The sequence below is a fragment of the Salvia hispanica genome, chromosome 1 (assembly GCF_029641045.1).
Source record: "Salvia hispanica isolate PSC_SH4W2 chromosome 1, Shi_PSC_v1, whole genome shotgun sequence".
Taxonomy (NCBI): Eukaryota; Viridiplantae; Streptophyta; class Magnoliopsida; order Lamiales; family Lamiaceae; genus Salvia; species Salvia hispanica.
This window is the reverse complement of record NC_142692.1, coordinates 50,830,699-50,896,521: the sequence shown is the minus strand read 5'-3', so window position 1 is coordinate 50,896,521 and position 65,823 is coordinate 50,830,699. Positions and strand designations below refer to the sequence as shown.

Here is a 65,823-nt window from a genome sequence, read left to right as displayed (position 1 = left end):
AAACAACAACCTACAATATATATATATGTGTTGATATTTGCATTAGGAAATGTAGATGTCTAATTCTACCCGACCTTAATTAATTTGTTTAAGCATCCTATAGTTAAATAATAAACCATTCGTGGTTTAATATCTTAATTTCCGATTTTGGTGGGGCTGCAGAGGTTTCAACGTTATATTCATTACTTAAAATGATTTGGAGAATTAATTATTCTGGCAATTTGAGGTGGACCCTAACTTTCAATATTATTACTAGATGCGCCCAGATATATAATTATGGATACTAAATCCTAATTTAGATTAGTTTGTGGACGTTGTTGTGAAATCTTCAAGATGGAAATACGAAATTCTAGTATTCGCAGAAAACATACTCCTGTGTAGAAATAATCGGTCGATTCACAAGAAAATAATTACGGTCTAAACTATAATAACTAATATCGACAAAATTTTGACTAAAGTTCGCAGCAGAACTTGGGAAAATATTCTTGAGAAAGGATAATGGATGAATTACTCCTAACTTGTTATAGGTGGTTGTTCTCATGCTTCCTAATTATTCCTGATTAAGTTTCCGTGTGTTCTAGGAATTGTTGGAGTATGTATACGTACTAAGTATAATTTATTTTTCGCGGTTAATAAGTGTTTAGTAGTAGTATATTGTAAACACTAATTTTTTTATTATGAGAATAATAATGTGTTTACTTCAATTGGTAATTGCCGTTTATATAATTAAAATTCCAAAAAATAAGATTAGTCTAGGTCTTCCGTATTGTTAACTAAGTACGGAATAGTTGGTGTTTTGGAGATCACTCTGTAGTGCAAACTCAAGGTTCATGTAAAGTTGCATGCAACATAAATTCAAACTCAATGCTAAGGTTGTTGCTGAATCACTAACTGGACCATAAAAGGACATGAAGAGACGTGACACTTGGACCATAGAAAGATGTGACAGCTTAAGGAATGATGAAGAATAGTATTAGAAATTAGCCACTCACCCCTTAAAAGGCCTCATAAGGGGGAGGGTTATCCACACTTATATAAATTAGATTGGATCATCACCAAGTCGATGTGGGATAGAATTTAGAGAATTTAACCACCCCCTCACGTGTGGGCCGGAAAGGACATCGGTCTTCCATCACGTGGGTAGGCAATGCTAGAGAACCATCATCGATGTGGGCCGGAAAGGACATCGGTCTTCCACTCGTGAGGTAGATAAGAGATAAAGAGAAAATCATCATCGACTTGGGCCGCTCTGATACCATATTAGAAATTGGTCACTCACCTCTTAAAAGGCCTCATAATGGGGAGGGTTATCCATACTTATATAGATTAGATTGGATCATCACCAAGTTGACGTGGGACAGTATTTAGAGAATTTAACAAATAGTTGTTCCTGATTCTGTTTTGATTAGGTTGTTAAAGCAAGAGATCAGGTGATAGTACATGGATCAAGAAGAAATTCTAGATGCCTCTGATCAATGTCAATGAACAGTAACATGTGAAACTTATCTTTTAGCTTTCTTCATAGTGAGTTTTAGAATTTGTTTTCATAGTATCAGATAGCAGAGCAAGATCTTTTTTATCCCATCTCTTCTAATCTCTCTTCTAATAAGTTTTTGTTTCTTTACCAAAATGGCAAAATCAATCGATTCAAATGCCAATTTTATTTCGCTCTTTGCGTTGCCTATCTTCTCGCAGTTGGCTTCCATTTCAGTCAAACTCACCAAGATATTAAGTTTATTGTGTTACGAAAAATCCACACCTTTTTGATAAATCAAAGTAGTAATTAACAACATATGCCCAATATTATGTACAAAGAATGAGAAATCAACTAATCACCAAATCTTTGTTTTTCAGTAGATAGTAATAAAGACTTGTCAAGTTTTAAGATAAAAATAACTATCAGACTGACGCCGCAACCTTTCACGATAGGTGTTTAAAGTCTATAATGATTGTGAAACCATTTTACTTCTGCAATAAACTGACCGAGTCACCTATTGTGATGTTATGTTCCAATACTCAGTTTACAATTTAATACTCCCTCCGTCCCACAAAAGATGTCACACTTTCCTTTTTAGTTTGTCCCACAAAAGATATCACATTTCTCTTTTTAGAAAAAGTTCTCTCTCACATGAATATAAAAATTATATTTTCTCTCTCCATTTAACATACAAAACAAAACCTCCTAAAATCTCGTGTCGTCCCACAAGTGTGACATCTTTTGTGGGACGGAGGGAGTAGTACTATAAGTTAAAATGGTCATTTCTCATTAAAGTAAAGCACACAATGTGATAAAAGAATTATTATCCTTATTAATGGGTAATTGAGATTTTACAATACACAAATCATTTATTAATCTTAGAAAGTGTTTTTCATTATACATAATCTAACACAGTAGGAATAGACATATAATTTAGCTTTTAAACCGGTTCAGGATCCACCGTTTAAACTAAAAGCCTCACATGCCTCAAGTTCTTAGGTTCTAATCTATGCTATGCTCCTAAATCCGAATAAAAAAGACATCAGATAAGTAGGCAGTTGCTGCAGTAAGTAAGAATGACCCCTATTAACACCAATAAAGATAAATACACTGAAATAAAATGAAACTAATTAACAGGTGGAAACTCAAATAATTCAATCAAACGAAAAAATATTTAATTTCTTATGGTCATACAAATACTCAATTCCTTTCCACCCCTACAATAAATGTCACAAGTCATAATTTAGGTAATACTTAGTATCAAACCTAGTAAATTTAGTAATACTCCTACTACAACAAAGGAGTGGGTGGTTCTAGGGATTTAGTGAGGAAAACTGTACAAATTTGACCTAATTAAATTCATTTATTTCCTACATTATCCTTTGTATTGACCTAATCAAATCTTTTAAATCCCTTTATGGGAATAAAAAGAATATTTAGCTCTCTTTTTTCCATTCTCACGACAGATCGCTTCCTTCTAACCTAAATCATCAAATATGTTGATTTCCTATATATACTCCACGTGGGGAAAAAAACTGAACATCCAATTTTCGCTCTCTTTTATCCCTCCCTCACGCACATCGGCTCTTTGTTCTTGTGCACTATTCTTGAAAGGTAAAAAACACTTATGTTACTGCCGTAAATCAATATACTCTTGTTATTGAACTATATTTTGTAAATAATATTAACAAGAAGATTATGCACACACTTCATACTCATCAAATCTTTCTAAAAATCTTTAAATTGTTGGTTTTTTTCACTATATGTGTGATCGTCATGTTCGTTGGTTACTAGGCAACATGGCTGATTTTCAAGGTATTTGGAATCGACGTAATTGGACTGATAGAGAGGAAGAGGTTCTACTGACGACCTTGAAAGAGCTCGTTGTTCAGGGTTGGAAATCTGATAATGGTGATTTTGCGCCGGATACCTTGTTAGACTGGAAGAAGCGCTGCATCGCGAGTTTCCGACAACCGATCTAAAGGTTTATCCCAATTTCATATCTAAGGTGTCTGCTTGGAAAAAGAGTTATTACACTCTCGAATATATACTTAAGCAGAGCGGGGTTGCTTTTAATTTGAATGGAGACCACAAAATCGACTTTGATGACCAACAGTGGGCGAAAATTGTGGAGGTATGCTTGTGTCTAATGATCTAATTTGTAGTACACATATTACGTCTTTGTTGGATGGAAGAAGTAAAATAAATTTGGCCAATTGTTTATTCACTGTGACTAGGACGTGGCTTATTTTATTTCTTTTCTTTTGAGAAAAAAGTGATTCTATCATTCTCAAATCTTCTATACTTCTTTACTTTTGTTTCATTACTGATAAAAACTCTTCTTAATTATTGTAAAGGTATGATAAGTGATGCGAGATTTTCTTACTTTTTTATTACAGAAAGATGGATATGCAAGGTTCATGCGTGCCCAATCATGGCCTTACTTAGGAAATGTGGTTTGAACCAATATATATTTTGTGTTTGCTTATTTTTCCTTGTCATTTGTTCATTCTTCTTTCTATCATTTTCTTTCAATAAAATCCAACAGTTGTACTTGATTATCTAGTGTTTTTATGCTAGCTATGTTGGATTGAAGTTAATTGATAATATTATGTATTAGCTCTTGAAAATAATAAGTATCTCTTTTAGAGAAGATAATTTATTAAGTTTTTATTATGTATAAAGACGGATAAAATCTTCATCATGCCTCTTAGTGACAATGTCTGATCATTATCCGGTTAGATGCAAGGTGTTTGCTTTAAGCATCAGAATTAACACTTGTGGTGAGTGAATATGACCTATTGATCATGTTGGTTATATTAAAAACTTGTCTTGGTTGAGTATGTTCTGTGATCTTTTAAAGTATTTCTTTGATGACTCGTCAATTGGTGTAGAATATGACCCAAGCTTTGACAATCTAGGCTGTTAGTAGCAAGCTTTGGATTTAACACTTGTATTTATGTTTCATAAAGTTTGATTGTGGTTTATAAGTAGCAAGATGTGCAGAAGTGTATGTATCTCTTTTTTTGTAATATTGCAAAAATGTATTTCTATAAGGTTGTGCAAGAGTTCCTACCTCCCTTTTTGTTTCATTTTTAGCACAACAAAGGCTCTTTCAATTACATTACGTGCTCTAGTGTGTCTCATGTTAAATATTTCCTTCGGGTTCTGCGACATTCTGCAATAGGACCTCAATCCTTCAAATGGTAACGAATAGCTTTGTATGAAGTCAAGAACCCATCACTGTTTGCATATTCATTATCGCACAAGTAATAATTCCCTATGTTCATGCCACAAAATAAAACAAAAATTAACATGTGACCAAATATTTTAAAAATGATGCAGCTGACAATGTATGGCTGAGCACAAATGTCTAATATCTTAAATAACCTTTTGGTATTCGAAATCCATGAACCACGATTGACTGCATCACGAAGTACTCTAGAATCTGCAGCTTATCCTTCCCATCCTGGCAAAACATAAACAAACCTCATATATCGATCACACACAACCAATGTGTTTGTCGATGTTTGTCCCTTCTGTGTTCGGTCCCTTGGCTTGTCCGTATTAGGCACAAGCACGTTGATATACGTCCCGTCCAGGGCGGCTCCCAGGCTACCCTACAATTTTGGGCCAACAAAAATAGCGAACAACAATTACTTGGTTTAATGAGTATGAAATTCGACATATATAAAGTTACCTTAAACCACTTCTATCTTGGATCAAGGCAATTGTCGGTTATTGGGTCAGGTTTCACCAAAAAAAGGGTGTGCATCTTTAAAATCGCATTTAGAACACGGTGGAAGTAGTGGGATATTGTCTGTCTCGATCTTCGAAAATCAAATCCAACAATCCTATTCTTCTTATGATGTGCTAAGATGCCTAAAAATATAGCTACTTGCTCCTCCACAGTAACATATTTCCCGTCCTTAAGACCTTCTATGTGTCTAAGTAGCTGACATAACCTTCCAAACGTGTTACGGTCCATTCGGATGTTGGTCACACAGTCGACATCTGTGACTCCTACTATCCTATTCATGTGTTTAATTTGATATGGCATCCTATTAGTTAAGGTGAATGGCAACCTAGCTGCTGCTCGTCGAATACGAACTCTGCTACAAGTCTTTGCAGCTATAAGGTAAAGAATACACATCGTTTCAAACCTTTCAGACAATTGATGCATCTGATATAATATCACGAGTCTCCATAACACTGTCATGTGAATAAAAAAAATTAACAATGTGTATATAACCACAATTCACTTGCAAATTATTTAAATACTCAAAAATCAAGCATACCTTCAAGAAAATTTACAAACAACACAATAATTAGTCAAACAAAAACTCATGTTCTATGCACCCAAAACATTTTCAAAATGGTTTGAAGCCCCAAAACTGTCAACATATTCATGAGCTACACAACAAAATTTTGAAAAGTTTTTACTCCAAAAATTGTCAGCATATCCATGAGTTACGCACAAACTTACCAGGCATAAATACTAAAGCATTGAGGAATAAATAATGCTCTATTGTTGGCACAAAGAAATTGAACAATGAAGAAAGCAAGAAATCAAGAAATTATGATTCGCGAATTTATGATGAATTATTTCTGATAGAGAAATAGAGAATAGAGAATAGAGAAATTATGATGAACTATTTCTGATATGAACGACAGTGAATCGCTGTATTGTGAAAGACTAGCCCAAAATCGATGATTTGATGAACATATGAACACGTTTTTGTTCCCAATCAACTTTATTCAACAAAAGGAAATCAGTAATATTGAATTGGGTGTTCAAAATAGCAATAATTCAACAATAGGGTAGCAGCGAATTGATAACTCAGAAATAAATCATCATGAAAAAGAAGATAAGAGAGAAATAGAGAAAGATCTGATAATTGATAAACACTCACCGGATGAAATTTTGTACTCCCTCCATCCATGAAAATTTGTCACTTATTTCTATTTTCGTCCGTTCCTAAAAATTTGTCACCTTTCACTTTTACCATTGTTGGTAGTGGACCCCATATTCCACTAACTCATTCTCACTCACATTTTATTATAAAACTAATATATAAAAGTAGGACCCACATACCACTAACTTTTTCAACCCACTTTCTATTACATTTCTTAAAACCCGTGTCGGGTCAAATGGTGACAAATTATAGGGGACGGAAGGAGTACATATCGTGATTTGCTTGAAGAGCTTTGGAAGAAAAGTATATTGTGAGATTGAAAGAAAGAAAGGACTGAAACAACGATGGAAGAAAAGGGAAGAAGAATATTGTGAAATTGAAAGAGAGAAAGTAGTGAAATAAAGATGGAAGAAAAAGGTATGAAAGAGATAAATTTTTTAATTTGAGTACAAGAAGAGAGGCAGAATTGTATCCGACGAATTTGGTGAGATACGTATCATCTCATTTTGACGCTAAATCTGTCGGGCCGAGATGGGCACTAGAGAAAAACACAGGCTTGTAAGGTAATGTAACTATGTTACCAAATACTTAGAAATGTATAGATACAAATTTATATCTAGGCATTACTAGATTATCAAACGGGCCCTTAGTTTATGAGTGAACTACATAGGTCTTTGATTTTTGGATTTATACTTTATCTAGGGTGCGCTTGGTATTGGTGTTAAACATGGATACAAATTATTATCCATCATTATCATAGCATTTGGTAGGCTAGTCAATAAATTAAATGACCTTTTTTTAAAAAAAGGAACACCCCTGTTCACTTAATTTGACTATGATAATAAACGCGATTTCAACCACCGATACTCCTAACATGCTCTGGGAGTTGTGCCAATTAGTTGGTAGGGTTCATTCATACCCGTCTGTGAAACCATTTTGAAATTCATTTTACATCTAAGATACGGCTTCATTGAGGGAGAGGACTTCGGCGAGAGGACATAGCGAGGGAGAGGGCTTCATCTGCATCTGTGAAATCCACAAATCGCCAGCGTCTCCAGTTTTGAAATTGCTTGGTCATCGTGCATGGCCACTGATACAATCACAACGTTTTCATCTTCGATTTCAGTTCGTAGCTACAGAGGTTGGTGGTAAATTGGATTGGTATACGTTTTCTTGAAATCTACATGTGTTGTGTTTAATTAAACAAAAAGCTCTATGCAATTCGTAGAAATTGGATTAGTATTGGATTGGTATTTTGTTTATTATGTGAATTAGAGGCTACTGTTGTTTTCTTTCTAATATGAATTTGGCTTGAAAATTTTATGTTTATTTGGCTTGAATGTGCTTGGTATGTGTCGAATGTTTGTAGATCTAAACTGTAGAATGGTTTTTAATAATGAGAAAAATTTATTTACTTACTTAAATTTTTTATGTTTTCGGTTCCTGCGATGTAGGTCTCTTCTATATGAAACACACAACGGTTCATCAGTTCAAGATTTAGCCCATATTTTTGTAGTATTACTAAAAACAATTTTGTATTTTTATTCTAGTTTGATGGCGCGAAATGTTTGCACAACCGCTGAAATAATCTTTGAGCTTGAAACATACTCTCCCTTCTTCATATTCAAACGATAATAGTCATCTACCTATATTTAAAAAGGCGCCAGCTTGGTCGTCTTCAGCGTGGCCGTTTCACACGACCATACTCACTAGTTGATAAAATACTTGCCCAGGTTAAACATTTGAGTCGACTAGTAGGTGTTAGTGATGTTGATTGCTTTGATAATATGAATGGATAGAAACATATTTAGTAAGTTGTGTAGACTCTTGAAGGAGTTGGGGAGGATGAGGGATGGAAGATTTGTGACAGTTAAGGAACAAGTAGCCATTTTTCTGGGAATACTTGCAAACCACAAAAAATCTCGGATTGTCGGATTTGATTTTATGAGGTCTGGTTATACGGTTTCCAATTACGTGCAGCTGTTTTACGCGCATTATTAGTCATTCACAAAATTTTATTGGCTAAGCCTGACCCCGTAACAGATGACTCAACTGATTCTAGGTGGAAGCATTTCAAGGTATATTTCAAAAATAACACTGCCACTTCGTTACCCTATCCCCTTTGCAATACATTTTGTTTCCTTATTTGAAGACCTTCATTTGTGTTTGATTAATGCACATTAGGGTTGCATCGGTGCTTTGGATGGGACTTATGTCAACGTCCTAGTGAGCAATGCGGACAAACCTCGGTATAGAACGAGGAAAGGGCAGATGCGCTTCATTTATGCCTTACCCGGATGGGAAGGTTCAGCTGGGGATTCACGAGTACTTAGGGACACTGTTAGTAGGGAATATGGCTTAAAGGTCCCAAAAGGTTAGAGCTGCACGTCTACATCAAAAATATATTTTATTAGATTTCTAACTTTTTTTAGATTAGCTCAATAAAATGGAAATTACTTTTGAAATTCTTGCAGGCAATTATTATTTGTGCGACAATGGGTATGCTAATAGTGAGGGTTTTTGACACCATACAAGGGTGTGCGCCACCATCTCAAGGAGTGGGCGGTCGGGTCACAACGCCCCCAGAATACTATTGAGTTGTTTAATTTAAGACATACGAAGGCACACAACATAATTGAACGTGCCTTCACTGTCTTAAAAATGCGATGGGAAATCCTTCGTAGTGCATCCTTTTACCCAATTAAGATCCAAATCTGACTAATTATGGCTTGCATCCTTCTCCATAATTTCATCCGAGCAGAGATGACCAATGACCCTATCGAACGTGAGCTAGGCGCCATACCTGATATCATCCCCTTGGAGGAGGACAATTGGGATGTAGAGTATGTTGGTAACGTTGAACCTTCAACTGAGTAGACACAAATGCGAGATGAGATGGAAAATTCTATGTGGTTACATGTTACTGCTTGTTGACAATCCTATTGCTTGGATTATTTGCATTATGTATGCACAAATAAATATGATATGAGATATTATAGTTGTGTAATGTTTTCTTATGTTTCTATGTTATTCTTATTCCTCTTGTACTTAGGCTAATGGAGGCGGTAACTGACACAACAGATAGTGTGCCATTTTGCCGTTGTGGGAGAGGATAGATGCGAGTGTTGTGTCCGGGAAAGGCTGCGAAGCATGTTGGTCGTTACTTTTACAAGTGTCCAGGAAATGTCAACCACCCGGGGTCCTTTATGTGGTGTGAAGATTATCACAATTCTAACCCAACTGTACAATTACCATCTTTTGTTTTAGATCAAGAATATCACCCGAAGAAATATCATGGTCGATGCGAGACAGATAAATCTGGATGTTTTCCTTCTGTTCATGTTTCGAGCGTGCCTAAGAGACACTATGATGCAAACAAGGTTTTCCATATTATCCTCGTCTTTATGGGGATCGTGTTGTTTCTATTGGGTGTAATTGTAGGGAAGCTACTGTAATTCAGTATGATAGTATCGTGTAATGCTTATGTTTATGTCTAATATTGGCTGTTGGTTGCTTCTGATAGTCTTCAAACAACTTTGTGTTTCATTTTTGTGATTGAATGTGTAATGAACCACTTGATTACTTTGGGAAAGTGTATGACTACGATTATGTTTCAAGATGGATAGTTGATTATGAAAATTCTGTTTCTGTATGTACAACCTAAAATATATGTAATAAACATCTCCATTGCAGAATAGCGAGGAAGAGAGGACCTGCTGAAATTAGTGAAAATAGCAAGATCTGAGAGAATTACAAAGAAAAAATTATGTGGAAGTGAAGAAGAAGAAGAAGAAGAAGAAGAAGAAGAAGAAGAAGAAGAAGAAGAATGAACTTGAGGATAAAAGTTAAATCCACGAAGAGCTTGGGAAAGAATTGTGAATGAGGGGCAAGAGAATTGAAGAAGATAGGGCCGCATTTATTTTGCAGCATCGGATTTTTATTACTACTACTAATTTTTTAATTTAATTTTTAGTGATAAACAGTGTACCATGCTATCAACTTATTCTAGGCCAAGTGCTTACAGATATCATGACCATGAAACAAACTACTCTCTTATTTCTGTCAACCCGACTTTATAGCATGTCATTGCCAACTACTGCAATAAATTGACAAAATACAAAGTGGATTAACAAAAGTTAATTGGATATATATCCGCTTTATACATGGAGTACTATTAAATTTTACTATATAATGTTTGATTTATTTAACAAAAATACTAGTAGTAAAAACGAAAAACTGCTATTATTTGAGGTGTTGCAAGTTGAAGCCATTTTTCAGTGTGCCCAGATTATAGTGAATACGGTGACCTAATAAGCCATGAGGAGAAGTGTTTGTGGTTATATATGATTCTTCCTGTACTGTTTAAATTTTTTTAATAAAGTTTTAGTATATCCAAGATTTTATTTTCAAAAACTGTTATTAAGTGTAGATAAAGGGTTAAAGTAGAGAAGTAAACTGAGAATAAAGTAGATAGAGAATAAATTAAAAGAGATGGTTTTTGGCTAAAAAATTAAAATTGTTCACTTATAATAGGACATCGCAAAAAGAAATATGACTCGCTTATCTTGGGATGGAGGGAGTATTTCCTTTTATTATGAATTGAAAGGAATCAAATGTTTATCATACACATTGAAGAACCATACTTTGCCCGTCCAAAGTTAGATGATGCATTTCTTATGGACACGGAAGGAGTGTTATGTAGCTGCAATAAATCTTTCAATTTACAAATTGCACATCATATTTATGTCATGGATTTTTTTAGAGTTCAAACGGCGCAATAGAACAAAATTGTACATATATCTTGTCAATTATAATTGCCACAACAACCAAATCCTAGTAAATTGTTACGAGCACTTATTAAAAATAATCACCCCATATCTCATTGGTAGTTGGCTTTCAAGTCACATTATAAATACACTATAATAACCCTATAAACAATGTCAATAAAAGGGACCAGTCCTTGCAATAAAACACCAACAACTTCATAGCTTTAGTGTTTTGCTTATTTACCCAAATATGGTTCTCCCAATCCCTCACCAAAGTTCATTCCTTTACACAGCAAAGTGGAGTCCAACTCTTGACTCCACTCTAGTTCAGACGTTGATGAGGCTGAAAAAGAAACACGGGTTGGACGGTACCGTTTTCCCACGCTATTTCTTTGTGGAGGCACAAGGTTTCATTGAGGAGGAGCTTGGATATGCATTCAAGTGGAGAAATTGTATGATCGACTACATTTTCTAGAACTTCGGTACACAACGTTCAATACCGTCATTGATGTGCAAGGTACTCTATGGAACTATGATGAAAACTCGATGGTGGTAGTCGATCATCACTAGGAGCCTCTGATGAAGGTAACCTCAAATCTTGTTATTATAATCGTTTGATCTCATTTGCATGACAATTACTAATATTTCTTCTAACTTTGTCGGAATAGATGAACCCATTATCAGCCGCTTATTACCGGCAAAGTGAATCGGTATACAATGAGTTGACGATGATATTTGGGTTCAATAAGATGAAAGAAGTGAAGGGTCATACCGTGATCAACATATCTGACTCTCCCCTCACCACCCATGATGGAGAAACTCAAACTGTGCATGTCACCCCTCCTGCTCGACATAAGTTATTTGATGAAGATGACATCTCGTGGACATGCAATCAAGCAATGAAAAGGTTGATCACTTCTACGAAGTGAGCCCCGGTGGTGAATTAGTTCGCCGACATAAAACAGTCACGTCGTCTCGTCCACTACCAAAAGCATCCCTCCAATTATCTTCCCCTAATAGTAGCTTCTCGGCGTTGTATAGCCCTCCGATGTGGTGGCGGGCATAGAATAAGTAGGGAGGCATGACAATCGACAGGAGTTGTGTATATTGTGTGGCTATGCATTTTGTGTTCTTGTTTTAGTTGTTTCTATGTATTTGTTTTATCTATGTTCTAGGTTGGTATATCTCCTCGTCGTAGCAGTTATATCCACAAGTTTATGAACCATATTTTGTGTTGAATATTGAAGTGAAACTCGTGTATGTTCGAGTTATAAAACAAAATATGTAGTCACGGGGTTATGAACTATATTTTGTGTTGAATTTAAAGTGGCAATGTTGTGTGTGTATGCTCGTCCATTTCTGCCTTGCTTTTACTTGGAAAAAAATTCAATTAGATAACATTCACAATTTTTCATTATTATAATTAGAATCCATAAGTCAAATAAGAATAAAAATCAATTATAGCACACATAAATATCTTATTGTTGTTACATGATCTGATCTGATCATCTTCATTTAAAAATATTCATGTAATTTGACGAATGGTTTTTGCTATTGTAATTAGATTCCATATGTTAAAGAAAAGATGTTTCAGTCAAACGGCTTTGCTATTTAAAGAAAAGATGTTTCAGTCAAAAACTATTAGCAACGAAAGGAGTTTGAAAGTTCATTTTATTTTGAAATTTTGTATGTGTTCCCAGTAAAGAAAATCATCAAATGAAAACATTGTTCCATGATAAGCTTTACAATATGATCACAGAAAGAGCAAAATTATGATCAAAATAAAGGCTGGAATAATGGTGTACAAAACTAAGTTTGCTCTGACATAAATATAACTGCAGGAACCTTAACATATAACTAACTGACATAAAGTGAAAGAGTTTGAAGTCGGATAAATTCATAAAAAAGCCAAAAAAACAACCTTAGATGTCCATTCCTACACAAAATGCCCACAAAAACAAACATATTAATTAGTTTGATGTTACTCAATCCCATGTTACTCAATACATTTCCAGTTGAATGGATTTCACATCATATTCTCCTTCTCAAGAACGCGGTACACATATCCTGCCTTCTTTTCTGGTGGTATACCCATGAAGATCTCCAACCTAGTATTCTCTTTGCCAATTATGTCGCACAAATCATACCTATCTCGATTGGAGAGCCCAGAAATGCCACCGAGCTACTCAAACACTGCCTGCCTTGCTTTACCAATGTCAATCTTGTAGCCAATCCTAGCAGACAAATTATCTAGACGAGAGTTTGTCTCAGTATGGAGTTTCTCAAGCAGCTGAAGTAGTCCATCGCTGTCGTCTGAATTTTTTCGTTTTCGAGAAGCTCGTTTGGGAATGGAGGTTGGCACAAATGCACTCTGTGTTGTACTGTCCTCACCATGGTCAATTGTTTCGTTGTAACCAATTGGAATTTTGGGAGAGTTCTCATCAAATGTGACATTATATAGTCACTATTGTAGCCATGGCTAGCATCATCAGTCTATGATACTCCACGCGATCTCCTGCCTCTTCCATATCCTCGGCAAGTTCACCACTGGCCCTATCCTTTCCAAATATCACCTTCCAATCTTCCAAATAGGGACATGCTTTAGTCCTCATGCCTTTGAGACTACTATCTCCATGTGAACAAGAGTTGTAAGCATTACTATGAACTATACATCATGTAATTACAAAAAATTTAAGATGAAATCCAAACTGACATTGATGATATGATCTCACCGTTCATCATTGCAGTCAATTTTGTAGCCATTGTGGACATTAAACCCGACCCCGCCCACTTCGTAAATAATACAGAGGCCATTTTAGTTCTTCTTCCAAGCTGTTATCTTAGACTGAATATGAGGGTTGGCCCTCAAATCCATGGTAGGAAAATCATGTAGTAGGTATTCCTCCACTTTGTTCAGATAGCCACCTCTAAAGCCATTGTCAGATTTCCAACCAGTCCCAACTAACTCCTTCATCGCTGCTATAAGTGCAAGCTCTTCCTTATCCGACCAGCTCCGCATGATCTATCTACCCTCCGTATGCCAGGCCTCCAATACTGGAATGCACCTACACAAAAGTGATGCATAAGTTTCAGGTGATTTGAAGGTTCACCACATGTCCTAATAAAATAAAAAAGCATAGTTTCTATGTCGCAACTTATGCGGATTGCCCTGGCTCAAACTTCCATTGGGCATTGTTCGACGAAAATGAGACATGACCTTGTGCGTAGTTGGCATTCATACATGCAAACATAATAACAACGAAACCAAAAAATAAATCGGAGCATCACCTTAATCAACTCGCAGATATAGGTTGATGTAAGAAACATGTCAATAAGTTCACACTGGGTATAAACTAGCGAAGAAATCAAAATATTTATTCTGGGGATGTCGTGACAAATTTATATTGATATCACTACAAAAAGGAATAATGAAAAATTAATGGACAGAAGAACTCAAATCCTAGAACATAAACGAAACTTATCACCGGACATGTTCGAATAAAAGTCATGGCAGAACCACACATGAGTTGTAGCAAATATAATATGAAAAATGAAAAACTAAGAATGGGTTCAATCAGACAACCTAGTAAATTCTTGAGACCGAGCTTCAACCGGAGAGATAATCTAAAGGAGATGGTCACCACTCTTGGTTGGATTGCATTTTCTTCTACAATTGTAAATCTGAGAAATTTTGACTGCAGCGCTAAGAGAGATAAGTTGGGGTTTTGTTCACAATGAGGGTATAGATGGAAATATCACCAAACCCTAAGGATAACTTAGTCATTTTAAAAAAAGGATCCTGACTCTATGTAACCAAACACCAGATAATAAAAAAAGTAATACAAACCAAACACCTGTCCAAATAGTTGTCATGTGCAATTTTTTATCTATCAACCTTGTAGGGATCAGATCACTCGGGATTCACTTATTACCGGGACCTCTTTGTATTAGGTCAACACTGAGATGGCTAATCTCAGTAAGAACAAGCCAGTACAAAGATTACAAGTAACTGAAGAACACTGACTATCTATCTATTACAGATAGCAAACCCTAATTGGAACCCTAGCTAGTTCAAGACTCTCAACCAATCTGGAATTCAAGCTATCACCAATAGAGAACCTGCACACTAAGATAGAACGGTTAGTATCACGACACAAGACTCAAAGAGTCTAAATCAAACAGATAAGGAGACAAAGAAATCAAAGATTTGCGGATATGGCTCAGGTCACAATGTGACTATGCTCTGGGCCAAGGACCTCCTCAATCACACAGATTTATCCAAAGGAGCGTAGTGAAACCGTCTGAATCAGAGATCTACCAAGATCTCACTGATTGCTACCAACGTCACCGTCTTAACACGCACAACCACCTTTTCACCAAGAGAAAGTCTCTAAAACTCACGAACTCACGAACTCACAGATCCTCACAAGAACACTATGAAATCGCCTTCAGCTTTGCAGATCCAACAAACGAGTTAGATCTAGCGCTGGACTTCGCAAGGCAACCGAATAGGTAGCCTCTGCTAGTGATTTCACTGGTCGAAACACTCTGAAAGGCTTCAGCTCAGAGAAACACTCAAAGAGAAGATCTCAGACGAAAGAAGTAGGAAACCCTAGAAATCGCCAGAGAGAGAGAGAGAGAGCTGAAGAGAGAGAGAGTCTAGTGTGGAATCGAGAGAAAGCTAGAGAGACCCTCTGGATATCTCTCACACAACTAACACACTCAACATCCAACGGTGTAGCTCGGTGATCCGCGTGGAGTTGCAACGTTGCAGCAATCCAGCAGTTCTAGAGAGTAAGGCACCAGCCAACCGGGCCAAACACTTGGGCCCTGAATTAATAAGTCATTGGACTAAACACGATCAGGCCCAAGACACCATTATATCAGATATGGGCCATTAAGTCTCACAAACCTATGTTTGCACTAATCCATGATAAACCCAACATGGAAACTAAACGAACCCCTAGTTTCAGGACTTTAAAAGTAGAGTAAAGGCCAAAATTGGTCTTGAACATATGCCCATTTGACGATTTTGGTCCTAAACTTTATCTTTTGAATTATTGCATCCTAAACATTTCAACTCGGATCGCAATCGGTCCTACACTAACAGTTCCGTCTATATTTAACGGTCAACGGTATTAAACCCGTTTTTAACCAAATTAAGTTGTTAAGTAGTATGATTACTTACTCCCTAATTATATCCTTAATTATTTTACTAATATAACAAATAATATTGAAAAAGAAAATAAAATAAAATGGGTTATATCAATAAATGTATGGATCAAATCCCTCCCAGCTCAGCCACCACCATCGACTGCTCCACCGCCCATTTCTGATCACCCAAATCAAGAATCACCCTTACTCAACTTATTTTTAACACAAATATAGCCGCAAGTACACAGGGCTAATGTAGCAAATAGTAAGCAATAGTATCGTATCCACGGAGACAATGAGTGTCAGCCTATGTACCACTAATCAACTTCAACTTTTATCAAGATGAATTGAAAAGTTCTGGTTTTTTAAATCTACTTGAAAGTAAAATATAAACAATAATTAAAGAAAATAAAAACAACTTAGGAAAATAAAAGCAAGAGAAGAGTAACGGATGTAGATCAAGAATTGGGAGGTAGAATCCTACGGGATCGATAACAATTATCATATGCTCAACTAATTTCCAAACTATGCCAACATAGGGTCTCAAGGGTTATTAAGCTATCACTATAGTAAAACTATATCTTCCCCCCAAGCATATAATTTGTAGATTGTTACCTAGAACCGAAGTGTCCTTCCTAGAATTAAGACAACAACTCCTAAAAGCTCCTAAGATACTTAGCTTCATCCAAAGGCTCAAATATCTCGATTATATTGCCAAAAACATCAACTTCTCTTCTTTCAAATTAAACTCCCCATCTCCCTAGTATTGTAGTAAAATCCACATGCATTTATAAGGTGATCAGTCAAATAAATGTATAAGCACAAGAGAAGTCAAAATAACTACATGAGCCAAGGCATATAAAAAGGAAATCAATTAAACATAAGAATTATTGTATCTCCCCCCGTAGAACTCTACGGAGGATTTAGCTACTCATGTTCATCACAAAAGTCAGAGAAATATTCAAAACATTGTTTGAACAAAAATAAAACTAAAATATGAACTCCTAGAATTAGATTGGGTGGATTGGAGGCCTCGTCTTCAATCTTGCGATGAATACTCGTCCTCTGCTCGTTCTTCTCTTCTTCCTAGGTGGAAAACTGGTCTTTTTGGAGTAGGAGGCGTGTGTAAAGGTGTAGGAGCGTCCCATGCATTGTATATAAATTAGGGTTCGGATTTCCTTCTCTAGCATTGTCGGCCGAACCTGGCGGGTCGCCAGATGCTTACGGTGATTCTGGGCTGATGTCCTGGCGAGTCGCTAGGTTGGTCTTGGGCGAAGCTGGCGATCCGCCAGCTACGTACGACAATTTCATCCTTTTTCATCCTAGATGCTTCCTTTCGCCATTTAAGCTCATTTTCAACCTTTTTTTCTACACATTATTCACACAAATATCAATATCATAAAGAAGTAGCTATAACCATGTCTCAAAGTACACAATATGATCAAAACCAAGTAAAACTGCCCTCTAAAACCATGTAAAATCCAAGTGAATCACACCCCTCCACTCCTAACCCTGCTCTCTAAAATCCCTCCCAGCTCCTCCACTGAAACCCCTTAACCATTGAAATAACACTTACATTTCTGAAAATCCCATCCCTCTCAAATTCTCTGCTCTCTACCTTCCTCAGCAACTCCCTGGACACCCCCTCCGGCTCTGAATCCCTGGCGAGAATCGGGTTCCTTTTCTGCCCCCTCAGCATGATCTCCACGACCTTCTGCACTTCATCGTTTAGCTACAGGCGGAGATTCAAATAGACGTTTCGATTCTGCGATAACTGAGGCGGATTAGAGAATAATTTAGGGGCGGGGTGTTCTCAATTGCGGCTTTGACAACGGGGATGGGGAAGCTGAGAATCCTTTTGGAATAAATAAATTAGAATATATGATAAGTAATCATACTTAACAGCTTAATTTGGTCAAAATCGGGTTTAATATCGTTGACCGTTAAGTACAGATGTAACTGTTAGTGTATGACCGATTGTGATCCTAGTTGAAATGTTCAGGATGTAATAATTCAAAAGATAAAGTCTATCACCAAAATCATAAAATGAGCATATGTTTAGGACTAATTTTAACCTTTACTCAAAATATCATGGGATGTAATCATATTTCTAAATATTGAAATTTGTATTAATCATATTTCTAAATCATATTTCTAAATATTGAAATAATTGAAAATAATATATTTATAAGTATGACGTGTTCATAATAAATTATAAAAGAGTAAAGTAGAATTAGTTTAAAATAATTTATTTTACAATAAATATATTAAGACGAACTAGTGATAAATACGGTGTCATGATGCACTATATAAATTAATAAGCATAGTATATTTCGAAGACCTAGCTTGGAATTAATTCAGGATTTATACTTATCACAATTTTACAATAAAATTTTCTTTTTAATTTTGATTTCAGACAAATATTAAATTGGTAAACCTAATTTATAATTCAGTTAAATACAAATAATCTTAAAGAATATATTTAGGTAGTGTTCAGATATCCAATAATTAAATTAAACGTTATAAAACATAAAAATTGAAGGATGAGTACAGCTCAAGTATTTTATTTTCAATTTTGTTACCAGCAGGTACAGCTCAATACTTACATTTCTACAAAATGCAATCTTTCAATTTTTAATTCTATATTCCCACTCAAATCAGATGTCTAGGGTTTCTTCAATCTTTCTCAAACCCTAACAAATTCAATCATTCTCCGCTCGGTTTCAATCGATCTCCATCAATCCGCTCTCCAATTCGTCTATCGAGCTATTCGATCCGCACAATAATGGCGGAGCACTTGGCCTCCATTTTCGGCACCGAGAAAGACCGCGTCAACTGCCCGTTCTACTTCAAAATCGGCGCCTGCCGCCACGGCGACCGGTGCTCCCGCCTCCACAACCGCCCCACCATTTCTCCGACGCTGCTGCTGTCCAACATGTACCAGCGCCCCGACATGATAACCCCCGGCGTCGACGCCCAGGGCCAGCCGATCGACCCCGACAAGATCCAGGAGCATTTCGAGGATTTCTACGAGGACATATACGAGGAGCTCAGCAAATTCGGCGAAATCGAGAGCCTCAATGTCTGCGACAACCTCGCCGACCACATGATTGGAAATGTCTACGTCCTGTTCAAGGAGGAGGACCAGGCGGCTGCTGCTCTCAACGCCTTGCAGGGCAGGTTCTACTCTGGCCGTCCGATTATTGCCGATTTCTCGCCGGTCACTGATTTTCGCGAGGCCACGTGCCGGCAGTATGAAGAGAACAGCTGTAACCGTGGCGGCTACTGCAATTTTATGCATGTTAAGATGATCGGTAGGGAGCTGAGGAGGAAGCTGTATGGTACTCGCCATGGCAAGTTTTGGGGAACTAGGAGCCGAAGCAGGAGTGCGAGTCCCCCTAAGCGTGAGAGGGAGAAAGACAGGAACAGGGAAAGAGAGAGGGATTATGATAGGAGGGATCACCACCGTGGTAGTGGGAGGAGGAGTGGTGGAGATGACAGGCATGGTGGGAGGTATGGGAGTGAGAGGAGGAGGCATGGAGGGAGTCCGAGGAGGAGCAGGAGTCCAGTGAGGGAAGGGAGCGAGGAGCGTAGAGCTAGAATTGAGCAGTGGAATCGGGAGAGGGAGGAGAAGGGGCAGTGATGCTGTTGGGTTTGTTGTATTTGTTTATACTCTCTTTTGGTATTGCGCACTATATTTTCGTGTTGCCATGTCTTGGTAGTTTGATTAGTTCGACAGTATACATGCAACTATAACCTAGAATTATGTTTCTTTTTTTCTGTGGGATTATGATTGGGGGATCAGATTGTATGACCGTTAGCATTCTAGTTTATCAAGACTGAATCTCATCACACTTTGGTACCTGGTATTGGTGGTTGTTTTCGTGAGATCTTAATGTGATGTTCCTCATTCATGACTCTAGCTCGTTCTCCTGGTTATTATTGGTTATCCAAATTTCAAGTCCTTAACTCCTTATATGCTAATCACAACAGATATCTTCCATATTCAAGTTCTTATTTCTTCTTGTGCCCGTGCAGGATACTTAATTAGAAAATTTTAAGAATTCCCTATGAAACATCTGATAGTGTGGTGAAAACTCCATTTGCTAGAAATCCTGTAATGCGTAGCCTGGCCTGCTGAGCTTTGTGATCATGTGGTGAACAAAGATATAGAGTATGCAGTAGTTTAATCATGATTTTTTGCATTAAATCAAGTTTAGTTATTCTTACGAGCTTATTGATTCACCAACTTACTCTGAAATGGGTGCACTTTTCCTTGTATATTACAGATACTTTGATGTGAGCTCTGGCTGAACAATCTGTAATCCGTGTGTTCTCCATTTCTTACCTAATTTCAGTGCCACGTGTTATTACTCATAATATAGTAGTACTCTATTAGGATTTTCTTGTGTGTATGTGCGTGTGTGCTTGTGTTTTGTTTTGTTTTAGCACATCTTTCAACAGTAACTGTTCCATTTTAGGCCTAGCATCTATGGTTTCAACTTTCAATGAAGTCAAGTAATCAACGCTCTACAAAACTTCTGTTATGTGTATTGCTCTTTATGGATATAACGAGGATTGTTGTGTTAACCTATCTATCCAGGCTGCATGTCTATATGTGCTGCATGCCGATTCATTTATCCTATTTTTATACCTTTGAAAAGTAATAAATTGATATAGATTGTGCACAAGGAAAGGACAAGTATCTAAATCATGCAGTTTAGTCTTCGCATCACCTGCAACATTTAACGATTGTTCGATATGGCTCTTTATGTCTTCACCAACTAGCCGTTTCTGGTTGGAGGCTTGATACTGAAAGAGCAATCCAATTTGTCCTATATATTAGAGATGTGCCACATTCATTTATTAGCTTGGTGCACAGCCATATCCATGTTGAATTAGTAAAAGAAGCGTTTAAGTTTTTGTGTTTAAGTCTTCTTTTTCTCATTACATGTAGTGTATAGTAATTGGGCAACTGTGTTCATACATTCTTCTGCTCTCTTTGCTCATGGTATGTGTTTTCTTTTCGCATTGCTATGTCTTGTTGGTTTATCTAAAATTAAACAGTACCTGTGCGCCAATAATATAGGGTTATGTTTTATTTTACTGTGGGATTATGATTGCTAGATTAACTTGTGTAGTTATTAGCATTCTTGCTGTCGAAAGCGAATCACATCAGATAACTTCTTGGCTGCAAAGGAATGAAAATTGTGTTGCTATAGTAGCCAGTTTCATGACATGTCTTTGGTGTTATATTTTGTAGTTTATCTAGTTAGACACTAAACATGCCATTGTATTTCCTTTTTTGTGGGATTATGATTGGGGATTATTAGCTCATATAACCATTAATATGCTGTATTGATTCTTTGCATCTATATTACTTAGTTTATATTATTACTATGCTTCGGATATCACAATATGAGTATATCTATACCGTCCCGGTCTTCTAATGAAATCTTTGGTTTACGATGTCTTACAAAAAAGCTAATTTAGAGTATGTTTGACATAGAAATCTTACTACATAGACGACAATGATGTCTACAATTAAACAAGGTGAACTGTGAATGATGACAGTGGCATAGGGCTGCGGCGGTGGCCTTGCAGGTAAAGGAGGTCGGCTGCAGCTAGGATACCTCACGGTCACAGGCGAAAGAGAAACAGTCGTACTGATGCCACCTTCTTGCACGTGCTCGTGGGAGGAAGGCCGAGTGGCGCGGTGAAGGGAGAAGGCTATAGACAATCGATTTCCTTCCAAATTTGAAGGAAGGATAGAGTTTGTGACAACTACTAGGGACAAATAGTAGAGATAGTGTCATCATTGATGATGAACTACATCCTGGAGTGGTCGAGAACCATATCTACTTATTTAGCAGTGAGCTTGAGATGGTCAGCGTAGTACAGTCCATACATCAGTGGCACGACTATGAGTAGGCTGCAAGGGCCTAGTAGCCACCGGAAGAGATGGAGGGAGGGAGGGAGACATTAGGGTTTGCGAGAGTAGAGACTTGAGATAGAATGTTGAGACAATTGTTGAAAATAGAGAAATGGTGTATTTTCAAATTAAAAAATATTTTATTTGTAAATTTGAAAATCAACCTATTGAAATTAAGTTGGTGATCAAGTTTTTATTTTTACTTTCCATTTTGTCAATCTGGAGTGTTGCCAATCATAGGAGTAAACGTATCATAGCAAAAATATTAACTCTATTCTACTGAAATCTACTATTCTACTAGTACTTTACAAAATTTGTAAAGTTCTAATAAGACAACGATATTTGTAGGAGAGAATGAGCGTGGGGATGGTATGTTGCGACGGACTGTATCCAAAAGAGATTTTATGCTCAAAGTTTTTTGTCTGAATGTCTTATTCCACTTTCTATTTATAGTATTTGTTAGCACTTTGTTTCCTAAATATTAAAACTTTTAAAATGGTACTATAGTACATATGTTTTGTATAAAATTTGGTAAAGTAAGGCAAATAGAATGAAATATTTTGAAAAATGAATCTCATCTCATGGATGGAGAGAAGAAATTTTCTAAAATGACCAAAAATTTCTATATTTATGAAAATTAAAAATTAGTGGATAGTGAGACCTACATTATTAAATTAATATAACTTTCCAAAAATGAAATGCACATATTTTTGTAAGACGGACGAAAATAGAGAGCGCATATATTTTTATGGGACAGAGGGATAACTATATTGGAATAAAGTCCAATTAGTTAGACTTATATAGTACGATACAAACTTGACCAGAATATGTTTCTAGCCAATATCAACACCAACATTGTCGAGACACGAGTCAATAAACTACTAATACTACTAGCTAGCTGATCCCGTATGTTGATTGCTGCTGCCCAATACGTCATAGTAGGTATTTAACATTATAAATAAGAGATGTTTATAATAAGAGATGTTATTGTTTTCAATTATTAAAGAAATATCAAATTATCTATTTTTCCTTTTACGCTTTTTCGCAAAGTCAGAATTTTTAAAAAAAGCCCAGAAGACTTATGGAACTTAAGTTTTAGCCTAGAACTAAAAAAGAAATACCCCGTTGATCAACGGACTTTGCTTCCGGTACTTCCTTTCTTTGTTCTACGTGCTTGTATTACTACATTTAGTCGTTGACGAAAATATTGTTCACAAAAATATAAATTAAAGTATATCTATATTTTTGACAAAAAATTGATTTATAGAAATTTTCTAAAATGACAAAAAAATTCTATATTTATGAAAAACTATATTACCTGTCTTTGAGATAATTAAAAATTTAAATTAATTATGAAAATGATTAGACTTAATTTCAAATGAATGAGTGAATATTTATGATAATAAAGTAAATCATAGTAATATTATTACAAGTTAGTTGGTTGGTAGGTAATTCCCCTCGCCGGCTTGCCCCTTTGGGTATATAGAAACGGGAAGATATTAAGCAAAAAGAAAAGCAGTCTGCTGGTTTAGGAGAAATGGACGGGGATTATGGATTAGCGAGAGAACTTTCGGATCTGCAGCAGCTCCGAACCCTCTACAAACCTCAACTCCCGCCCTGCCTTCAGGTCTCTCTCTCTCTCTCTCTCAACATAAACATTTCAAGCTTAGTTTCGTTGCTTTAACTACTAAGTAGTACCACTATATACTCCACTTACTTGATTTTAGCTGAATTTACTTTTTCAGAACTAGAATAGGTTCTATTGTGAAGTTTACGAGCTCATATCCTATATTTTGGCTTGGCTGTTGCAGTGTGCTACTTATTTTTAAGCAATATGAATTAGGGACTGACCTTTTCTCGGTCCAGATCCAGAATACAATAATTTTTACTTTTTAGTCTGGAGGTGGTCCACATCCATGCTAGGAGTGTGATGAAATCGACTTAAATATCAAGATTTTGTATCAGAACATGAATGATTTGGTTAATTAGTTTACAAACCTAGTAGAGGAGTGTAGCTTGTGGGGGAAGAACAAAGTGTTACTCGTGCGAAGCATGGGGTAACACTAGTATTGAATACCGATATTGTGTGTCTGATGTCGATATGTATCCTTGCAACATGTGATTGCATTGGACAGGGAACTACGGTTCGTGTAGAGTTTGGTGATGCAACCATAGCTGCAGATCCTTCAGGTGCTCACACCATAAAAAGGTCGTTTCCTCATACTTATGGTCAACGTTTAGCGCACTTCCTCAGAGCTACAGCTAAGGTTCCTGATGCTCAATTTATTACTGATCATCCTGCAGTTAGGTATGTTATCCATTCCAACGGAATTTAGATTGCATTTCACTTACGTTGAAGTAGATTTGTTTCTGCTCTGTCAAATTTAATTACCACTGATTTAACTTCTGTATATCTTGTCACAGGGTAGGAGTGGTGTTTTGTGGGAGGCAATCTCCTGGAGGACATAATGTAATTTGGGGCCTTTTTGACTCTCTAAAAGTCCACAACCCAAAAAGTGTGTTGCTTGGTTTTTTGGGTGAGGAGTCTATTCTTTTTCTTCGATCTATGGTGCTCCTGTTTTCCTTATTCACTCTCTTGCCTATACAAAACTCCTTACTATTGGTATTAGTTTATTTTGGGGCTTCTATTTTTCTAGGTTATTATGATTGTGATTGCTCAATCAACTAGTTAGTCATCATAATACATTTCTTAATATTTGTATCTTTCAGTTGTTTGCCACAGTCTTTATCCTTCCTCAAGTCTTGCTCCATTGTTCCTTTTTTAATGAATAGTAGTAGTATATTGAAGCCTTGCGCATAATTTCCAGGTGGTTCTGAAGGTTTATTTGCTCAAAAAACTTTAGAGATGAGTGATGAGATTCTTGCAACCTACAAAAACCAAGGTACATCTGACATGCAAGTTAAACTTTAGGAAATTTGACTTGTTAGTTGAACTCAGATCACTTATGCTAGTTGATATTGTACTGTAAAGGTGGATATGATTTGCTTGGACGGACAAAAGATCAAATTAGAACAACAGAACAAGTCAATGCGGCACTTAATGCATGCACAACTTTAAAGCTGGATGCTCTTGTCATTATTGGGGGTATGTTTTTTCTCCCAACTTTCCATGATGTATTTTATTCAGTTTCTTGACTTTTTTTTTTTTTTCTTTTGCATGTGAAGGTGTGACATCAAACACAGATGCTGCCCGACTTGCAGAAATATTTGCAGAAAGAAAGTGCTTGACAAAGTTATACGACGTGGCACTTGTGCTTCACCAAGCATATTGCTTGTAATTGTTGCTTTTACTTTTTTTGATCATGCCTCATGATCTCGTCATCCTGAACTATATTTTGCACCTAGTTTCTACTCCCATTGTTCAATTTTGACTTTATTTGTCCTATTCTGAACGTAGCTAAACTTTGCAGGTTGTTGGTATTCCCGTTACTCTAAATGGAGATCTTAAGAACCATTTTGTTGAGACAAATGTAGGTTTTGACACAATTTGTAAGGTAATGATTTCTATTCCAGATTTCTGAAGCCTGTGTTAGTTGCGGTTGATATGCGATTGCAATGGTAGTTTGTTATATATTCTTTCCTTGTTTCCTTTTAACATACAAGCCATTTGTTTTGCCTCTCTGTCTTTGATCTTGTTGAATTATTTTGACACCCTCTCTGTCTAGATAAGCTCTTGACTGACCCTCTCTTCAAAAATTTAATAAAATTTTAACAAAAGGCATAATCAATTAATTTCACTCTATCAGCAAATGAAAGGATTGTAAGTCTTGTTTACTTTTTTTAGGTGAATTCCCAGCTGATCAGCAATGTATGCACTGATGCACTATCCGCAGAAAAGGTAAGCAATTTATTTCATGTAATGCTTCATTTTATTGCTAGAGATCCTTCAGGGCATTATTTGCTTGTCTTTACTTGTGACTGAACTAATTTTGGGACCTTTTCTTGTCGACTTGAAAATTCCAATATACTGTCCATATTTTAACATCGTGTTTATATTTGCATACAAACTCTTTTAAATTTGCTCTCTTTGCCATGCAGTATTATTATTTCATAAGACTCATGGGAAGAAAGGCATCTCAAGTTGCATTAGAGTGCACTCTTCAGTCTCATCCCAATATGGTTTGTACTGAAAAACATTTCATTATCAATTTTATTAGAAATTTTCTATTTAAGGATGAACTTCAAGATGCTGTATAATTCCTTTGTCTCTTAGAAAGGTTTGATAATGTAATACAGGTAATTCTTGCTGAAGAGGTGGATGCATCTAAGCTTACACTTTTTGACATCACAAAAAAATTATGCGATGCTGTTCAAGCAAGGGCAGAACAAGGTTCATCAAGAGCTTTTGTTGGTTTTTCAGTGTTTGCAGCAACTAATCCTTTCTAAAAATTCCTGACATTTATTTTCAGATAAATACCATGGTGTGGTTCTATTGCCCGAGGGGCTCATAGAAAGTATTCCGGAAGTATATGCTCTGTTGCAGGTAAACTAGATTGGGCTGTGGCTTTTTGTAAATAAATATAGATGACAAGATCTTATCCTGGTCCTCAAGAAAATGATTTGAGATTTCTTTAAAAACAATGTTGTCAAGTATCAGCCATTGACAACATTGTCTTATTCTGAGTTGATATGGATATGAAGTTATTGTGCATCTGTAATAATTTGGCACCTCTCCAGGAAATTCATGGTTTACTCAGGAAAGGTGTCTCTGCTGACAATATTTCTGGTCAACTGTCACCTTGGGCTTCTGCATTGTTCGAATTCCTGCCTCCTTTTATTAGGAATCAGGTACTTGTGATATATTTTGCAGAAATAGTTGCCATATTTTGCTTATGCTGAAGTTAATTTTGTGCTATAGCTTCTTCTTCACCCAGAATCAGATGACTCTGCACAACTCTCTCAGGTACCGGAAAAAATATAGAGTAGAGATGTATATGTTTATCTTTAAGCAAACTGTTTGCATATCAACTGATTTTGCTTTCGCCTAGACAGATTGAGACGGAAAAGCTTTTAGCTCATCTTGTTGAAATAGAAATGAACAAACGGCAGGTAACTAACTGTGCATGCTTTTGTTTTATATTCACAACAGTATTCCAAATCTCAAGCTAACTCAAGATTTTGGAATTGTTAGTGAATGTTGCTTCTTCATGCTATAAAGCTTTTAAGTATTCCTATTGTTTGTGTGAAGACTGGATTTGGAGATTTTCTACTCATTTGTTTCTTTTGGTAATTGACACTATAGAAAGAGAAGCTTTATATGGATTTGATATTTTTTTTCTGCATGTTCTTGCAGGAAGAAGGAACCTACAAGGGGAAGAAATTCAATGCAATTTGCCATTTCTTCGGTTATCAAGCTCGCGGATCATTGCCTTCCAAATTTGATTGTGACTATGCTTATGTAAGTTATAGTTTCAATTCTGTTTAAGGCCAACATCACGGGCTCTGACGATTGCTTCTCTGCCCGATATGGTCTCCTTGTACACTTCCAGTCTCCCAATTGATGTTTAATAGCGCAAAGTTGGGTTCAAAGTGTATGCTTCTTCTTAATACTTTCTTACTATATGGCAATATTGTTATTGTAGGTGCTTGGTCATATCGGCTATCACATAATTGCTGCTGGGTTGAATGGTTATATGGCAACTGTTAACAACTTGAAGAACCCTGTGAATAAGTGGCGGTGTGGCGCTGCTCCCATCACTGTACAATCTCCATCCCTCCAAAAATTTGCTCTTACATTGTGAAGATATAGTAGTAAGAAAGTTCTGATCACACCTCTCAGGCTATGATGACCGTGAGGCGGTATGGTAATAACCCTTCGATCCTCGGACAACCAGCCCTCCGTCCTGCAACTGTTGATTTGAAGGGCAAGGCCTACGAGTACGCCTTATTCACCTCTCTCAAGTCCTTACTCATGACAAGAAACATGACACGGATGGTTGATATTTGTTTGGCAGCTTGCTGAGACAGAACGCAACCAAGTTCTTGATGGACGACATCTACAGAAACCCTGGCCCCCTCCAGTTCGAAGGCGCTGGTGCTGATGCCAGGCCCGTGATCCTCTGCGTTGAAGATCAGGATTACATGGGACGCATCAAGGAACTGCAAGAATACCTTGAGAAGGTAAGCAATAAATCGTGATCCTCGTACTTTATCTTTTGTGCATATTATGAACATCGGAGTTGGCCTTCGATTTTACAGGTGCGATCAATAGTTAAACCAGGTTGCTCTCAAGATATTGTTAAGGCTGCTCTGTCAGCCATGGCTGCTGTTACCGACATTCTCTCGGTAATGGCCTCTCCTTCCACTTCTTAGACGAATCGCAGTTTACTGTGTTACAACTGCAACATTATCTCTCTCTCTCTGGTGGTTTGTACTAGTATGTATTTCCTTATCAGAGTAAATTAACATACGAAGCCAGTTTTGGATTAATGGTGAGGACTTTCATTTTTTTGCTTTGTCTATGATCTTTAATTGTGAGTGAATTCTGACGACTAGCAAATGACCAAATAAACCACATTGTGGCTGGTTTCTACTCTGTAGCGTAAAATAATATCAGTGTCATGTGATTCTGTTTTGTAAATAAAATTAGCAGTGCAAATCTTAGTATCTGAAAATATAAATGAATTTTCAATAAAAAAATTTGTATCGTACTGTTTATAAATTTTCTTCGAACCACCTGAAAATCATCTGTAACTATGAGTCTACCATCCAGTAAAGTATACGTAGAAGGATTTGTTTGTTTAATTTACGTATTCTCTTTTTCCAACGTTAGTTCAGTGTATTCCATTTTTTTATATCTCAAATTAGTTGAGCCATTTTATTGCAGAAAATAACATATTTATCATTAACAGTTTCTACTGCTTTGTTCTTTTTCCTACTTTATTCTTATTTTATTTTATCTTCATTTAATTCACTAAATTTTATTTTTTTAAATTTTCATGTACAAGAGGAACGCCTCAACCAAAATGCAACGGGCGTATTATTTTCATGAACTATCAATAAAAAAAAAATCATTAGATGAAATAATTTTCTTTTCGGGACAGTATTTAGAAAATAAGAATTACAAAAATATAAAGCAACACAACATATTTTTGTTCAGTATATATCATAATAAATGAAATTCTAATATGGATTTCAAATAATTTGTTCGTGGTTTTGCTTTCATTTAACATAATTAGGGGGGTTCGGTTTGCAAAATTATATTCCATAATTAAATTTATATTATGTTTAGTTCATGATATTGAATCTCATGACTTAATCCCAGATGTTGAACTATACTACTCATTTTGACCTCCAAAAATAGCTGTTTTTTTTTTTTTTTCTATTTTGGTTTGTTCATCGAAACTAGTTTAGCTCGATATTAAAATCCGTAATGTTCTCATTTCTCACAATCTCAATTTTTAAGAGATAAAAAAAAGGTACAAATCATACAAACAAATTAAAAACAAAACTAGTTCAATACTTGTAAAATTATTAAAATTAGGTGGATGATGATTTTTTGTCGTGAGAACGTATCATTTAGTGTTCAGCTCCGTAAATACGGATATTTGTTAAAAATACTTTTATTTCGCAAAAGTTGATAGTATTTAGAGTAAAGGCCCAAAATAGTCCTCAACATATGACGATTTTATGATTTTGGTCCATAACATTATCTTTTGAATTATTTGGTCCAACACAAATGAAAACGGACCAAATTTAGTCCTTTTTGGACAGTGCCGTTTAAAACTAACGGCCAATGACTGTTGAAGTCAATTTTGACCAAATTAAGTTACTAATTATGTTTTATTAGAGCCTAAATTATAACCTAATATTTTTTTCTGAAAATTTTAAATGTAAAATACTTTTAACTACAAAAAATGCAAAAAATACAAAACAAAAAAATTTCTCTTTTCTCAATATAGAGTTACGATGAGTAAATCAAACTAGGAGTACTACAATTTAGGAGTAGTATTTATAAATTTCAACTTAATCATAAATAAATTTAAATTGCATCCATAGCTCTACTACGCTACCTACAACCAATTTACACAAACTGAAACCAAATTCCACGAAAACAAAAATATATCTGTTGGTGGGATTGTAGAAGCTTGAAGGCGGTGAGATTTTAGAAAGAGAAGGAGGAAAACAAGCCGAGAGGTGTGAGTTCGCCGTGGAGAAAAAAAGCAGGAGGAGGAGATGGCCTCTACGTGCCGCCGCACAGCAGCTACGACGGCCGCACGGACGGCAGGGTGAGAGAATCAGCGACGAGAGTGGGGAAGAAGGAGGCGTCCCCCCTCTCCTTTACAAAATTATTTGTTAGGGTTAAGTTTATTTTCAGCTTTTTTAAAGGACATCATCTTCTTTCAATTTGTTTTTTAGAATAATAGGAGTACTATATTATTTTTAAAAAATTAAAAAAATTCTAATCGAAAATACATTCGGTCAAAATCAACTAAACAGTCGTTGATTGTTAGTTTTAAACGGCGCCGTCCAAAAAGGACCAACTATGACCCGTTTTTCAATTGTGTTGGACCAAATAATTCAAAAGATAATGTTTTGGACCAAAATCGTAAAATCATCATATGTTGTGTGTTAACAGTGGTTGTGAGAAAGACTCATGCCAGCTCACGGATGAAGATGTGGCAACTCGATCCACATCATCTTGTGCAACGAATGAAAGTGAAACAAGTCTTACAAAGAGTGTGGAGAACGTGTGTAAGAAGAAGGATGCAGCTACTATAGATAAGAACCTGCCAACTGGTGGTGTGGACCACAAACACAGCTGGAAACAAGTTGTTGCAGGAGCAGCTTGATTTGTATTTTTGTGTAATCAGTTATTAGATGCCTTTAGGGTTTATTATCTTAGGTGCTGAACCCCTGCATCTATATATGTATAGAGTTTGATAGCAGCTGCATTTATTAATGAAACAGTGAAAATATTTCCTTTCTCAGCTTAAGTCTTCTTTGCTTTCACTTTTCATGGCTTGCTTCATAATCTCTTATTGTGGACCATTTTGGGCCTTTACTCTAGTATTTAATAAAATAAGGCAGTTTAAACAGTGAACAACACATTTCTTAGGCTGCCAACATTTTCGCACATTTTAGGATGAGCATTAAAATATTATAGTACTAATATTTCTCGACCGTCTTCCTCAACCTACAGATATGCAACCATTTTTGCTAATTTTGCCTCTGTAATTTTGTTTCTTCATGCAATTCAGCCCTTTTTACTTTCAAATTATGATCATATAGCCGTCTACGACACTAATTTAGTGAGGGCTTAAGCTAATTTTTAAAATTTTAAAAAAATTTAGAAGTAGAAAACAGGAGAAAATCAAAATTTTGGTGAGGGCTTAAGCCCTCCCATCTTCTCATGTGTGTCCGCCCCAGACATAGCCAACCCCCTCCTACTAAATAATTTTACAAATTAATCTTATACTCTGTCCGTCCTCGAATATGAGTCCCGTTTTTCCATTTTGGTCCGTCTGCGAATAGGAATCCCGGTTCATAATTACCATAAATGGTAAAGAGGCCCCACATTCTACCAACCCACTTCACTTACATACTCCCTCCGTCCGCGAATAGGAGTCTCGTTCTCTATTTTAGTCCATCCGCGAATAAGAGTCTTGGTCACCTTCACCTAACTCATTACACCCCCATTTCAATTTAAAACTAATATATACAAGTGAGACCCATATTCCACTAACTTTCTTTCACACACTTTTCTTAACATTTCTTAAAACTCGTGCCGAAAATAAATGAGACTCTTATTCGTGGACGGAGGGAGTATTATACAATATCTTGCTATTAAGATTTTATCTATAAAATCAAATGTCGTCTTTAAATTAAAGAAGATCCTGAGTTATGGCTCGTTTGTTTGTCATGTTAGGGGGTAGATGGAGACTTTCTACCTTAATGTCTATGTTTGACTGCCATGTTTGTCTTCCACAAGACCCGGTTCTAAATCCCACAACCCGATTTTGTTGGTGTTTATTATTCCAAAATAATTGATAACCCTACACCTGTTGACACCTGCGTTTGAATTTTATCTTCAAAAAAATGATAGTACCTCCCATAGTCAAATGACGTAATTACCCCCACCATTATTACAACCACCAATTACTTCACCGACAAAACTCCCAACCCAAGCATCCATATGCAAATCAAACAAAATCTGCGTTGTGTTGGCGATTTAACAAATTTGTTGAATAATCGAAAATCGTGATTCGCAGTGTGGTTTGATTCGAAGATTTAACTAAATATAATCGCAGAAAAGCTTCAGCGTTTAATTGTGCAAGTTCAATCGAACTGTGGTTCCCGTCGTCTCAGCTGTTGAGGTTAGGTTGAATACAATTGCATAGGACCCATGGCTGAGCAGAATCAAATTCGGAAGGTAATGTTTTACAGAACTCTGAAAAACTATCCATTTTCAATTTGTGATATCGCTGATTTTGATTATGTACATAATACACAATCTGTGTCTGCTAGAGTTGTTCGTCGTTTCTAAATGCAGGTTATAGGATGTATGTGATTTGATATAATTTGTATTTATATTTCCTTATTCCAATTGATATTTTGTTGCTCTGTATACAATCGATTGAAGTCGGTATGCTCTGACTTAGCGTCATCATTTTTTATAATTTTGTTTACAATTTCGCTTGATAAGTGGTGTTCATATTGGGCAGCCCGACTATGTCTACGGTTTGTTGGCTGTGCATACAATATATGAATAATTCAGAGTACTCGACCTTTGTATCTAGTGCACAACATATGTCATTAATTTATGTTGTATATTTGCATTTAGGCCTATATAGTGGTTCATGTTTGTAAGTGCAATGCTACTGGCTTTACTATGACAGTGTTTTAATCCATATAGGATGACCGGAAGTCTGAGGAACGAACCACCATTTTGATTATGCTTGAGGAAACTGTCACACCTCAACCCTTATGACGTATGCACTTACTATAAATAAATTCAAAATTTAAAATAAATAATCTACACGTCAAGTACAAAAACACACATATTATATTATTTCAAAAACCAACATTTATCAGGTACATATTTCAAACATTCTAAGCCGTAGTGGGACCCTCTCACCACTCTATATACTATACATTTATCTACATGCAAAAATGATGAGGAGGTGAAGGTTGCCAAAACGCGTCAGCTGCCGACCCTGATAACATGTGGAGTTCCTATGACCCACGTCAATCAAAAACGTCACTAATATCTTATTCCTGAAAAATAATAGTGGTTTATGTGAGCCACAACTCAGTGTATATAAATCTTACCTTTAATTCCACAGCCCAAACAATCAATTATATTCTTTAACCAATATATATAACAATAATCAACAAAATTAAAAATGATTCCATATAGATATGCATATGCCACTCTGTTCAGTTTATTATTCTGTGACATATCAAGCCTGACATCTGCCCGAGATTCCATTATATCTGACCCGAATGTCTCATTGTCATTGTACATATATATGACCCTAAGGTCCATTGCCATTGTATATATGGCCCGTAGGTCTCATTGCCATTGTATACATATATATGACCTAAAGGTCCATTACGATTGTATATATCCATTGCCATTGTATATGACCCATAGGTCCATTGCCATTGATAAGACCCATGCAAGATTGTCACAGATCCTTTTTAATCCAATGATTCAAATAATTCTAAAACCATGTGTAAACGTATCAATTGTATCAATTTCATATTTTGATCATATTTCATCCAATAACACCTTTATAATATAAAACATATATCTATTGCACAAATTACATATTCATATCATCTTTCACAATCAATATCAAATAACACATAACTATATCATGTTCATATCATATAATTCAAATATTCACTCTAAGTCAGCAGCATATAGCAATTAACCACATAACGCATGGAAAATTAAAAGTATGATTTATACACACCTGATAAAGATAGATAATCTGGCCAGGTTTCTCGATCTATAGCCCTTATTCTTACAAGGAAAATTAATCACCTCTTCAATTCTTCCTCTACAAAGCACCAGAATAGGTTTTTCCCCTTTTTTTTTTCTTTCTTATTCTATTCGTATGATATGTGAAGCTTAAAAGCTTTATATGATGAAGAACTACAATAATATATCTAAGTCAGCTAAATAAATTATTGAACCACTAAATTGATTGATATTATCCATTGTCTTTCTTTTATATTTTTAATACTATAGTTTTAAGATGACTTATACATTTGGCAACTTACACGTATTTTCTACAAGTACACCTATTACAATTAATATATTAAAGTATAACATATATATATATATTGATGGCCAACTCTATATGTTAAAAAAAGAGATCACCCTATTATTATTACACTATTTTCTAAATAAAGTAGCTACTTGCATACAACAAAATTTCTTTAAACTACTAACTATCTAATATTCACAGTTAGTTAATAAATACATAATCATATATGCATAAAGGTAATATACATATGTACTATATGATATTCGTGCATATATATTAATAGATGATCTAATTTACTTAGTTATTTAATTATACTTACCTATATTTAACATATATGTATACATAAATATATTATTAAATCTTTAGAACCTTGCTCAAAAATATAATTAACTATACTTTATTTTCTTATTTAATTTAATTCTATCCTCTTATGCAAGTGACAATATAATATGCAATAATGTAAAAGGATGCATGTTTCGGGTTGGGGATGTCACAGAAATACTGAAGAACCTTAGGATAAATCTCCTCCTGGAAAGCATGCTACTCACTATGGTTGGACCTAAACCAAAAAAAAAGGAAACGGGGTGGTAGAGATTCACTAGAAGAACTGATTAAGTCCATTCTAGCACATGTAAAGCAGTTATATAGGATTGTCCGTGTAAGTGATAGATCATGCATAGACAATCTTCAGATGGATAGAAACACATTTGGTAGATTATGTCGACTTCTGCGTGACCGAGTTGGATTAATAGATCAGAAATTTGTTACGGTTGAAGAACAAATTGCTATGTTTTTGTGCATTCTATCCCACCACAAAAAGACACGGATTGTTGGTCACGATTTCATGCGTTCACAAACTGTGTCTAAATATATGCATATTGTACTCCGTGGGGTCCTTAATTTACACGAGGTGTTTTTAGTAAAACCTGAGCCAGTTGATGATGATTGTACTGATCCAAGATGGAAATGGTTTAAGGTAAGTTAAATTTGTCAAATGTTATGTTCTTTATCTAAGTTTTTTAAATACCTTTGGGTCTTAAACTAATTTGATAACAAATACCTAGAGTTGCCTTGGAGCTTTAGATGGTACGTATATCAACGTCGGGGTACCCATTGCGGACACCCCTAGGTACCGAAATAGGAAGGGACATGTAACGACAAATACACTTGCGGTCTGTGATCGACGACTCCGCTTTGTGTATGTACTGCCGGGATGGGAGGGATCAGGGGTGATTCGATGATATTACGAGATGCTATAAGCCGGCCTCTTGGACTGAAAGTTCCCAAAGGTAAATCAGTTTGATATTTCACATAAGTACTATGTTTGACCGTGTAGTTAAACTGATTTTGTTCACACGGTGTCATTAATTGCATTATTCTCCTGAACCATCGCTCTCATTTCATAGATTGCTATTACCTTTGCGACAATGCGTATGCCAACAGTGAGGGATTCATCGCACCATATAAAGGCGTTCGATATCATTTGAAAGAGTGGGGTCCTAGAACACAAGTGCCGCAAACTCCCGAAGAACTGTTCAACTTGAAGCATACTAAAGCAAGGAATGTGATTGAGCATTCTTTTGCCGTGCTTAAGATGCATTGGGGAATCCTTCGCAGCCCGAGCTTCTATCCTATTGACGTGCAAACTGGCTTGATAATTGCTTGATTCCTCCTGCACAATTTCATTCATACTAATATGGAAGTCGATCCCTATGATGACGTCGTAAGCACTCAAATTTATGACGGGTATGGCAGTGACAACGATGAGCCGGTAGTGCCTACTATCAATGTTGTCTCATCAATATTTATCGCTGCATTGTTGGGTCAAAGAATGATCGGGTGAACGTAGCAATATGAGTTTATGAATTCAATCATTATCATTTATGTATGTGAGCTAGTCTATTCGAGAAACAAATGGTGTGTATGAAATGACTAAATGTTCTTGTATGAAACGTTGTTATTTATGACCCGCATTTATAATTTATTTTCTTTGTTACTGATATGAATGAGTTATGGTCTGTTAAATTTATACTACTGATTCATTTTGTGCATTTGTTTGGGAAATATAAAACAAGTAGTTGTCTTTCTTTTATGTTGAAACAATTGTGAGTTTAGGACAACACAGAGTACAAGTTTGGCATGTTTTTGGCAACACATCACATATTTCAAATTCCATATATAGATTGGACCTTAGAGCCATAACCAAATACCAAAACATCAACCAAAATACCATTAGCTAAAATACATACTTCTGACGTTCTTAAGGACGTTCAAACCACACATAGAATTGGACCTCAAATGCATCAACAAGCTTGAAATGGCAGCGCACTCCTTCCACCTGATTGTGATCGTATTTGAATCGAGCACACCCATGCTTCACTTATATCTTTCTCGAGTTATGTTTGAGTGTACACAGCCACGTCCCCTCTCCGGTCAGCAGATACACGCCGGCTTTAATTGCCCCCATCGGGATATGGCGTTGCCAAAAGCCATAAGGAATCTCAATGGTGCGATTGATGTTTGTCGGGGTAAGAGAAATGGCGAATGTGGGATAGCCATCAACGTCTAGTGCCCCGCTGTCGTCCTCGAACTCGTCATTGTTAGTTGAATCAGTTTCCGTCTCCGATGGCACGTAATCATCAGATGTATCGATGTTCGCGAAGTAGCAACCTTCTTCATCATCATCTTCAACAACTAAAATTGAAATGATTATAATATCATATCCAATATTACCTAAATGAATATCCAATATTACCTAAATGAAATGTCTATACATATTTGGACACTATTATTTATAATTTCAATTCAATTATACCTTAACCACCTTTGCTATCTAAAGATTATGAATCTAAATTAAGATATTAATGCAATCAATATGATCTCAAAATTGTAGACCAACTCCCGACTATTTAGAGATATATATTCTCCACATTGTTAATTAATAAATTAATATAGAACCGAAAATAACCAAACCTTCCATTTAATTCGGTCATACCAACAATGGTTATCCCACTGTACTCCAATGGCGTTGTATTTGACATGGTAGGCCGACGAGATAGTCACCTTTTTGTACCCAAACCCTAATGGATTTGACAAATATCTACCAAGTGGTAAATGCTATTCCAATTGCATTAAATATTGTATTACGAGGTGTTCTATGAATAATTCTATATAATGTAGTGAAATTCTCACATTTATACAATCAACTCCAAAATGAACTCCCGAATTCCAGCTCGAGCATCGTTCTTCTATAATGGCAAATGGATTCAAGAGATGGATTATGTGTTGCTCACCACACTCATCGAGAAGAGGATTGGGCGTGGATAGGACGATGCAAGCGTTCCCAACTATTTGGTTCGTTTGTGTGCTAAATTGATTAACCGGCATTTAGGTTCTGAACTAACATGCAGCGACATCACGACACGTTTGAAGATACTCAAGCATAGTTACGATACATTCAAGGCGTTGGTTGCTACAACCGGCGTACGCTGGGACTATGTCAACAAGATCATCATCGCCAATGAAGCAGTGTGGAAGAGCGTACTCCAGGTTCGCACACTCATTTTTATATGTAGATTGATGATTGTTTATTTAAAACAGAACTAATTGTCGTGTTGTATTTGTAGAGAAATGCGTTCCTCGGGCGTACTACCACCGCGGCGAGCTACATTTTGACGAACTGGCCACTATGTTCGGTTACTTCGACATGAAGGTTGAGGAGTCAACCGAGGTGATAACCTTATCAGAAAACACCGAGGTAGTAGTCAATACTGACACCATCGAGCTAAACGAGCTCGTTTGTTTGAGTGCAAAAGATTCGGCTGTGGATGTCGATGAAGTAAACTCATCATGGCCCGGGGCAGTATCACGTGTTCGCCGAAAGCTATTTCGCATTGACGAGGTTAACCTAGACCTAGACCACCTTTCATCCTCAAAGTCACCAAGTCGTGTTATACCGGCGAATGAGGTGGTGGGGTCTTCATTCAACGGTTCTTCGTGTGCTTCTTGGAGCCCACTACCAACCTCACGCAAGACGACACCATAGGGGTTTTATTGGCATCCATCGGTTGTTATGCAATATGGTTTAGAGTTAAGCATCTTTTGGTTGGTTTAAATTAATAAGAAGTAAGAGTAGAAATGTTATGTTTTATGTCCTCCTGCTTAGTTAGTGGTCTAAAATATTGATCGATGAGCGTGTTTGTCCTCTATGTATTAGGAGTTAGAGAGTGAACTTGTTGCTATTTTATTTTGCTATTAAAAAAAATGGCATAGTAGCCAAATGGTTTGTGTACTCTGATTAAATGTGTAAATCCATTACTGAAATATAAGCATAATTATCAGCCAAATATAAACATCAATATCAACCAACAATGTGAATTTCAATATAAGCATCAATATCAGCCAAAATATTTCAATATGTCATCATCATGGGTATCACAAAGTCTGCATTAATAACACAACCATATTGAAAATACATACATTGTTCGGTGTTCATCATATACATCCGCAAAAGAATAAACGGGCATACTGCGTAAAATGCATTGGCCCTATACAACAAAAGACTAGCAAACATCGACCCCCACTTTCAAATCATTCCATCAGTATCCAGAAGATCTAGTACGAATGTCGGCCGAGCAAACTCATCCAGACCCCTAAAAAGATCCATAAACTCGGGCTCCTTAACAAGCTTTTTGGCCACATAAAATTGTTGTTTTATGGTGAGGTCGGGCATACCTTTTAGTTGATTGAACACCTCAATTCTCTTCGTGCTAAGATTGAACTCATAGCCTATTTGGTTCGAGATTTCCTTCAACCGATCATTCGTGTCTTCGTGGATGCGATTCATCAGAGTAAGGACATTGTCGATCTTGTCCATCTTGTCCACTGTCTTTCTCTTCTTGTTCTTTTTGTGAGGCACGTTCGGAGCAGCTCATCAACCATCTCCGGTAACACACCGTCAGGAAAGACTTCGTCGGGGAAGAGTTCCTCTAAAGTCAGTGGTGAGGACTTATCTGAATCTTCATTCGAATGTACCTTAGGGCCATAAATTTTGGGGACCGTCTCCCCTGTATCCACAGACCGAACTTCCTCCGCACGGTCCTTGCCGAAGATCTCTTTCCAGTCATTCAACAAGGGCCAAGACTTGTTCCTCATATACTTCGCGTTGCTGTCTTTCTGCCATATAAATTAAACAAAACCATTAGTTCTATTACTGAAATATAAATATGCATAACTCCCAAAGAATATGTAAAACACAACCTGCACGACTTGTGCCCATTGTTCATGATCGATATCTATTTTGTAGTTACCATCGGCATTGAAACCCACACCACTTCGGTCAAGTATTTGCATTAGCGAATAGTAGGGGTGTGCATTCGGGTTTCGGTTCGATTTTTCGCCCAAACCAAACCCGAAAAACCGAATTTAGGCTAAAATTGAAACCGAACCGAACCGAAAAACCGAAAAAACGAACACCGAAAAACCGAAAACCGAACTTAAAAAACCGAACCAAACCGAAAAAACTGAAATTTCAAAACAAAACCGAAAAACCGAAAAAAAATAGTATATTTTAATATATCTAATTTATTTTATTTTATATATACTAATAGAATATAAATATATATAATATAAAATTAATATAATATATATAATATTTATTATATAAAAATATATTAGAAGAATATGTATTATATATATGATATAATATACTAAATTAATAGGATAAAAATATATAATAATATATTTAAAATATAATTCGGTTTTTCGGTTTTTTTTTTGCCCAAACCGAACCGAACCGAAAAACCAAAATTTTTGTATTTTTAAAACCGAACCGAACCGAAAAACCGAAAAAACCGAACCGAATTTCAAAATTTCGGTTTGGTTCGGTTCGGATATTCGGTTTTCGGTTATTTTGCTCACCCCTAGCGAATAGTAGTTCTTCTTCCAAGTGTTGATCTTAGACTTGATGTGAGGGTGAACACATATGTCGGTCTTTGGGAATTCCCGCTGGAGTGCCTCCTTTGTTCGGGTTAAATATCCTGCACGGAAGCCATTATCTGATTTCCATCCGGCTGCCGATAGCTCCTTCATAGTTGCCATAAGGATCTCCTCCTCACGTTGTGTCCAGACACGCCTTGACCTATCTACTATTAACCCTCTGCCCGTATGAAGATTCGGGTCAACTGGAAAAATAGATAGTCCTCTTGTAGTTGTTAAGGCGGCATATGTACCATGAAGAATGAATGAAATTTACTAGAGGGATTACCATCGGTCAATGGACTGTCGTTGGTGTCATTGCCATTCAATTGTTGGGATCCCATGGGAACAACCTTCACAAACTGATAATTAGTACTCCCTCCGTCCCACTTTAGGAGTCCTGGTTGAGTTTAGCACGAGTTTTAAGAAATGTAAAGGAAAGTTGGTGAAAAAAGATAGTGGAATGTGGGTCCTACTATTTTATATTAGTTTTATAATAAAATGCGAGTGGAAAAAGGATAGTGAAATGTGGGGCCTAATAGCATTTATGGAATATTCCAACCGAGACTCATAAAGTGGGACGCCCAAAAATGGTAAACCGAGACTCCTAAAGTGGGACGAAGGGAGTATATTACAACAACTACCACAAAAGCCCATTGAATCAATAAATCTCTAATCAAGAAACTGTTATCCAATATATAGTATTTGCACTAAACTGCAATATACGATGCTTCAAAATTTTCCAAACCAAAAATTACAAAAGAACCAACACAAATTAAATGTCACACTGCAACTATCTTATACATTCACGCTGGTTCATGTTATACAAATGAAGATATTCATACACACAATATTGAGGAAGGCAATTCCACTGTAAACAACTAGCAGAAATTTGTTACGGTTGTCCATTCCATTTTCGCATCTGTTCACATGTTAGACCATCATGTCAAACAAACGAGCCCTTAGAGAATGAGAGGGAGACTATAATACCGAGTGAAATAAAGGGGGAAAAAATTGGAATGACACAAAATTAAATTAATCAATAATTATACCAGACGGGTATCGAGTTCACAATACCCGATCCAGATGCCCGTATTGGCCGGCCGGGTCGGGTATTTCACATTCGAAAATGTAGGATGACGAAATTCATTTATTGGGGGCAAAATAGTCCACGTAAATGGTCGCCCGCACCATATCCAATTTCGTTCGTTTGAAGTTTGAACGCAGAAACAGAAGCAAATATAACTCTCTGTGCTTCGCCGGAACATTTCGCCGTTCGCACAAAGTTTGAACAAATTGTTCTTTTTTTCTCCCAATCTGTAAATAAAATCCTAATACTACAATTTTCAGGTCGAATCATACACGTGAAAAAACACCAGCTCACTGCGCTCGCGCATTGTCTCCTCATTTTGCTCCAACTGAAACACAGAACAAGCCAAATCCTTGATTCGATTGCTGCCCCCACAATTCAACGTTTTCAAGCTCTGCCTGCCGCAGGCAAGTTTCTCCACTTAGTTTTTTTTTTGGCGGAATTCATGCACGTTTTTTTTAATTGCGTATCTCCCGTTTATCTAATCTGAAATTATCATAATCAGACTTTTCATCCTGCGCCGTAGTTGTGATTATGCTAAATGCTCGATCTGTGATGAAAAAGAAGAAAAACAAAAATTAATGGGAGCTTTGCATGTTCCGTTACTTAGTTTTTGGTTACTTTTTCCTTGTCCGTGATGTTGAGGAATAAGATAGTATCTGCCAAAATGAGCAAAAGTGATGTAGAGATGAAGATGCCAAAAAATTCTATGATGATTCAGGAAATAGCATCGAAGAGTCTGAATGCAAATCAGTTGACCCTAAGGTTGAAGTTAAAGAGGAAATTTCCTGTGCAGCTGCTGGATCTGGGGATGGAAACGGAAGGGAGAATGTCGAAGAAGAACTAAATAAAGTTTCAGATGAAAAAGTTGAAGACAAGATGGATGTGGAAGACCAAACTAACCCTGTAAAAGAGGCCATTGGGCCAATAGAAGGATCAACCTGTGGAATAAGCATTACCAAACTTGATGATAATGAGCCAATAAACACTGAAACTGCAGCTGAGGCACAAACTGCTGCTCGTGATTATAAAGAGCTATTAAACACTGAAACACCAGCTGAAGCAGAATCTGCTGCTAGGAGTGCAGTGAAGAAACGAGGTGACATAAAATTTGAAATGGTTGAATGTGATGCGACTATTTCTGGGGTGAAAGAAGATGCGGCTGACGAGAATGATGTGGTGGATGAAAACCAAGGGGCCGGTGTTGAGAAACGACCCAATGAAGATGTTGATGTGAAATATGAAGTGGTTAAATGTGATGCTACCACTAATTCCGAGTTGAAAGAAGATCAGCTTGCTAAGAACGATATGTTGGATGAAAACCAAGGGGATGATGTTAAGAAAATTCCAAATGAAGATGTTGTGGCGAAGTCTGGAGAAATGGGCAAGGATACAGATGATATCGAATGTATTTCCTATGAGACGGTGGTGGAAGATGTTGGTGCTGGAAATGCCCCTGCACAAAATAGGCAACTTCAAACTGATTTTTTTTCCAAGGACATGATGCTAACATAGGTGATGTTCAACCGGGTGTGGATGAAGAGATGGAAGATGTTGTTCACTGTGATCAGGATAAGATGGTTAAATATAAAGAACAGGGTGCAGAATCTTTCCTTGTGAGCCATGAAACTCATGGGAATGAAAAAGCTTCTGAAACTGCTGCCAAACTGGATGCTGAAGAATCTTCACTTGCGAGCCAGCCTGAACCTTTTACACCCAATTCTCTCATCCGATGTTCTTCTCAAAAGCAATGTTATGGATGGCGTATGGCGGCTTACGGCGGTAAGCCAAAAAACCGCCACAGGGATATGGCGTAGCGCTATAGCGGGATATGGCAGTCGATAAATTAATTAATAAAATATTAGTAATATATGTATAGATAAATTCAAAAAATTAAAAAATAATAAAAAATGTAAATATCAACTACTAAACCCGTTAATAAAGCATAAAGTCATAAGCAATTATATATTATGCATATAATAATAAGTCTTAGTTCAACCATTAAAATATAAAGTCATCATCATAATAAGGCAGAAGTTTCTTTTCTTTTCTAGATATATGGATGTGGTTCTTGAGGCTTTCCTAGAACTTGATGAGGTAGAAGTTTCTTTTCTTAGACCTAGACCTAGTATAAGTGTTAGGCTCACCAATGTCTGACGACTCGTACACGGTATCCCAATCAAGTGAATCTCCATCAAAAACCATATCATTGCCTTCACCTTCACCTAGTATAAGTGTTAGGTTCTTTGGGAGAGAAGGCGCAGGCGCGCAGCTAGTGTTTTTTGGGAGGGAATCTGATTCTAAGAACAAAAACCCTAATTTTTTACTAATTGGGTCGGGTTTGGGCCGGGTTTGAGGGTAAAATAAATTTGGGCCATCTTATTTGCTAATTGGGCCGAGGATTTGGGGCAGCCCAACCAAAAATGACGCCATATCTGCCATGGCACCGCCATGGCGCCTCATTCGTGGCGGCAAATGGCAGTCGCCATTAAAAAGTTCCATGGCAGCATATCAGTATGGCGTTTTTCTTGAAACCCGCCATGCAATGGCGCCACGGCGCCGCCATAGCTGATATTTAATAACATTGCTCAAAAGACTGCAGACCATAGCCGAGAAACGGCCCAGCCTGTTTCTAGTCAAGCAGCACTACCTTTCGTAAGAAATATAATGTTCAGCTGAGAATACAAATGATATTATAAGATTGGATTTTAAGGATGAAGAAATGTCCAATGTTATTTAGAATGCACTTTTTCCTTGTTGCCATTTTTAGATGGGGGAAGATGATGATGGAACACCTGAGGATCAAGCAGCATTCATGAAGGAGCTCGAGCATTTCTACAGGGAGAAGACAATGGAATTTAAACCACCCAATTTTTATGGGCAGCCACTAAATTGTCTGAAGTAAGCATGCTGAGCTGTTGATTTTGCTATGCCCTCTCGCGTATATATTTATTTCCTTGGTTTGGTGGCTGCTAGGTTATGGAGGGCTGTAATTAGGTTGGGAGGCTATGACAAGGTATGCGTGTCCAGATGTTCCATTCCAATGTTACTTTTATTTGTATTCCATGTTACTGCTTCTTGGCGTTAAGATTAATGTTCTATATGACTGTATTATTGTTCATGCATGTGCCTCAAATTATATGTACTTAAAAGCTTGGAAGTTTTTAGATTTTTTATGCAGACTGGTACAACTAAGAACTTAGACTAAATCTGGTCCTAATGCTAAAGATCAAAAGGTATCTATAATGAGTGTGTTGTTTCACTATCACAGGAGTAGGATGGATAATAGACTTCAAATATAAATAATTTGGTGTTGACATTGTCAAGGATAGGAGATAAGAATGAAGTCATGCATCCATATTCCATATTATGTGTGAAATAAAATGCATATGGACACGTAAAGTGAAAACTCCCTCTAGGATTGTTTCATTTCAGTAGTCAAAGTCTATGGAAAATAAAATCATGTTATTTCCATCATCAAACCAAGTATCTGTTAACCGGCAGTCTGGCGCACATGGTTTTGCACTTACATTTCTTGGCACGATTCAAAGAATGAAACCTTACAGCATTATAAGGCACTTTTTTGTTAATACTTGATGTAATAAGTTCCTTTATGTGTGACAATTAAATTGTTGTTATGGTTCGTTAAATTATTCAGCTCATCATTACTAAGGGTGTTTAAGGTGGGGAACTTTATTTTAGAATTAACCCTCTAATAACCAGGCCATATCTGTAGCTATAAGTTGTTCAAGGCTTCAAATTCTTCTTGTTTGACTGGACTTAAGAACTAACATTGAAGTTGACAAATGTTCTCAAACATGTCTCAGAAACATGAAAATGTGTGTGCAACTGGTTTTTCAACTTGTGGAAATGAAGAGCAGTTTTCAGTTTCACTGCCTGGTAATTCTGATAGAGTACCAGTTTGCTTCGTGATCTTAGAAAACCTGAGGGTTCTTTATGTTACTCAGATGGACTTACTCACAATGTTACCACAAGTCACTTAATGGCGTTCTATCTGTCAGAAACTTGAACTTCTTTGATAAGTATTTTTGTTGAGTGCATTGACAACTCAGACAAATTGATGTTTTGAGCTGCCAAATTTATGAATTTGTGAATCTTTGTTAGGTAACTGGATCCAAGTTATGGAGGCAGATCGGAGAGTCATTCCATCCTCCAAAGTAAGGCATTCTTTTCTTTAAATGATTTTTTTTAAAGTCTTGTGTTCTTGCTGATGCCACCTTTTTTGTTTATATGCGCCAAGCTTCAACTTTATGTGGGCTGTGGTAAAGGTGGGTGGGTGTGTCTCTGTAACTTATAGCTTTAACAGTCTGGGGCTACTGCTGCATTGTAAACCATATCCAGTTTTTTCTAAAATCATTCTCTTTAGAGTTAGCTTTAACAATCTAGGGCCACTGCTGCATTGCAATCATATCCAGATATTTTCTAAAATCATTTTTCTTTAGAGTTAGATTCATTTTGATTTTGTAAGCTGCACATCAAATGATGTTGTCTCATCTGATATGTGGTCTAGTGGTCTTTACTGAAAATGTGCTTGTTATTCTACCTGGCCTGTGGTGTAAAAGGACAGCATTTATAGTTATGTTGGTTTAAATGTATATGACTATGACTTCTATTATTATGTAATTCCTTCTTCTCCGCTTTAAACAAAGTGCCCTTAGAAGTTTTTTCAATGCTCTCCTATGTTTTTTATTGCTGCAGGACTTGTACTACAGTCTCTTGGACCTTTCGGATCTTCTATGAGAAGGTAATGATTTTCTTTTAACTTTTCATGCTGTAACACACTGATTTCTATTATTACCTCTGCCCTGCAAAGAAAAAGAAACTGAACAAATTTCATTTGGTTCTGTACATCTGCTACAGGTCTTTCAGTGATTTGGTGCTAATGCTTTAAGTAGATATTGCCCCACCTTATTTATTTTGAAATAAGTCAAATTAACAAGGAAAACATGGTCATATGTATTGCTCTTTGACCATATACTTATTTCTGCTTTATTGGTAATAATTTGGTGCTGCGTCTAATCTAGTATCTATATAAACCTTATTTCTTTCCCCTATTTGCATTAGTCTCTCCTGGAATATGTAAGGCATAAGACACAAAGTGGTGAGCTTCAACTCCCTGTAGTGTTGCTCCCTGAAGTTTCTGAAGTTTCTGCTGCTGATGGTGAGGTGAGTTTTCATTCAATTGTTCCTACCACATGTTTGTACCTTCGATTGGATTTTTGCAGTAAAACTCTGTTACTTTAAGAACCTTCCATTTTGTGGCTCTTGAGCTGAGAAGATTTGATACCTCTCTCATTGTTGCAGACATTAGCGGAGATTGTAAAATGTTGGTTAATGCCTGTTGTGTCTGTTGTAAACAGAGGGTATATTGTTTGTAATATGCGCCTAACTGTACAAGAAAAAAGCATATATGAGTGATGTTTGACTTATTATATGAGCGAAGATGGCTTAAAATTCCTCATATACCATATAAATGTGTATACTTCTATCCTTTTTTTCTGCGAGGCTTGTATCTGTTTACGTTTCTGTTATTGTGCTATAACTGCAGAGGGCTTAGTATGAATACATCACAAGTTTAGATTTATGTATTTTTCACAGGGAAATGGTTATCAAGGATCAGGATCAGGACCAGGACCAGGAAGGCCTAGAAGAGATTCTGCTGCCCGTACTATGCAAGGTTGGCATGCCCAACGCCTTGGGGCTGATGAGGTTGGGGATCAAGTTATGAAGGTACCTACGAGTGATATATTCAAATCAGCTTGATTTGCGATCTGGCAGCATGGTTTTGGGTTACACTTTCTGCAATTATAATTTGGCAGGACAAGAATCTCAACAGTATGGCTAAGAATGAGAAGAATCTCAAAAGCATTAGTAAGCTAGATTTTGTGTTAACATGTTTTTAGTATATTAACCTCATCAGATCAACATTGTTGAAATTAATGTTGTGATGAAATATGTTCTATTTTGACCTATGAGCATGAATTGAATAGATCGCTTTTCTGTGCCTCACATTTGTAGGTTTATTAAAACAGAAGAGACCAAATGAAGTGGAGGATTCAAGTTCAAGCAAAGCCACTCGAACTGATGTATCTAAGCAGTTAAGTCTTGATTACATTTACAAGTTCTTTGTACTTAGCTCTGCTATAATATCACATAATCTTGCAGACTGTACTAGTGTACTGTAGTATTTTTTAAAAATTGACTTGATTTTTGAAGATGTGTATTATTGTACCTAATTTGACAAACATCCACAAGAAGCCGTCTGATGTATGTTTCCAGTGATACCATTTTTGTGATATTATTGACCAAGATCGAAATATTTTGGCTAGTTGGTTTCCTATATCTAATCTAAGTTAACTTGTATAGTAATTTGTATGTAGAACATTGGAAAAATATACACAAACTTTGTTTCTTCATTTTCAAGTATTGTATGGTATTGCATGTGATTTACCTTATGCCAATTGCCAACACTAGTCCTTTGTCAAAGCTAGTCTGCTGAAGAGGATTGCTTCTGGAATTGCTAAACGAACATAAATCCTGTTAACAACCCCCCTCCCCCCCCCCCCCCACCTGTATATCAACTCAGTAGCAATTAACATTGTCTAAATCTCCTATTGACTCGTAGACTGGTGACATCTGTTGTTGATGTTGGGCCACCAGCGGACTGGGTGAAAATTAACGTACGCCAAACTGTATGTTCACATCATCTTACATTTATTCTTCAATTTGTAGAAATTACTCTAATGCACAAAAGGAATTGATGTACTTGTTTTATATGTGCAGAAAGAATGTTTTGAGGTTTATGCCCTAGTGCCGGGATTGTTACGCAAGGAGGTGTGTGCTTTGTGTAGTTTCCTTTACTTGTCATGGATTGTGATTCCACAATCTTTCTCACCAACTCCATATGAAAATAAATAACTAAACAAGGGACAACTTTTGAGAGAGAATGTCATCCTCTTTCACATGTTTCTTACCTCATCGCATGATTAAATCTGGATGGCTTGAGTGGGATTATTCTTCATAATTCTCTACTTCAGTTCAATCAGAAAATTGAGAAATTAGACAAGCTATATAGTCATAGCTGTTGCAAATGTTGTTGGAACTTCATAAGATTTAATTCAATATACTATTATTCAGGAGTGAGTTTTCGAAAAGAATATTGTCCCACTCAATCCAATCTTGAAGTTTAAAGGATGAAGTGCAGAAATATTAGTTATACAATTGTACTGTAACTTTTATTCATTGTTTCCAAGCACTATATTCATGATCAAGCACTTTTCCTAAACTCAATTTGCTCAAATACTTATCCAATTGAAAACATGTCTTAATCATAATTATTTTCTTATTGTCTGCTTAAATTGTTATTCGCATGCATTGGGTCACATCTTCGCGCTAATGGGAACCTGAAGCCTGAACTGACTAATTTTCACTGACTGTAGGTGTATTGTGTTTGTATCCCTCTTCTTGTGAAACAGTTTTTATTATATTGTAGATGACATATTTGCATTTACTCCATTGTTGGGTTAGGTGCGAGTTCAATCAGATCCCGCTGGACGTTTGGTCATAACAGGTCAGCCTGAGCAAGTTGATAATCCCTGGGGGATTGCACCATTCAAAAAGGTAGCCGGAATCTTCATCATTGTTATTTTTATCTGCATATTTTAAAAAAAACTACATGCTGATATATAATCTGTGACTACTGTAATTGGATTCACAATTTTTTTTCTAATAATCATCTTAATAAGGACATATCATTACTGTTGTGTTATTACAAATAATAAAATATGTTTGTTTCATAGTAGTATCACTTTTTATGTGTGTCGCATGTCCCTTTTGCAAGTAGTAATAAGTAAATAAAACAGTTGTTCCTTGATAAGTAAATTAGAAGAAGAAAATACTCACTTCATATGTCTGAAGTTTCAAATTTCCAGTAATATACTAATTGAGAGCCTAAATTAGTACACACAATTTATTATAGCTAAAACTTAGGTACTAATGTCCTCAAACCTGTGTTTTATTTGTTGATAAGTACTCTCTCCGTCCGTTACCAATAGTCTTGTTAGACACAAGTTTTAATGCAATATTGGTAAAGTACGAGGGAGGTAAAGAGAAACATACTACTGAAAATCAGACTATTGCTTGTGGATGGAGGGAGAATTCTTTAATTATTCTTAACTAGGTTTTATTAATCCATAATTAGGGTCTTAATTCTAACTACTTGGATGACCATATGGTGCGATGTTTGCACGAGAGAGTGCGCCTCAGTCGCTATTTAGTGTGCACTAATGATGTAGAGATTTGAGTTGGAACATTGGAAGTTTATGGTTTACAATTTCACATGCTTGTTTATGATCATGTTCAGGTTATCAGCTTACCGGCAAGAATTCAACCAGTACAGACTTCAGCCGTGGTAAGCCTGCACGGACGTCTCTTTGTCCGCATTCCAATTGAGCAGCCAAATATGTAGACAACAATTTAATTCATCGGTAACATCTACAACTTGCTGAATGTATTTATGGTAGTGGATTAGGTTTAGTTGCTGACAAAAATATGGGGAGGCTTTTTTGGGCTGTAAGATGATGAATTGCTGATGCTTTGATTCATCTCTAACTTGTTTTATCAGTGCTTGAATGAACAGTTAGTTTTTGGTGAATTTGTGGGTGCAGCAACATTTATTTTGATAAAAACTATTTTTCAAATATGACATCATTAACACAATATTTCAATAATATCAACATTTTTTTTATTTGTAGCAAATGTAGCACATCCAAATGCCAATTACAGGAGTATATGTTTGAATAATATTAAGAAAGAGAAGCACATAATTATGATGATTTGGAAAATTAGCAGCTTATTCACCACAATCTGACCTTGATTCGCATAAATAAATTTAGAAATCAATAGCACACAAATTTAAGATCATTTGGTAATCATCAACTCATTCACCACATTGTAAGTAATAAACAAAAACGCAGCTGTTGCATGCATTGCGACAGAGATTATGAAGAAGAAAATGGTAGTTTGATTACATTGAAAAAGTGGTATCGATATTCCAAGATTTGAAGAAAATGTAAGCAGTGGTGGCGGATAATTAATTACCGGCATTCCCAGTGGCCAAATTGAGCAAACCGCCACCGCCACCTACGGCCGAAGAGTGGGAGGCAGCGGTTGGGTCTTGTTCCTCCTTCAAAGGCAGGCGTATATACTCCGCACGCTCAAACGACATGGCTGTCAAGACCAGCAGGTCGAGTGGGCCCACGACGCGCCCGCCGAACAGCTGTCCGTTCCCGGCGGAGACAAGTATAGAGAGATCGACGGAGCAGGGCGGCGAGCTGAGAGACATGATGATGGAGCAGCCTTGCAGTGTGACGACGCCCGGGCTGCAGCACGCTCGCATTGGCCACGCGGAGATGCACTCGACGACGTCGTTTCCGGGGAGGATGTGGGTCCGCATGGTTACGTGATGATGTTCTTGGAACCCTTGGGGCGGCCTCGTGGGCGGCGGGTTTGCGTTGGAGAGATGCTGGATCCGGATTGTGACTGCGGTGGAGATTCGGCACAGGGCTCTTCCATTCTCTCTCTCTCTCTCTCTCTCTCTCTCTCATTTCTGGGTTTCTTGCTTCTTGGTGGACAAGATGAACGGTTTTTTCTACTCAAACAGAGAAAGATAGAAAAGAGTGGAAGTGGAACACAAGTCGTTGAACCCCAGATTTGTTGCGTACGTGTATATATACAGAGACAGAGTTTAATCAATTTACTACCTCCGTCCCCCAAAATTTGCTACACTTTGACCCGACACGGGTTTTAAGAAATGTAATGGAAAATGAGTTGAAAAAGTTGGTGGGATATGGGTCCTACTTTTAAAGTATTAGTTTTATAATAAAATGTGAGTAGGAATGAGTTAGTGGAATATGGGGTCCACTGCTAAAAATGGTAAAAGTGAAGTGTATCAAATTTTCAGGGACGGACCGAAATAGTAATATGTATCAAATTTTCAGGGACAGAGGTAGTATGATACTACTGTAATTCAAGCCACACCACAAATGATCAAGGTCTACTACTTTCATATTTATATAGTACTACATCACAATATATAAACTACTCCTTCCCTGCCATGATTTAAAGTTACTCAACACAAAATTATGAGTCTCATTATTAATTTTAGGGAAATTGCTCAGAAATATTGTCAACTCTCACAAAAATTTGATATTTTTCACCATCTTTAAGGGTAGTCTTAATTAAAAATTTTCCTACTTTTCAAATTGTGCGGATTTCCTTCACTAAATTTCCGGCATAAATTTTACCTACGTGGAATGTAGATACTAATGTTAGAGCATCCAACCATCATCAATTACATCTTCCCTACAAGATGAAATGTAGCTCCAACCATTACACATATATTTTTAATACACTGCGTTGATGAGTGAACAAGTTAGCAATTTAAGAAAAGTTATCAAATATAATGCACATATGCTGTGGATTTTAGTTGTTTGTCTACAAGAAGCTTTCCACACAAGTGATATCTTTGGAATAGTTGCAAAATATTTTCGAGGTTGACTAAAAGCATAATTTGGTATTGAATCGGATGAGGAAGCATCGAACTTAAAATGATTATAGTTAAATTTTTGAATAACTTGAAATGTGTTCCTTAAAAATAAAATCGAACCGAACCGAACCAAAACCTAAACGGAACCGAATCAAATTTTAAAAATCGATTTAGTTTGATTCGAATTTCAGATTTTTTGGTTGACCCTCTAAATGGAACATCTTATTCTTTAGAGCATCCGCAATGGTCGGCTAGCGACCGGCTAGCCGAACCATTGGAGGCGGCCAACGCGAAATCGCGAGCCGATCGGCGTGGGCTGGCCGATCGCTCGGCGCTGGCCGATGCGCTGGCCGCCATTGTGGCGGCCCGATCGGCCAGCGATCGGCCAGCGCCGAATTTTGTTTTTTTTTTAATTCTTTTTAAAAAAAAATTTTAATTCTTTTTTTTAATTTTTGAAAAACTATATAAACGCGATTTTCTCTATCTCTAAATTTCTGTACAAGAGCAACATCTAGCGATTGACAACAAGATTCAAGGTGGCTCGTGTGTGGAAGCCCGAATTTTTTTTTATTATGTTATTTTTATGATTTTTAGTTAATGTACTTTTTTTTATTTAAATAAAATTAATGAATTTTCCCGTATATGTCTCGTAAATTTAATTCCGTATTTTAATCGTAATTTTAATTCCGTAAATGTAGTATATTTTGAATTATTTTTATTGCGGCTGGCCTATGGCTGGCCTAAATCTGATGTGACAGGTGGATTTTTTAATATTGCTGACGTGGCATGGGAGAGAATGGCTAGCCTATTGCTGGCATATGTACCATTGCGGATGCTCTTATACTTACATTAGTGTTGAATTTGTTATTATCTTCTTTTTATGGCTCTCAAGTGCTAATATATATACTCATAGGTCTCAAATTTGCAAATTTTCCCAATTAGTTTTAACGGTGGCTTCCTCCCTCTGACTTCAATTAATAAAACGATGGCCGCTGAAACGACGCCGCCGCCGAAACCCTCCTCCTCTGAACCCTCTCCCGTCACTCCGGCAGCCTCCGCCGCCGACCGTCCACCTCCTTCCTCCGCCACACCCACAGCTCCGTCCTCCATCACTGCTCGCCTTAGCGAACCCGACGCCGATGTTATTCACATTCCCAGCTACTCTCGTATGCTGAATTCTCATCTAATAATCTACAATTGCGTGATAATTTGTCTGTGGTTTTTCAAAATTGATGATTATTTTTTGCTTTTATATCATCAGGGTGGTTTTCGTGGAATGCCGTTCATGAATGCGAGGCTAGATTCCTACCGGAGTTCTTCGATGGGAGGTCGCCGTCGAAAAACCCTAAGATTTACAAATATTACAGGAATGCCATCATACGGCGGTTCCGGGAGAATCCTAGCCGGAAAATAACTTTTACCGAGATGCGGAAGACGATTGTGGGTGACGTGGGGTCTATTCGGAGGGTTTTCGATTTCCTGGAAGCTTGGGGTTTGATTAATTACGCTGGTTCTACTTCGAGGCCTCAGCTGAAGTGGGAGGACAAGGATACTAAGTCCGCCGCAGCGCAAGGCGGCGGCGATGTTGCTGTGGTGAAGAAGAGGGTTTGCAGTGGTTGCAAGACCCCTTGTACCATTGCTTGCTTTGAGTCTGAGAAGGTACCATTGCTATCAATTTTCTTTATATGTGTGTGTGCATTCTTTGTTGGCAAAAACTTGTGCTAATCCCCCATTAGGGCTTATTCATCATAATTAAGATCTAATCTAATTAGTACGTATGCACATTACATTCGAATACTCCAGAGCTGGAGCATGCCTCTTGTTTGTTTTGGCAATTAGGGATGATTTGTGCTTGTAGTATTTATGAGTAATATGGTGCTTTTCATGAATTCTGCTCTCAATGTGTGTTGATCACTTAAAAGTGTTTTTCATTATTTCTTAAATCAATATTCTCCAGGTATTTAGTGGAGTAGTAATTATATGTAACATTGAATGATGGGATCTAATACCTTCTTTTAACATGTGAGCAGCACGATATGACACTTTGTGCGAGGTGTTATGTGCGGGGAAATTATAGGGTGGGCTTGAGTTCAGCAGATTTTAAGCGGGTTGAGATCAGTGAAGAGGCGAAGTCAGACTGGAGTGATAAAGACACCCTGCAACTTCTTGAAGCTCTCATGCATTATGGTGATGATTGGAAGAAAGTAGCAGAGCATGTTGGGGGAAGAACTGCCAAGGAGTGTGTGGCTCACTTTATAAAGCTTCCATTTGGCGAGCAATTTGACGGTCCTCCGGAATCCAGAGAGCTGGATACCGAGTTAGGTTTACAAAATGCAGCAATGACCACAAAGAGGATGCATCTTTCTCCACTTGCTGATGCCAGCAACCCCATTATGGCGCAGGTAAGGACTTCCTCTTTGGGGTAAAAGAATATCCAGTAAACCATTATTGGTATCGCTATCTAAATCGTTACAGTGGTTTTTATAGCAATTCATAATTTTGTGAGATGATTGGGTCATATCATGCAATTTCTAGACAAGCTAAAAACTAAATTCATGTGATATATATCGGTTTTATTGAAAGTTTACTGTTATTGTGTTTTTCTGTCTTGATAATGCATTTTGTAAAATAGTTAGTACTATATGATACTGTGTTTGTAAAAATATTTTCTTTCTTGCAATCAAACTGGACGCTGATTAAAGACTAATGGGCTTAGCTTGATATTATTTTTGGATGTTTATGTTAATGCTGGTAATTAATAGACTTTGATGAGTGCACTCTTTCTCCCCAGGCTGCTTTTCTCTCTACATTGGTTGGAGTAGATGTTGCTGAAGTGGCAGCACGTGCTGCAGTAACGGCTATATCTGATGTTGGTAACTTGAAGCAACAAGGTATAAACTGCTTGTTTAAGGCTTAAAATTCATATGCATGTTCAATTCATTGATGTTTAAGTATATATGCACATTATATTGCTAAAGGATAGAGAGCATACAAGGAAAATACTCAAAGTAGTTGAAAGTAGAAGATAGTTTTATACTAACTCCAATATGATGATATAAGTGTTTGTAAGATGGTTAACAGTATTAACCATGTTATGCATAAGTAGTGTGTTTGTCTTTTTGGTTCTACGGATACATTGTAACCATCAAACAGTTTAGTGTCCCTCAAACAAAGATTGCCTTCTTCAACTGGCAAGTACAACATTACCTGTCAATCTTTGCAGATTAATATTAATCAGTGTTGCTTAACAGTATTACATTCTAATTACTAGTACTAAATAATTTAGACGTGTTAGGAATCGGTAGAGCCCATGTTGCCCCCTTGTTCTGCATTATTTAGAGTTGTTAGCATGATTGTGTGCATTTTGATACTGATTGGTATAAGAGATGACTTCACATCTCTTCTTCTCGTTCTTTCCATTGCAGAATCTGGATATGCATCTAATGGTAATACCCTGAACAATATGGAAGAATCTCTTGGTGAAGCAAAATTGCAGCTCGGGAAGGAAGAGGAGGAGCTGGAGAAGACCATATCTGGAATTGCAGCCCAGGTAGATCAAGTATTGCAACTGCTGTATATATATGCTGTGTGCTATTCATGAGTATGGTCGTCCTTCTGAACATCTGCTGGCTTCTTTCTTTCACAGACAAAGGAGATTGAGGACAAGATTTTTCAGTTTGAGGAATTTGATTTACAAATGGAGAGGAAATTGCAGCAGTTCCAACAGCTCCAGAACCTGCTGTTTGTTGATAAACTAACTATACTGTTTCATAAAAATGCAGCACCAAAAAGTGGAGACAACGCAGCAGAGCCTGTTAAGATCGATTGATTTCTCAACGTAATATCTTCTAACCCTTGTGTTGTTACATTTTAGTTGTATTACGAATTTCAGTTTATTGTAGCAGATCCATTAACTAAAATGCCTTCAACGACTACCAGACTATTGCGAACGAAAACATTAAAAACGCTTAAAACTCATACTTTCAAGTACTCTAGCATAAATGTAACCAAATACAGTATGTTAGTTGAGTTCATCAAACTACCTTCAAATCATCTTAAGCTTAGATCATCAAGCTGTTAGTTGAGCTCCTACACACATTCCTTTGTAACTAAAACCTACCTTCAAATCATCTTAAGCTTAGATCTAGTAAATCGATTCTTTTGAACTATTCTTGATTATAAAGGTTTGCCCATACAGTTGGAATAATCCCTTACCCGAGAAATATGAGTTAATTGTTAGGAGCAAGAAAAAAGTAAGCGACATAGTGTTCATCGTCTGAAAGTGACAATTTCCGATCACAACCCACTATCCATAGGCAATATAAGTTTACATTTTTGCCGTCTAAAAGCAACAACCCATCAAATAGAATATAGGTTCTTTGCACTCGTAGGCTAAGACCTCAAATAGTGGATTAATAGGTGTTACGAGATCGTGGAAATAGAAGGATTTACTTCAAACAGTAATAAAACTAAGCTAGTGTATTTTGTTAACTTACTATGTCTAGTTAATCAGATTAAGTTGTAAACTACAGTAGTTATCTAGGTTTATCACTTAATACAAAAAAAGCAAAAAGATATTATTATCGTAGCTGATATTATTACTCCCTCCGTCCCGCTTTAGCAGTCTCATTGACTTTTATGTCCTCTTTTTATAAAAATGATAAAAAATAGTTAAAGTGGAAAGATGGTAAAGTAAGAGAGACAATAATGTAGATAAGACTCTTCTCTATATTATTCTCTCTTAATTTACTATTTCTCATCTTTAACTATTTTTTTATCATTTTTACAAAAAGATGACAAAAAAGTCAATGAGACTGCTAAAGCGGGACGGATGGAGTATTAAATAGCGAATATAATTATCTTCTCTGGAGAAAGGTGCCTCACAGGTTTTGCACTAATAACTGATGAAGCAGCACGAAACATGACTTCTACCATAATGCTATAATGTCTCCAAGTCATAATGCTATAATGAGGTTAAAATAGTCATTTTAGATTGTTTTAGATTTTATTTAAATTTATGTTTTGTACATATACCATATTAACCTTATACTTATAAAATATTTATTGGTGTATTTAATGACTTGATTATGGAAAGTTATGTGGAGTATAAGATATAGTACAGATTTCGGTGGATTAATTAAATTGCTATCTACAATTCTCCATGAACTCATGTCTCCATATTTACAATTCTTTCTTGTATTCATTTTAGAGAAACCTTATACTTATAAAATATTTATTGGTGTATTTAATGACTTGATTATGGAAAGTTATGTGGAGTATAAGATATAGTACAGATTTCGGTGGATTAATTAAATTGCTATCTACAATTCTCCATGAACTCATGTCTCCATATTTACAATTCTTTCTTGTATTCATTTTAGAGAGAAGATGAGAAATAATTTAGTTTTGATTTTAATTGTCAATTTGCACAAACAAATATATAATTTCAAGGTAAAGTACGAATAGAAATATAAACAAAGCAATGAGCAAAAATATGGAAAATGGAAACAATGTGTATAATTTGGAATAAAGAGAAATACTATAAAATAACCGGAATTTATTATATTAAAACTTCAATAGTTATTTGATGCGAATAACATTTATCATTTTAATTTACTTTTAGATATCAAATTTATATGTATTTCATGATTTTGAGTAGCGATGTAGATTACACGAGGAGATACAATATTAATCATCATTAGTTCATTGAATGATACCACCAACAAATTAAGTATAAATACAATTAGTCCTTTTCATATCTTTACTAATGTTAATATTTATTTTATAATAAAATAATTTAATGCAAATAATTAGTTGTTATTGATTATTAGATGAGTAAACTTAATTCAAAAGTTAATTTTTATATTAGTTTCGAATAAAATAAAATTCTCCATCTTAAGATAAATTAATTCAAATCTTTTTATATTATGCAAATTTGAAGAAAGTTATTAATTGACTTAATTATAATTCCCCAAAGTTATTGGAAGTTACTATTAAGATAGTTAATTTGCATTGATTTGACTTTCCTTTAATAATTAAACGGTTATACTACATAACTATTTAGCTAATTTTTTTTTATTTGAAATAAAGGTATGTTTGTCCATATATAAATTATTCTTATAAAAAAAATATAAGGGCATTATGGCATGAAGACACTATGTCTCTAAATCACTACTCTATTATTAAATAGCGAATATGATTATCTTCTCTGGAGAAAGGTGCCTCACAAGTTTTGCACTAATAACTGATGTAGCAGCACGAAACATGACTTCTACCAACTACTACGATAATGTTAATTTTAAACTTATTTTTTCTTTTGAATTATAGGTACGAATCTCATCAATAGAAGTATTCAATATAAATTTAAAATTAATTATGTAGCAATAGTAATATGGAAGTTGTTGCCGTACATTAATTAGTGGTACTATATGATGGTTTTAGATCGATAGACTCTAATTATAATAGTAGGGGGTACATTAAAATGTGGTTATAATTGGTATGGTTTATGTAGCTAGATTGTATGGTTAGAATGTATTAAGAGTATTTTTCTAAAATTCGTGTCCAACATTAAATTGTAAAACAAACATAATTTCTGACATTAATTTTCTTAATATGGTTCCAATTTCAAAATTATTATGATAGTATAACAATTTTGAATTGTTAAAACTTAGAGAATATTGGGCTCCAATTGCAATTTTCGTAAGAATGATGGTGAATTTGCAGTAATTATTTTAACCTTCTGTATACGTGTAGCAAAAATAGGTAAAAGAAAATTGAAAAAGAAAAATAACAAGCCCCTCGTAATTATAAATAAATTAACATTACTGAAATTCATTTCTTCGCAAAAAATCCCTATTTTCTGTATCCGCAATCCCTAAAAATTCCCTAGCTTTGCGTTTGGATGTTCGGATGTTCCTGACTCTCAGCTGACACACAAAATTTTCATCATTTATTCGTGAGTTTTCTGATTTTTTTTTTAAATTTATTTTGGTTGATTTTATGTGCTATTATGTGTTTTTTCGTTATTACTTATTAACAGGAAAAAATGGTGAGAAATTAGGAATTTTGAAAACTATTTATCTTTTTGTCGGTTTAATTTGGAGCTCCTAGGTTGGTTTTCGGCCGATCCCTTGGAAAATTGGGTGGAAAAGGAAAACATTCAAAATTTTACTGCATAGAACATTCATCATTACTGAATCTCAGTTTTCCTTTTTTTCCAAAGCAAAATATTGGAATTCTGCGGTGTTGTTGGTGTGAATGTGCTATGCTTGAGTGCGTGAATGTGTTTGAATGGCGTCATTAAACTTAAATCAGTTAATTTGAGAGATTCTTCTTCTTCTTCAGCTGCTGAAGATCTCTGTGCAACATTTTCTTGGTAATTACTGCGTTTCTTCCGGGTTAATTTCGGAAACCCGCAAAAATGTCGGGTGGGCCTGAATCCGACCCGTTTACATTAACGCCGCATTCTGAGCCTCAGCTGGATCAGCAAATGCGCGTGCCCTACTCCGTGCCGCCGCCGTTACAGCAAGTGGGTAAGGAGGGGATGAGTGAGCAGAAACGGAGGAGGGGCCGGCCAAGGAAATATGGGACAGATGGCAGCATGGCCATGGTGATGGCTCCTGGGCCTGGGCCTGGGCCGCAGACGGAGAATTTATCTCCGGAAGTGGTTGTTGGATCGGCCAAGAAGCCAAGAGGAAGGCCCCCTGGTTCCACCAACAAGAAAAAGCAAATTGAAGCTATAGGTATTATATATTGTCTGTTTCTTACAATCAATATGGATAAGGCAGTTGGGATTCCTATTCACCTTTTATTATATTCTTATTCTGGATTTTTGTGTTTTTTTTAAATGTGGCAAGTTACTTTAGTTGTGGTTTCTCTTATCTTAGAACTGTATATTGGGAAGAAATTGCCATTTGCTGAAGCTGACCATTTTTAAATTAGTATGGAAATTACCTGGATACCCCCTTCTAAACTTGCGTTGCCGTGTGAATGGTAATGCTTATGCAAGTTAGTGTATCTTTTTCATTTTTTTTTTCTCCTTTTGTTTGCCTTTATTTGTATTTATGAGTTTCTTTTTTTTCATTCTAGGAAATATTCTCACTTTACCATGTCTTGGCTTGTCCATAACTTGTAGTTTGATTGCTGCACTACACAGTGGAGCGAGCTTCTATATATTTTAATGTTTTGTTTATTTATTTGTTACCTTTTTGCTTTTTCCCTCTTCATTTGCAGCTTCTACTTTTTCATACCATTATTATTGTGTTGTTATCTTCTTATAACTTGAAATTCTCACACAACTTCATGCTTGCAGGTTCAAACGGGATTGGATTCATACCTCATGTAATCGACGTGAGGGCTGGAGAGGTTGAGAATTTACATAAATATTTACTACCATTCTACAATTACAGAGCTCATGTCTATTTGGATCTCTTTACTCAAAAGAATATCTCGATTCCTTCCACTTAAATACCCACAACTTCATCTATTCTAATTATGGTTCCATAAAAACTCATAGTATTTCGCAGAGTTGCGGTTATGTAGCTTGATTTGTATACTATTCTGTTTTCAAAATTTGGTGCATGTGATACTGTTCTAATGGAGTCTTTTATCTCTTCTTGGTATGTCTGATTTAGGTTTTCTCTGTGAGAGGTATAGATATACATATCTTTGAATGGATGGCATTGGATGGTCGAAGGGAAATAGCACCATCATATGTTGATTAATACTTGCTACTGGGTTTCAGGATGTATCTTCGAAAGTTATGGCGTTTTCTCAAAATGGTCCAAGGGCTGTCTGTATCCTATCTGCAAATGGTGCCATATCAAATGTGACACTCAGCCAAACTTCAAAATCTGGTGGAACTGCAACTTACGAGGTTTTTCTGAACCAAATGCTTTGTGAACCCTATATGGCACACTTTTATAAGGATAATCAATTTCTAGGTTTTATTTTAATCATGAACTGCTGATCTGTATTGGGTCGGGGTTCAAATTAGAGGAGTGGCAGCTTGCATATTTTACATCCCGATAAGCTTTATTTCCTACTCAAATTGTCTGAACAGCCAAGGATCAGAAATTCTTCTTGTTGCATTCTCCTTGCCCAACTGAATATACTTGCTAATGTTATTCTTTTTGTTTATGTAGGGGCGATTTGACATCTTGTCCCTGTCGGGCTCATTTATGGTATCGGATACTGGTGGTCCCAAAAGCAGAATCGGTGGGTTAAGCACAACGTTAGCTGGACCTCAAGGAAGGGTGTTTGGTGGTTGCGTGTCTGGTGTGTTAATTGCAGCTTCCAATGTCAAGGTATATTGCTCTCTGAAATTGTGTCCTTGTCCATGAATTGAGTTTCTAAAGCATGTTGTCATTTTCTGACGGTCACTACACTCAACTAATAAAAGTCCGAACGTCTAAACACCGCTGGCTTTGGTGAGAAACCCGTAGAGCTTCGATATATTCAGTCCCATGCTATGGTTGTTTCGGCTTTAGGATGTTCTTGTATTGTATCCCGAGTTTTTACATATTCCTGATTCATGGAGATTGAGCATTGTCTGTTTGCAGTTTCAACAAGTGTGGCTGTGTTTGATTGCAGGTCATAGTCGGAAGCTTTCTAGCAGATGATCGGAAAGAGCCAAAATCAGCAAGCCATATGGAGCCTTTATCTGGTCCACCGAAAGTGAACATGGGCGTTACGATCAGCTCGCCATCACAAGGTACATTCAGCGAGTCCTCCGGTGGGGCTGCAAGCCCTCACAATCCGAGCTCCGGTGCTTGCAACAACCAACCCCATGCCATGTCTGCCATGCCTTGGAAATGATCTTGTCTGCATAGTTTATGTTTGCCATCTTATAACCGTAGCTGTGTATGTCTTGTTGAATGCTAGTATGGTATGAATGCACCCAGTAGAATTGGGTTCTTGGTTGGCTGACACGTCAGATTGGGTTGTAGCTGTTACATTAGTTACTTTCTTCTTTACCATGCTTTCGGCTAATTGTTAACCACCAACTATTTGATGCTCCCTGCTTCACATATCTCCCTCATCCCACGTTACTTGGGGTATTTCTTTTCGGCATGATATTTAAGAAAATTGTGTTCAGTGAATTAAATATAGATAAATAAAGTAGAAAAGAGAAAGAAAGAGACAATTTTAAAAACTGGATAAAATGCTTGTTTCCAGCTATACACAAAATTTCAAATCTTAAAAAGCAACCATGATACAAGTCCACAGAGGAGAGAGAGATGTTACTTTGAATGAGTTTTAGCTCTTTTCAGTAAAAAACGCAACGAAAAGAATCCCAAAACAACAGTTTGCAAAAACCAACCTGCTGCATTTTCAGGATCACATCTTCTTGCAAGTTGCCAAGCGTAGACACCCTCCCCAATATGTGCAGCAACTGCCATGGTGAAGATTGCGCGTATCACCGTCATGGAGCGTAGAAAGAAAAGGCAAATCGCTCTTATCAGGGGAACCGGCCCCAAGTCAGGCAAGCACGCAGCACAGAACATCATTGTCATTCCAGTCAAAACAGCCACCCAGGCGTATATGGTCGGACCATCTAGTGTTCTTCTTTTCCTTTCCTTCCAGTATTCGAGCGTGGCAGCCATACCCTCTTTAGGGCTAACCAGAGGCCTATAACCCAGTTCCTCCTTCGCTTTCAGGAACGAAAAGTAATGGGTCACGCCAACCTGCCAAACATAAGAACAACAATTCTTGTAGTTAACAATATGTTGTGCATACAGCTGCCTTTTAATCGGGATAGCAAAGAACTACTTATCCAATCCCAAGTAGATAAAAGAATAAATAGCAGGAAATTTACGGGTCGGGTAGAACCTTGTAGACTTCAGCAGGAAGGATAAGAGGCTGAGGAAGCCACTTCTGGCTTAGACACGGGTACAAAAGTGAGTAGAACACTGAGATAAGCTTTCCGAGAAAAAGGGCTTGGGAGACTGGCAATGTCAATTTAGGCAATTCATAGTTCAAGCCTTCAAGCAGTGGCCTGAGGAACTCAAAACTGTTGACTGGAGAACCTGTGAATAACAAGGGAAACAACTAAGACGGAAAGAAAAATATTTCTCTGAGAGGAAACATGGCCATCAATGAACTACAACTCAATGTATAGTTAGTTTCTTGACAATGCTTCAACAAATCTAATTAAAAAAATGAAATATCAATAATCAACATATGGACCAGCTTACCATCCGATATGAAGTAGGCTTGGCCGGCCGCAACAGGCCGCCCTACTCTCCCAGGAATATCATCCAAAAGACCCATGCTAGCCTGGAGCATTGCCAGAACAATGTTATCAACATAGACCCAATCCGATTTCACCTTCGTATCCCCAATTTTGAAAGGCAGAAGACCCAACTTTGCAAGTTTTATGATCCGAGGCAGGTGCCTTTCTTCACCTGGCCCATATATAGCTGCAGGACGGATTGCACAGGAGTACAACTTTCCTTTCTCTTTTCTGTGTAGACCAATTCGAAATCAACCCAACGAAAATAAGAATGGACTAGAAACTACTGTTTAATTTTTTCCTACCAGACATTGGATTATATTTTAAGGAGGCAACAGGGAAAATACATAAAAACTAACCTAAAGGGTTGACCATTGTGCTTGAGAACAAGCTGCTCGGCTATAGATTTGCTGCGGCCGTATGAGTCAACATGGTCAGCAATAGGAAAGTAAGGTAGCGCCTCGTTTCCATTTAAGATTTCCTGCCCGCCAAATACAACATTATAGGTGCTGACATAAACGAGTCTGCTCACCCCATGCTCGAGGCAAGCATCCAAGACATGGCAGGTTCCGTTAATATTGATTTCATCGACACGCCCATACTGAAGCATCTCTTTTCCGGACATTCCATATGAGGCCAGGTGAAACACACAATCTGCCCCTTGTAAAGCCTTGTCAACATCTTTTTTCTTACGCACATCCCCTGATAATTGGAGTGTATCATCACATATGAATAATACGAATACTAATATCGAGATTATGCATTTGCTTGATAAGCCAAATAATTAAAAGTGCATAACCAAATTCAATCCTGCATTTTTCATCTCATATAGCTAGAAACCCCCAATTACTCAGTGCAGCTCTATCACTAAAAACAGAGTAACATCAAACAAATGTAAAACCCTAGATTAGAATGCATCTAAATGATTAGAAACAAGTGTGCATCTACGACAATAAGGTAATAATCTTGTAGGAAAAGAAAGAAGCAGACCTTGAAGATGACGAACACCGCGATCATGGAGAGCGGCAGACCAGGGGGATTCGGGGCGAATGTCAAAGGCCCGGACTTGATAGGCACCTCTTCTGAGTAGCTCGAAGCAGAGTGCGGAGCCCACGAAGCCAAGCCCGCCGGTCACCACAAAGGTTTTGCCTTGAATCCCCTCATTCTCACTCAAATGCATCTCCAAATTCAAATCCAGCAATCTGCGATCACTCTGCGCCCCACTCTGGTTTTAAAGGCGATAATCAATAATCAATTGCTAAACAATATTTGTAATAAACAATTTCCCATGGGGTTCAATCTACATACAAGATGTTTTATACAGCAAATTACCACAAATTATATTTGTTTTTTTTTGTCAACAAATCCACGCCAACCTCACACATGCTTTTTCTCTATTCACTTCTACGGTGGAATGTATATTAAAAGTATATTTGATAAATGAGTTATCAACCTGTCAAACATGATATAAATGGATGTGATTCGTGTCACTCAACCTTATTCGAATCATGGGACAATCGAATCGTGGTCGTGGACTAATAGAATTAAAATTTAAAATCTTAATGATTATAAATATGTATTGTACGCGAGCTACCGTGTGGCTGTCATACACTTTTATATCGTGTGGCTGTCACTCTACATACGAGATGTTTTATACAAAAGGCTTTGACGACTCAATAAACATTCTCATCCATCATGTTGGCAACATGCAATTACTCGTCAAATTGATTGTACGCGAGCTACCGTGTGGCTGTCATGCACTTTTATACCGTCACAATTGGTTGCGTCCTAGGGCTGCTGGAACTACTCATGAACTAAATTGTTGTGTTTTCATGTATTGCCATATTAAATGAGTTCCTTTATATTGGATCAAGGAGTATAAGATAAATATTGGAAGATAAATGGAAAAAAGAAAAATAAGACTATTTTAAAACACTTTAACCAAATCTAAAATGGTAAAAATTAGAATAAAAATAAGAATCCAACATTGATCAGCGCCACATCGCATGACCAGATTGGCCTCATCATGCGACCTGAACCGCTTCATAGCCCACAAAAGTGACCAATGACAAGTTTGTGGCTTACCTAACTCCCTTGCAATGACTCTCCCTCGGATACAACTTAGATATGTTCCATCTTCTGGTGCGATTTTGAATAGTTTGTATTAGAAAAAATATCACATTTTATTTTTGAATACAATAAATCATTCTTTTCTCTTGAACTAAAACGGACAAATGCTTCCCCAGATAGGATTAATCATATAGCGTATTACGGAGAGTTTTTATTGTTACAAAAGAAGAAAACACGCGTCTTTAGAAGACGCGTGAGAGCATCCTGCGTCTTTGCCTCACACGCGAGAGCGTATCACGTGTCTCTTAAAGACATGACTTGCTGATGCGCCTTTACCTCTCCTATTTATTTTTTATTTTAGGGTTCTTGGATTCATTGCTCGTCATTCTTTCTTGAAAATACA

General features: G+C 36.7%; 7 protein-coding genes, 1 long non-coding RNA gene and 2 pseudogenes across 13 annotated transcripts; 7 read left to right on the top strand and 3 right to left on the bottom strand.

Moving 5' to 3' along the window:
* Positions 1-18,923: 18,923 nt before the first annotated feature.
* On the top strand, positions 18,924-20,235 carry LOC125222200 (splicing factor U2af small subunit B-like). Its single transcript, XM_048124694.2, has one exon. It carries the CDS (start codon positions 19,099-19,101, stop codon positions 19,954-19,956), a length of 858 nt encoding a protein of 285 aa, XP_047980651.1. The 5' UTR covers positions 18,924-19,098; the 3' UTR covers positions 19,957-20,235.
* A 3,489-nt stretch (positions 20,236-23,724) lies between these two features.
* On the top strand, positions 23,725-28,801 carry LOC125218496 (pyrophosphate--fructose 6-phosphate 1-phosphotransferase subunit alpha-like). Its single transcript, XM_048120175.2, has 19 exons — positions 23,725-23,872; positions 24,381-24,553; positions 24,670-24,782; positions 25,074-25,148; positions 25,238-25,351; positions 25,432-25,499; positions 25,677-25,760; positions 26,051-26,104; positions 26,305-26,385; positions 26,503-26,596; positions 26,676-26,749; positions 26,944-27,054; positions 27,125-27,169; positions 27,259-27,315; positions 27,560-27,664; positions 27,849-27,965; positions 28,046-28,143; positions 28,221-28,386; positions 28,465-28,801. The coding sequence occupies exons 1-19, from the start codon at positions 23,783-23,785 to the stop codon at positions 28,576-28,578; spliced, it is 1,833 nt and encodes a 610-aa protein (XP_047976132.1). The 5' UTR covers positions 23,725-23,782; the 3' UTR covers positions 28,579-28,801.
* Positions 28,802-32,247: 3,446 nt separating this feature from the next.
* LOC125222861 (uncharacterized) lies at positions 32,248-35,630 on the top strand. Its single transcript, XR_007176622.2, has 3 exons — positions 32,248-32,638; positions 35,405-35,460; positions 35,549-35,630. It is a non-coding gene; the product is annotated as an uncharacterized LOC125222861 (long non-coding RNA).
* Positions 35,631-35,697: 67 nt separating this feature from the next.
* Positions 35,698-36,150, top strand: LOC148934082 (uncharacterized). The gene is made up of 2 exons (XM_089062177.1): positions 35,698-35,773; positions 35,891-36,150. Exons 1-2 carry the CDS (start codon positions 35,698-35,700, stop codon positions 36,148-36,150), a joined length of 336 nt encoding a protein of 111 aa, XP_088918303.1.
* A 2,737-nt stretch (positions 36,151-38,887) lies between these two features.
* On the bottom strand, positions 38,888-43,928 carry LOC148934081 (uncharacterized; annotated as a pseudogene). Its single transcript, XR_016135272.1, has 4 exons — positions 43,698-43,928; positions 40,750-40,860; positions 39,744-40,666; positions 38,888-39,659 (listed from the first exon to the last, which is right to left on the bottom strand). The product of XR_016135272.1 is annotated as an uncharacterized LOC148934081 (transcript).
* On the top strand, positions 41,641-50,224 carry LOC125220434 (uncharacterized; annotated as a pseudogene). Its single transcript, XR_016135277.1, has 14 exons — positions 41,641-43,300; positions 44,148-44,205; positions 44,321-44,451; positions 44,527-44,566; positions 45,676-45,728; positions 46,270-46,315; positions 46,636-46,737; positions 47,170-47,301; positions 47,391-47,442; positions 47,590-47,668; positions 48,197-48,263; positions 48,355-48,405; positions 49,099-49,191; positions 49,934-50,224. The product of XR_016135277.1 is annotated as an uncharacterized LOC125220434 (transcript).
* A 266-nt stretch (positions 50,225-50,490) lies between these two features.
* On the bottom strand, positions 50,491-51,025 carry LOC125200407 (AT-hook motif nuclear-localized protein 18-like). Its single transcript, XM_048098053.1, has 2 exons — positions 50,671-51,025; positions 50,491-50,546 (listed from the first exon to the last, which is right to left on the bottom strand). Exons 1-2 carry the CDS (start codon positions 51,023-51,025, stop codon positions 50,491-50,493), a joined length of 411 nt encoding a protein of 136 aa, XP_047954010.1.
* Positions 51,026-53,045: 2,020 nt separating this feature from the next.
* On the top strand, positions 53,046-57,272 carry SWI3B (switch subunit 3). 2 transcript variants are annotated; one of them, XM_089064497.1, is made up of 7 exons: positions 53,046-53,283; positions 53,379-53,776; positions 54,148-54,519; positions 54,909-55,008; positions 55,543-55,667; positions 55,764-55,955; positions 56,911-57,272. In XM_089064497.1, exons 1-6 carry the CDS (start codon positions 53,103-53,105, stop codon positions 55,944-55,946), a joined length of 1,359 nt encoding a protein of 452 aa, XP_088920623.1. In that variant the 5' UTR covers positions 53,046-53,102; the 3' UTR covers positions 55,947-55,955; positions 56,911-57,272. The 2 variants fall into 2 exon arrangements, with proteins under 2 accessions (XP_088920623.1, XP_047980457.2); XM_048124500.2 differs by lacking the exon at positions 56,911-57,272 and having other exon boundaries at positions 55,764-56,104.
* Positions 57,273-58,928: 1,656 nt separating this feature from the next.
* Positions 58,929-62,132, top strand: LOC125222077 (AT-hook motif nuclear-localized protein 10-like). Of its 3 annotated transcripts, XM_048124503.2 has the most exons (7): positions 58,929-59,072; positions 59,462-59,492; positions 59,595-59,859; positions 60,429-60,481; positions 60,861-60,992; positions 61,261-61,422; positions 61,709-62,132. In XM_048124503.2, the coding sequence occupies exons 3-7, from the start codon at positions 59,607-59,609 to the stop codon at positions 61,931-61,933; spliced, it is 825 nt and encodes a 274-aa protein (XP_047980460.2). In that variant the 5' UTR covers positions 58,929-59,072; positions 59,462-59,492; positions 59,595-59,606; the 3' UTR covers positions 61,934-62,132. The 3 variants fall into 3 exon arrangements, with proteins under 3 accessions (XP_047980460.2, XP_047980458.2, XP_047980459.2); XM_048124501.2 differs by having other exon boundaries at positions 59,462-59,859; XM_048124502.2 differs by lacking the exon at positions 59,462-59,492 and having other exon boundaries at positions 58,963-59,072.
* Positions 62,133-62,250: 118 nt separating this feature from the next.
* Positions 62,251-64,726, bottom strand: LOC125219222 (NAD(P)-binding Rossmann-fold superfamily protein). Its single transcript, XM_089064276.1, has 5 exons — positions 64,341-64,726; positions 63,710-64,052; positions 63,313-63,581; positions 62,948-63,144; positions 62,251-62,802 (listed from the first exon to the last, which is right to left on the bottom strand). The coding sequence occupies exons 1-5, from the start codon at positions 64,528-64,530 to the stop codon at positions 62,359-62,361; spliced, it is 1,443 nt and encodes a 480-aa protein (XP_088920402.1). The 5' UTR covers positions 64,531-64,726; the 3' UTR covers positions 62,251-62,358.
* Between the last annotated feature and the right edge of the window lie 1,097 nt (positions 64,727-65,823).

Bases quoted from the DNA above. Each gene is read 5' to 3' on its own strand.
- LOC125200407 (XM_048098053.1), bottom strand. From the start codon at position 51,025: ATGCGGACCCACATCCTCCCCGGAAACGACGTCGTCGAGTGCATCTCC. The intron at 50,547-50,670 runs GTAATTAATTAT...TGCATGCAACAG, and splicing joins TTTGGCCACTGGGAATGCCG to CTGCGTTTTTGTTTATTACT.
- LOC125218496 (XM_048120175.2), top strand. From the start codon at position 23,783: ATGGACGGGGATTATGGATTAGCGAGAGAACTTTCGGATCTGCAGCAG. The intron at 26,750-26,943 runs GTAAACTAGATT...GCACCTCTCCAG, and splicing joins AAGTATATGCTCTGTTGCAG to GAAATTCATGGTTTACTCAG. The intron at 28,144-28,220 runs GTACGCCTTATT...TTTGTTTGGCAG, and splicing joins TTGAAGGGCAAGGCCTACGA to CTTGCTGAGACAGAACGCAA.
- SWI3B (XM_089064497.1), top strand. From the start codon at position 53,103: ATGGCCGCTGAAACGACGCCGCCGCCGAAACCCTCCTCCTCTGAACCC. The intron at 53,284-53,378 runs GTATGCTGAATT...TTATATCATCAG, and splicing joins TCACATTCCCAGCTACTCTC to GGTGGTTTTCGTGGAATGCC. The intron at 55,009-55,542 runs GTATAAACTGCT...TTTCCATTGCAG, and splicing joins TGGTAACTTGAAGCAACAAG to AATCTGGATATGCATCTAAT.
- LOC125219222 (XM_089064276.1), bottom strand. From the start codon at position 64,530: ATGCATTTGAGTGAGAATGAGGGGATTCAAGGCAAAACCTTTGTGGTG. The intron at 64,053-64,340 runs GTCTGCTTCTTT...TCCAATTATCAG, and splicing joins CGGTGTTCGTCATCTTCAAG to GGGATGTGCGTAAGAAAAAA. The intron at 63,145-63,312 runs GTAAGCTGGTCC...TGTTATTCACAG, and splicing joins AGCCTACTTCATATCGGATG to GTTCTCCAGTCAACAGTTTT.
- LOC125222200 (XM_048124694.2), top strand. From the start codon at position 19,099: ATGGCGGAGCACTTGGCCTCCATTTTCGGCACCGAGAAAGACCGCGTC.
- LOC148934082 (XM_089062177.1), top strand. From the start codon at position 35,698: ATGGGAGGGATCAGGGGTGATTCGATGATATTACGAGATGCTATAAGC. The intron at 35,774-35,890 runs GTAAATCAGTTT...CTCATTTCATAG, and splicing joins TGGACTGAAAGTTCCCAAAG to ATTGCTATTACCTTTGCGAC.
- LOC125222077 (XM_048124501.2), top strand. From the start codon at position 59,538: ATGTCGGGTGGGCCTGAATCCGACCCGTTTACATTAACGCCGCATTCT. The intron at 59,860-60,428 runs GTATTATATATT...TCATGCTTGCAG, and splicing joins AAAGCAAATTGAAGCTATAG to GTTCAAACGGGATTGGATTC. The intron at 61,423-61,708 runs GTATATTGCTCT...GTTTGATTGCAG, and splicing joins TTGCAGCTTCCAATGTCAAG to GTCATAGTCGGAAGCTTTCT.